Source organism: Tympanuchus pallidicinctus, unplaced genomic scaffold, assembly GCF_026119805.1.
Source record: "Tympanuchus pallidicinctus isolate F22 unplaced genomic scaffold, pur_lepc_1.0 scaffold1, whole genome shotgun sequence".
Classification (NCBI taxonomy): domain Eukaryota; kingdom Metazoa; phylum Chordata; class Aves; order Galliformes; family Phasianidae; genus Tympanuchus; species Tympanuchus pallidicinctus.
The window spans coordinates 10,333,774-10,405,862 of NW_026294618.1; the positions used below are offsets into that span (position 1 = coordinate 10,333,774).

Below are 72,089 nucleotides of genomic sequence, written 5' to 3' on the forward strand. Positions count from 1 at the left end.
CCTCCTCAAACATGTGCAACAAAAAAAGAGGAGATTAAAAAGATATCAAGGCTTGTTTAGGCCAACAAGTTGTTAAATTTCTTGAGCAGGGACAATTTTCTAAGTACGATCATTTCCTCCAACAAGGTAACTCATGTAAACACCATCAGGGTCGTATTGTTTGTTCTGCGCTGCCAGATGGGGGATACAAACCATGCAGAAACAATTTCAGATTTCCACCCTGATTAGTTCATCTTGAATATTTTCACAGTGTGAATCTGGAAGTCAGAAGTTTACATAATGGTTATAAATTAGGGATAAATCCTGCTGCCAAGAAAGTCACACTCAGACAAACAAACAGTCTCCTTCCTAATATGTTTTAGGTGTTGCTTTTCAAACGCATTCTCAGCTGTAGGTGGAAAAAAGCGCTCCGGCTCCTTATTGTTTTTTGGATTACTGTTTTCCCATCTCAGGCTATTTATTCCAAGCAGCGATTTACCCGGTTCAACGCGTCCCCGTAAGCCGGGCAATGGGGCGTTTGCCTCAGCCTGCAGCTCCCCCAGGGGGCCAGCAGAAAACCCACAGCTTGCGAAAGCCTTTAATGAGTTCTCAGTTGCATCCTTGGCCAGTGAGAAACTTCGGTGGGCAAAAAAACAAACCCCAGCACCCCGAGTTTTTCACAGCTCAGAGCTTTGCTACGGGGTGACCATGCGAGTGGCTGATTCTGCCCACTGAGCCCCGTGTCTTATGCCTTCTTCTGCCGTCCCGAACTTCTTCAGGGCACAGCTTTTGCTGGTTTTACTGTCATCACGAAACATAAGCCTTTGAAAATAATATTATCTTACAAAATCTCAGCAGAACGCCAGTTCTTATTAGAATTGATGGCTGCTGTGGTTAAAAAGAACGAAATAAATAAAAATCACAGTGTGTCCGTGGAGTTGATAAAAAATACCGGAGGAAGGTTTATGCAAAGGCAGCTTTTCAGGCACAGGCAGATGGAGTAGGCAAAAGGTGAAGTTTATACATTCTTTCCAATTGGCTTGGCTGTGATAAAGCCAGCAAACGGCTAGCTTTTATTCCGCGATCATTCTGATCTAAAATTCTTTGTGTGCCAGCTACATAGCTGAAATTTCTGGTTATTGTAAGTACGGGGGTGAATTCTGCCCTCTGATGTATGCACAAGTTCCATTTTCTTTTAGGATCATTTGGGTTAATGTACATGTATGTCAGGACAGAGTTTGATATTATTCCTGTGGAACAGCGAACAACGTTAGGTCAAACACGCCGGTTTCATTTAATACTAAGCATGTTTAAGAAGAAATGTCAGAGTTCAGTTCCGCTGGCTCGTGATGTAAGTCAGGAATTACTGAAGCCAGACACCTACCCTGCTCTTACACCAGTTTTGCACTAGGATTACTTCACTGAAATAAATCAGCTCTTTAACAGGAATCCACCGTACTGATATATGAGCAGTTCATAAACTTTATGCAAACAAGGAAATCATGTTACACAGGTGAGTAAATTTATTAATGTGGTTTAACTTCTTGCTAGATACATACATTTTTGTTCCTTCTGCTGACGGAAAGTTTTGCTGGAAATCTTTGTGTGTTTTCCCTTCCCTTCCCTTCCCTTCCCTTCCCTTCCCTTCCCTTCCCTTCCCTTCCCTTCCCTTCCCTTCCCTTCCCTTCCCTTCCCTTCCCTTCCCTTCCCTTCCCTTCCCTTCCCTTCCCTTCCCTTCCCTTCCCTTCCCTTTTCTTTTTTCTTTCCTTTTTTCTTTTTTTTCTCTTTTTTCCTTTCCTTTTCTTCTTTTTCTTTTTTTTTTTTCTTTTCTATTCCTTTTCTCTCCTTTCCTCCCCTCTTGCCTTTCCATGATTTTTTCTTTTCCTTTTTTTTATCTCCCTCCCATTCCAGACACAAACATAAAGACTATGTGAATTTAAAAAATCCTCAAACATATTCTAACCTGATGATGGGTTTTTACTTTTTAGTGAAAACTTCTTTCTTCCTTTCTTCCTTCGTTTCTTTCTTTTTTTCTTTTTCCTTTTTTCTCTTTCACTCCTTTTCACTCCTCTCTCTCTCTTTTTTCTTTTTTTTTTTCCCCCCAAGAAGGAGAAGGAATGTTCTCCAGTTAACTGTTTTGCATACGGAAGCAGGCAGTCAAGTTTTTCAGACAAAAAAGCAGATCGAGCCCTAGAGCACAGTGGTCAAAATCACCATAGTTCACCTCTGGCACATTTAGTTGCAGCTTTCCAGGTGGCAATGTCTGTGCTAACGTCACCCCTTAATACCTGTTGTATGAAAACATCTCTGGTGTAAAGGACCTTGAAGAGTGAAAGCATACATTGAAGAGTGTATGCTGTAGTTTTCGATGAGCTTCCCATGCTCACACTCAATGCACCACTGATTCTTTTCATCCTCTGCCAAGGTCAGGACAACAGCAGATCCCCATTCCGTGCTTCTGTGCCCCAGTTTTGGGGGGCTGAGGGGTTCCGCTGAGCTGTCCCACACGGTATGGCTCTGAGGGGCTGCACTGCTGCAGGGCTGGGCTACCCTGCATTGCAGCTGCAGCTTCTGAAGTGGGACACTGTCCCTTCAAGCTGATGGCAGTAGGCCGTCCCGCCCGAGCCTCACAGCTGCCTCCCTCCTCCTGTCCCCTTCACACGCTGTTAAATGGCGCCTCCTGCCTACCAGCCAAAGAACGTGGACTGTTAAAGCTTTGCCACTCGGTTTTTGCCCGTTCGTCACAACACCGAGTTTTTGCAGAGGTTGCAGGGCAGCCCCCAAGAAGGCTGGGGGGTCTTGTCCCCTCACCCTGGAGTAAGACAGCAGTGCCCGAGGTACTGCAGGGCTGAGTCCTGTGCCTCAATCCGTGCTCCTACGCAGGCTGAGGTCTCCCTGCCAACCCGGCTGGCTGCAGTCCATGAGCCACCAACGGCTGCCTCCAGCTTTGGGACTGGGGTCAGGGGACTTCATGGGATAAACGTGGTCCTGGTGACCCAGCCAAGGGAGAGAGGCTCAAGGTCGCAACAGCCTGACTTAATGGTGGGCAACACTGCCCGTGGCAGGTGTGTTGGAGCAAGATGATAATTAAAGCCTCTTCCAACCCAAACCATTCTATGATTCTGTGATTTTCACCTGGCTTTAGACATCTGCACTGTAGACATTCACATTTTTAACATCCATGTCTTCTGTCCCTCTAGGCCATGAGTGAGGAAAGATACACACTGCCAGGGTTCAGCATAACTCTCCTTCTCACACACCTGAATGGAGCAGAGGAATTGTACGCCATGAGTGCCTGTTTCCATCAGTAAAGTACTCGGACTAAAAGCAAGGTGACCTGAACCTATTTGCACACCTAATCTGTAGCAGATGCTGTCTAGGAGGACCTGGTTTCCTTTTGAAGTATCAGGGCCTTGATGGACTCTAGCAGGGTCTGTTGTGATAGGACAAGGGGATGTGGTTTCAAAATAAAAGAGAAAAGGTTTAGACTGGATATAAGGAAAATGATTTGTACAATTGGGGTAATGAAGCATTCAAACATGTTGTCCAGAGACATGGATGCAGCATCCCTGGACACATTCAAGGTCAGACCAGATGGAGCTCTGAGCAGTCTGATGGAGCTGTAGCTGTCCCTGTCCATAGCAGGGTAGTTGGAATGGATTGCCTTTAAGGGTCCCTTCCGACTATAACAAATCTATGATTCTTCCTCCGCCTTCTGCCTGCATACCAAAGGAAACATGAGATGGACCTGACAGTATCCAGACACCTAAGTCATGATCTTTGGTTAACACCTGGTAACTTTTGAGCCATAGCAATATGTGGTGCTGTGTGGCATACAGAAGTCCTCACTTTGGAGCAAGACAGCATTTTGCAAAAATATTGATTGCAGAAGTAGACAGGGAAACAAAAATCTTTCTCAAATGCAGAAATAACATCTGTGTAATTTCTTGAATAACTCTTTCTGTTGGTTTCTTCAGTGTTAAGTATCAAAAATTGCCATAACCTGCATGACACTGGTGCCATTCATGCCTGCTCTGGTTCTACTGCTCACAGGTTCAGGGCTGCATAACTTGAATGAGTTTAAGGCTTTTTGGAGGATAATGGCATAATCAAACTTCTCTGGAATATATGCTAAGGATAAGATATTTGTTGATTTCTATAAGGGAATGTGCCTTTATTACTACAATGGCTTCTTTTTTCTTTTTTTTTTTTCATTTTTCATTTTTTAATTCTGCCAGAATTAACTCTGTAAATTCTCAATTTTCACATTTTCAAATGTTTTCTTTGTAAAGCAAATATAAAATGCAAACAGTAAGTACTATATATATTATAAATATTGCAAATTTAATCAGGGCTATTATAGGTGATTTGAAACACGAAGATAAATTGCTCACACAGACTTCCTCACATCATTTCTCACATATATGGCAATACATCCAAGTGGATATAGAAATCTATTCCACTAACATTGAAAAGGATATATTTTAGTATTCACTTTTAACTGTGCTCCCCCAGAGCTTTCTGCCCGTACTATGTAAAGTGCATCACCTGGATATTTCACCCCAGAGAAGATGACAGCACTTCAGTCTTTTCAAAACATCTCTGAATTATGTCAAGAAACAGTCCTGGTTCTGCTCAGTTATGTTATCCAGTCTCATGGATGATATCTAGTTGGTCTATGAATGCTGATGAAATAGAAAAGTGCAGTGTATACCATAATTGCAGACATTTGGATCAGCACATGCAATAACTGTTCTCAGAATATCTCCAGGATTCACACTCCGCAAAACACTGCCTCTCTCTTGTAAACACAACTAACTCAAGGAAGAATGTATAAACTCTCCCTTCACTCAGCTTTGCCCTTCTTCTCTCTTTAGTAGAGGAAGAATCTCCACTTAATGCAGCTATATCTTTGGTGACTACACATCTGCAGCCTTTCAAGAGACAGTTGTTCTCTCTGAGGCTCTTTTAGGTCTAAAAAAAACGCAGACTATGAGCCAAATGCTATCTAAATTGAAGCTTTCATATGAAGGTGGAAAAAGGTATTCACCTGATTCCCAGCAATGATATTTCTACAATCTCTCTCTCATTCTAGGAGCAGAACATTCCTGCTGCAATGCTGCCTCCAAGTCACCCCAACACATGCCAAGCAATTATCACATCCCATTTCTGGATGTTCCAGAGGCTTTCAGAATTATCCAGGTGTGCAATCAGCTTGTGTATAAAGATATAAATTCCAGATAATGCTCACCACTTCAGTTACTACTTTTCTTGACTTTCTTTTCACTCAGGAAGGTTATGTGCTACGAAAGATGTAGTCTACAGGCATACAATGACTGCTTTAATGCGTTTGCCATTAAAGCAAAATTGAAAAGATTTTTGAAGTTTCCATTAAAATCTCAGGAGTCTCCTGTTTCTTTTACCTTATAAGGAATTTTATTGAATTTAAAGTTACTGCATGATAAGGCATACTGAATCATGCCCAAAACATGAAGTCCAAAAAACATTCTTGCATTTCTTTCCCCCTTTTTTTTTTTTTTTTTTTTTTTTTTTTTTTTACTAATGCATTTAATTGTATTTGAAGGAAGAAAAAAGAAGATAAACATACAGAAATGGAAGGGAAAAGAATTGCTGTGCTTGGTAGTTTCTCCATTTAAATAACCACAAATAGACTTTGAGTTTCAAAAGACTCTGTCATGAGATGAGGAGTGGAGGGGTGAGTGGAAACCATTACCAAGACTACTGCTTGCTGGAATCAATTTTCTGCAAGGCTGGTTTCACAGTGTCACATCACGTCAGATTAAATTTTGATAACATTTCAACATTAAGAAAGCAAAGTATTCTGCTAATTTTTTAAAATATAATTTGCTAAAAATATAACAGAATTCAGCACAACCATTTCTGAAAACCATAAAACCACAAGAACCAAGAATATGTTCATGGATGTATATCAGTGTGACAGTCATTGCTATGCCAGTTTCCTCAAAGCTATGTATATGCTTTTTGGCCATGTAAGAGTTAATTGGAGTAGCAAAATTCAGAAGTAGACACTGAAGACAAAACCTCGTTATAGCTTTGTAGGGAAAATACTGGTTACGTACTAAGTCAACACTATCGGCTTATGATGCCTTGTCAGAGTGGTTTTCTTTTGTCTAAAAAAAATACCCTAAAATAATTTGAACTTGAAAAACAACAGGAACAAAAAAATCTTTAGCTGAATCTGATGGACATTTCTGTCCCCCATGCACAGAAAGAAATAATTTTTTAGTGAAGGGATTGTTTTTCACATTGAGTATGTAACATTACGACGCATAAGGAAATCTTTTCTGAAAGTCAGAACATGTGTAGCTACAATTACAATGCCTATAGTACATTACAATGCCCAAGTTTAATTGGGAAACTCACTGTACAAGACACTTAGAATCATAACAGGCTTCTTTAATCAGCAGTGTCTGTTCCAATCGTCTTCATCAAAGGCGATGTGTTCAACTCCATGGCTGACAGCAGCAGGACCAGGTTTGTAGCCAGTAAACCACAAGATCTGCCATACTGCATCAGAGGAGTGGGCTCTGGTCTAATCAGACATTAATTGTTGGCTCTGAGAAATCAAAGGCAGGGATGCTACCCTGAGAGACATCACTTCTGTGGTTGCAGCTGGGGTTGGTGAAAGAATTTTAGCTCATTTAATAGCTCCATCTCTGTAAGTTCTTGTGTGGGTGATTCAAAAGCATCACAGTCAGCCCAAACTCAGCGTTCCTCACCAGCACCCTCAGACTGCCAGAAGTGGAAGATGGGAGAAGGACCACACATAGCCACAGCTCCTGCCTGTTAACAATTAAAATCTGCTTGAAAAAAATTAACAATGAAAACTCTTAGCTAAGTCATATTCATTCTCTCACACATGAATTACGAGGTGAGCCCATATTTTTGATATCAGACTTCCCACATTGTAATGTACTCTCCTTTTTGTATTTATTTGATGTAGGCTGGCTGGCTGGCAGCAAATGATACACTTTTGGTTTTCATGAATATGTTATGTGCACATAAATTTGGTGTGGTAGAAGAAAGAGCCTGTAGGTCAGGCAAATGAATAATTAAGAAATAGAAATGAGTGGTGATCAATATATCATTTTTGTCTTCTCACAGCACACGGAAGAGGAGCTGGCTGAATCACCTGCACCCTTTAGCTGCTCATGCACGTAGATGTTGCAAAAAGGAATTGAATTTATAGTTATGGACAGCCTTTAGGACTTAGGGAGAAGCTCCGTGGTTCCACTCCTTACATGCAGTAATTGCATCTGTTTTAAAAGTAAAGAGTTGCCTGCACATAGAATCATAGAATCAATAAGATTGGAAGGACCACTTTAAGATCATCTAGTCCTACCATCCACCTATGCCTGTGACCACTCTAAACCACGTTCCTCAGTGTTATACCTACTCTTTTCTTGAACATCTCCAGAGATGGTGACTCCACCATCTCCCTAAGCAGCCTGTTCCAGCATCACCACTCTTTTTGAAAAGATTTTCCCTAATATCCAACCTGAACCTCTCCTGGCACAACTTGAAGACATTACCTCTCATCCTATCTCTTTTATCTGGAAGAAGAGGCTAACCCCCAACTTGCTACAGCGTCCTTGCAGGTAGTAGTAGAGAGCAGTAAGGTCTCCCCTGAGCCTCCTGTTCTCCAGACTGAGTAATCCCAGTTCCCTCAGGCACTCCCCATGAGACCTGTGCTCTAGAACCTTCATGGCTTTGTTGCCATTTTCTGGACACTCTCCAGGGCCTTGATGTCTTTGTTGTAATGTGGAGCCCAAAACCAAACACAGTACTTGAGATGTGAATTCACCAATGCTGAGGACAGACGTGATGCCTATCAAACATGGGATAAAAAATAAATAAATCACAGGCTGGGAATCAGCAGCAAGAAGAATGTCTTGAAATTGGTGATGAGAGTAGAGTTTCTTGGAGGTTCCTACATATCAGGCCCATGTCAACACAATTCAGGGCAATGCAATGCAATGGCATGTGCACAGGTTTCCTATTGCATGGACCTGATGGTCATCCTTAGTTCATAACCCAGCCTCCCACATGGATCCTCCGTGTACTAGATAGTCTGATGCCAAGACCATTGTGCTCCTCACAGAGCCAGCCTGGTATCTTGCCTTGATTCAAAGATACTTTTAGGAAGAGAGGCTGTCTACAGCAGAAGACATTTGCTCTATGTCCTCCATCTACTTGGCTCCTTTCGAAGCCAGTCCGCCTTAAGGTGCTGTTTCCAGGGTGGTGATCTGAAAGTAATCATTGTGGAGAAAACATACCCAAAGCCAGCTCCCATTGTGCAGGTGAGTGATCTAAGGAACAGGGGAAGCCTTGACAAAGAAGGGATAAGAGGAGTCACACATACAGTGGTGTGGCACTTGTCAGGCCCAGCGCAGCCGCCTGTAGTCTGAAGGTCTGCAGCAGAGCTGATTGCCCTATGCTCCCTTTGTGCTCAGCAGATGGAAATAAGAACTTCTAGGTGGTTCATTTGACAGTGGATGTAAAATGGGTCAAATGGTAGGTAAATCTACTTTCTGTCCATTAACTTAAACTGCAAGTTAGGAAATGAGACATTAGTGTTTTGGTTTTTTTTATTGGTGGTTTTGGGGTTTGGGCTTTTTTTGTTGTTGTTTACTTAGTTTTGTTTTAGTTTTTAACAAAGCCCCAGCAATATCTTTTTTCTATAACTTATTTTTCAAGAACACAAACATAAAAACTGTGGATTGCACACGTTATGTTGTGCAGACAATTTTTCAGAAAGGGTAAGAATTGTTTTTGACATGGAAGAGCCATTTTGGGGAACCTGGATCACTAGACAGTTTCATGATATGGAAGAAAAGAAAAAAACTGGAATAAAAAGTATTGAAGAAAGCTAAAAAAATCACATCCAGCTTTAACTAGGAAACTTTCAGATACCCCTCTGTGCGCATCAGTTAGATCAGCAGTCTAACTGTAATAGAGATTCTTGACATCAACAGTAACAAATAACACAGCGCTTCCTCCTACAGTTCCTACGTGTGATTCTTCCTATGACAGCTGTGGCACAAATACAGCAGCAATCACCAGATGGCACTGTTACAACTTCTTTATGAGTAATTTTAACGGTCTCACGAGGAGCTGTTGCAAGTAGCAGAAAGATCAATTTCAATCTTAGCATATTAATCATATTTAGCGTATAAGAATTCGTTTGGGAGTTTTCTTTCTTTCTTTCTTTCTTTCTTTCTTTCTTTCTTTCTTTCTTTCTTTCTTTCTTTCTTTCTTTCTTTCTTTCTTTCTTTCTTTCTTTCTTTCTTTCTTTCTTTCTCTCTTTCTCTCTTTCTCTCTTTCTCTCTTTCTCTCTTTCTCTCTTTCTTTCTTTCTTTCTTTCTTTCTTTCTTTCTTTCTTTCTTTCTTTCTTTCTTTCTTTCTCTCTTTCTTTCTCTCTTTCTTTCTCTCTTTCTTTCTTTCTTTCTTTCTTTTTCTCTTTCTCTCTCTCTTTCTCTCTCTCTTTCTCTCTCTCTTTCTCTCTCTCTTTCTTTCTTTTTCTCTCTTTCTTTCTCTCTTTCTTTCTCTCTCTCTTTCTTTCTCTCTCTCTTCCTTCCTTCCTTCCTTCCTTCCTTCTTTTTCCTAGGAGTCTGATGTTGATGCTTGGGTTGAAGTTCTTGACAGCAATCATTTATGACAGTTCTGTTTGTGACAAGGTCCTGTCAAGACTGATTTATGCAGTAAAATTAAATAAGCAACATTAAAAATAAGCCCTGATGTGCCTTACTAATTTATCCTATGTAACAAATGGTGTATTAAGGTCTGAAATCCTCTGCATCTGAACAGACAGGCCACATTATCATGGCATTCTCTTGTCAATAGATTTATGAACACTTGTGGATTTGGAAACAGCTATTTCCAAGATGAACATATTAAAAATAAATAAAATAAAATAAAACAAAAATGGCTTCTCTATAAGTGGGTTAGGAATGGATTTTTTGCTAGGAAATATTTGGGTATTTTTTCATTCTAACCATAGATCAGTACACTGAAAAAAACACAACACTGCCATATACCATCTTAACCAGAACAAGAGACATTGAGGAAATCATTTTTAACAATGAAATTATTTCAAATTAAAGTTTCCTTTTCATTTTCTGTAGTTCAGAGTGTTTGAACCCCTTTCAACATTTTCAAAGGTAACTCTGGAAAGAAATGAACTATTGCTCTGGAGGTGAAAACGGTTTTGCTGCTTTTTTAGCCACTGCAAAGTATGCACTATGCTGTTTGTTTATGCTGAGCTGGCCGTGTAACTCTCAGGTACAATATCCAGATGCTGCCATCTGCGTTTCTAGACTTCTGCTCCAGTTCTTGTGTCACCTGCTGAAAGAAAACGATCAGACTGTCTGTGCATTGAGCAGCCACTTCTTTGAAGCAGTTACCAGCACAGCTTCTGACTCCAGCCCTCTGCCAGCACACGCTCAACCAGCCTGCAGACATCAGTAGCTGGCTTTCCCCCACTCTGAGGCTTCACATTAAATTGCTGTTGAGACTCCATGACATAAATTAAGAACAGAAAAACCAGTTTTAAGCTTACAGCTCTGAAGAAATCACCAAACGAGTTCTATTTTGGCAGCCTGCTGCTCACAACTCAGAAAATACGACAGCAAAGCAAATCACATGTCCAGTGTGTGTTTTATAACCCTGCTCAAACTAAGCCATCTTGTAGGCACATGCCTGACTATTTTTAGTGGCTGTGCTCCCACAAATATGGCAAAGTCCTTTAGCATTGGCTACTCACTAGGGGCTACTTGAAAAGTAGCAAAAGATGTCAGTTGCTGGAATTTTGACTGAAAATAATAATACCTGGATTTCAAATTAGCTGCACAGATTTGCCAAAGTGCAAATGAAGTCAGCTCTGGCAATGTGACGATTCACTGATTGCTGCCTTCAGCCATGAAAGTGCAGGATCTGACTGTGTTTTATTTTCATCACCATTGCTACAGCATTACTTTACAGGTATACTGTTGCTTGTGGGAATGTTGGTTTTCTAGGGCGTCCATCTGGGAATCAAGTGTTTCTCCTCCAGCTCCAAGCAGGCACTGTGGCATATCCAGAGGACCTATAACTGACATGGCCCATTAGTCATAGAAACATCCCCCTAAAATTAGCGGCAGCTTTTCATCTTTATGGGCCTCATGCCTCGGTCCATATGTAGAACATACAAAATGGATTTTTCTTTTCTTGGCATGTAACCCTGTCTTTCCGGTACTTTGGTTCCAGACCTTCATGAGCAATGCAGGTGGCTTTTGTTGCTCCACAGCTCATATTCTTGACAGTTACTGCATCTACACAATACTTCTGGATTCAGCCAGGCTGAAACATTCTCACAAACAGTTACTTAAGATTACCAGCATTAGCGCATAAATATAATAGTAATTAATAATACTTTGGCTTCTTGAAGATCCCCTGTGCTGCTTTGTTGGCTTTATGTCAACAGCACCTAAAAAGCCTGCAGCGAGGGCTCCCCCCATCCCCATCTTAAAATCTGTTTCTGAGGTGTGCAACAAAGGTACAGCCAAAAGCTACTGAGATTTTCACTCTCAGAGCCCAAGTTTTCCACAGTCAGCTCACGTTTGGGACTGTATCTGTTTATTCATTTGTTGGGTCCCAGCTGGAGACAGTTCAGACTTGATTTTTGGAGGTGTTGGCCACTTAACAATTCCCACACGAGCCAAGGGGAGCTGTGATTGTATAGCGCTGTGCTGAACATGGCTTCTGTTGTTTGAAAAGAGCATGCTGTACAAGAAGCCATTTTGATGGTGTTTACCCCATCTTTATTCTGAGTCTAAATTTATAACAAACAGTGGCCTGAATTATTTCTGTATCATTCACTGCCTTTGTGAATTTTTTTAAAGGATTCAAACAGATGCTTTATATCATGAATATATATAAAAAAGAAAAGCCAAGAGTTCTCAACCATCCCATACTATCTGAGTTTATTGTTTGCTGCCTCAGTGTACAGGTTGAACACCGAATAAGGCTCTCCCTGCTTCATGAAATGGTTACTCTTCAAGCCAGGGTCAGGTGGTGGTAAGATTTTGTAATACCACTGCTTTACCTGGCTTATGAACTCAGGATTTTAGTTTACAGTGTACTCGATATTCAAGCCCTCCAATAGGTGTTATCTACTCAGAAAAGACAACAGTGTACCTAATTGCCCTAGCTGAAATCTCAAAGCCATATTTTCCATTTGGCAAAGACAAAAATAGAATGGAGCTGCTTTGACAAAACTCAAATCAGTATTTAGCATAATAGTATAATAGCACAGGTATCAGTTTTATACCATACTGTGCAATGGAAAGCAATGAGAAGAATGGTTGGAGCCGTCTAGAAACAGAAGAGGTAATTCATTTTGGTTTGGAAAGAAATACCAGTGTGTCTTGGTGTTGCTAATAAAAGCTTTTAGGGTTTTGCTCCCCACAGCCTTCATGGCAGCAATCAGCAGCGCTTCTGTTAGCTCGTTATCAGCATTGCTGGCAACACAGGGAGAACTGATTGCACATTCTGATTATTATTGTCATTGTAACACTTTAAGTCTCCTTTCACAAAGGATTTACAAGCAACATTAGAGACAGTATTCAATAGAAGCTGTTACAGGATTGCAGCTTAAGTATGCAGACTGATTAGTCTTTTATTGACAGCCTATGAAAAGTTTACTAACCAGTAAACTAACAGTTTATTAACTGTTTGCAAATGGAGTTGAAGTATTCAGACTCAGGTCTGAAGAACATGACAGACCATTCTGAAGATACAGTCCAGCTTCCCCCAGAACATAGGTTATATGTTGCCAGAAGAGTCCTGCAGTGAGCCAACAGTTTCTGGATGAGGCAGTGTGTCTTTCCTAGAAAACCATCCATTCTGGACCTGAAGTTCTCAAGAATAACAGCTCAATACTTAAACCTGTTCATAAATAAGCCAACCAGACCCACAAAAACAAAAAACAAAAAAAAGAACAACAAAAAAAAATCCAACAAAAAAACAGAACTCAAGTTTTTCCGGATTTCAGTTATTGAATAGCTTGTAACATTAAAGATATTTCCATTATTGCAGTCTTGCTCTCTTTCTTTCACTCCTTTTTTCATGTGACCTATATTCTATTTTGTTCTATATAAAGCAAAAATAATTACCTAACATTTAGGTTTTGGTAGGATCTGAGCTCCATCCAAGATAGTATTCAGTCATGCTGATCTTATATGAGCAAATATAACACATCCTTCCAAAGATTATATAGGCAACATATAAAAGATGGATAAAAAACCTTGAAGGTTGGCCATAGAGAAGAAAGTAAAGGAATAATGTGCAGCTCTGAGCCACTCACATGCTATGGTGAGATATTCTGCCAGCATAACACCTGCATGGGTACATGACTTTGGAGACCCCTCAGAAAAATGTCTCTCCTTCCCCCACCAAGATGGTGGCCAATCTGCCTTCTCTTGGCTTATATGATTCACTTGAAACAGTAATAATAATAATTAATAAAATAATATAAAAAATAGTAATAATATAAAAAAAAAAACAAAGCTAAAATGGGAGGGGGAGGGGGGGGAGAGACAGTCTCCCTGTACTTGTCCTTGTACAGCAGTGGTGTAGCTGATAAGAAATGTGAGTGTTTCCCACATCAGTGGTGTTCCTGTATTCATGAGCTGTGCATTATTACCTTCATTTCCTATGAGGCCACTCTGCCTTCCCAGCTCCCTCCTATGCTTCCTTTTTTAGCAAGCTTCCTTTGCGGGGTTTTTCGGAGCACATAGAGTTGTCTATCACAGAAACCCCAAGATCCTCTTCAGATTGTCTCATAAAAGAACTTGGATGGATCCCCTTCTTTTTTTCTTGAATAAATGAGAGATATTCTGCCTATTTATTGCCAAGGTGTTTAGAAACAGTAAAGCTGGGAGCTGAAGGGTGCTGGCAGGCTGGGTCAAGGCAGTGTGCTTTCTGCAATGGTATTCTCTCTCCAGCTGTTTCTGCTTCCCAGTAATTTGTTCAGGATTTGCTTCAGGACCTCTGAGTTCACCTTCTGCGAAATATTTATTAATTCTTCTTCTTTTTTTTCCTCTCTCCCTCTGAGAGAAATGACCCTCCTCTTTCTCCTCTCTTTTTAAAAAGAGAGTAATTTGCCACTGGATTGGAAACAAATTAGTACCACGTTGTCAGGACAAGTCTATCTGATTCCCAGATACATTCTTTGTAATTGCTAATTCTTTTCATCATGAAAAAGGCAGAGATGAAATAACAAGTATTCACGGAGCATGTTTTAACAGAGGTAGGTCTGAGAAGAAGTATGTATTCCTTTTCTACAGTTGTGAACAATGTGTGTTCTCACCAGCTACAGAATACTCTGGATATCATAAAGCTGGTGGCTCTTTGGAGGCTGTTATAAAAAAACTATGTAATTCACAGACATTGTTGGGTCTGTTTATTGACTACAGATAATGTCTATCTGCTCAGTTAATTGGATCTTTAAAATCTTAGATTTTTTGCCACCTTCACGGAACCATAGAATCACAGAACCATAGAATGGGTTGGGAGAGATTTGGACCAAGGTTGGATTGGGACCTCAAGAGATTGTCGATTCCAACTCCCATGACAAAGCAGATTCCCTACAGTAGGTTGAGGAGAAAAGGGTCCATTACATTTAATTTTTACTATGTACTTTGGACATCAAGACACTTTTATGGTGCAGAGAAGTTGAAGTGTAAGGCTAACAGTGGATGCAAATCATACATTAGCCTGTGTTTGAAATAAGAAATAGACATTATTTTCACCCATTTTATTAAAAAAAAAAAAAAAATCAGATTTTTCACTTTGACACATCTTGAGGTAAAAAAAATAATACTGTTTTTAATGTAAAATTGAAATGATGAAAAGCAAAAATCTTAGGTAAACGGAGCATTGTAAGTCAAGTAATGTGTTTAATTTCATCAGAACTGAAATACCTTTTCTTTCATCTTCACTTTGGCAAAAAACAACAAAAAAAAATCATTTTGGGTTGACCTAAAACATTTTTTTTCTTAGTTCAACCAAAGAGTGGAAAGATTTGTTGTTTAGACAGCGCTGCTCCTAAATTCAACTGCTATGCCATTTCCGTCAGGCTATCCTTCCTGGCTTGATTGAGCTTATATATACGTTTGTAACGACTGATGAGAGAAATATTGAGTAATTGCATAGGACCCAGTCAAAGTTTCAAAAATCCTTTAGCTATTTGACCTTCTTTTCTTGGAAGTGAATAATATATATGTGCAACTTATTCATCATCCCAGGTTATAATGCGATCTTTTCGTTGTTAATTGTGGGCATTTGTTGTTCTTTTAATAATCAAGCATTTCCATGTTGATTTTTTCCATCTCTTGATCTATGGGACAAAATTTACTCTGATTTTCCTGGCCCTAAATGAATACAGGTTAGCTTACAGTAGGAAGAACTGCTGGAAAAAATGCAATGAGTTGTCCCCAAAATAAACAAATTTAACTTTTTGATTTGGGTTCTGCCAATGGCTGTTTGATAATGAGTATATAGGAGAAGGAAGTTTGCTGACCATGCTGCAGATGTCTAATGTTTCAGTCATGTAAAATGAATCACTTTTGCTCTGTTGGCTCACAGAGACGTAAATAGTCTTTTTCTGATTCATCTTCTAAAATGGTATTACTTTGGAGGAGCTATTTATGAAACTGAGTGCACAGAGCGCTCTGTTTGTTCTTTTTAATTCCTTTCCCATTTTTCTACTTATAACACCTTTTCTGACATAAGCATGTGCAGCATAAACTTTGTGTCATGTGTTATAGGGTAGAAAATCTAAAATGCTAAACACACTAGTGCTCTTTCGGTAACACCTACAACCATAATGAAGTGTTTCCTGGCATGCTGCACACTACACCTTAAATCAATTTTATATTGAGCTCTGTATGTGTTAGGCCTTTTCTGAGTTACACATCTCTGTTAGTGCCTGAGGAAAGGGAGCTGGGCCATGGCAAGCAGCCTCTTCCCAGGGCAGCAGGGCTGGTGGATGTGGTTGCCATCATCACTGTCACCAGTCTGTGGTGCCACCTGACACTGGGACCTGCAGGGCTGGGAGAGCAATGCTCTACCAGCAAAGCTAGAGAGATGGGAACTTCTCAGTCAGAGCTGAAGAAGGGTGACGAGCAGCTGATGGAAGAAATGTCTCTCACTAAAACAGAGGTTTCCCGAAGATGGAAGTTCCTAGTCCCTTGGAGCTTTGTGTTAAAACCCCAGTTTGGTGCTATATTTAAGGGTGTGCCTATCTCACAATGTATGAAGCACTTTAAAATCAGTGGTATTTCTCATTTTATCAGAATAGATATGTGCTTTAGAACTCACAATTGAAGGATTTGAATTTTTTTAAGGAACAGAGAATGCTCAGAGGGGACTGATACACTGGGAGACAAGAACATTGAACAAAAATGTAAGAAAAGAAAAAATAGAAAGGAAAAAGAAAAATAGAAAAGGAGAAGGAGAAGGAGAAGGAGAAGGGGAAGGGGAAGGGGAAGGGGAAGGGGAAGGGAAAGGGAAAGGGAAAGGGAAAGGGAAAGGGAAAGGGAAAGGGAAAGGGAAAGGGAAAGGGAAAGGGAAAGGGAAAGGGAAAGGGAAAGGGAAAGGGAAAGGGAAAGGGAAAGGGAAAGGGAAAGGGAAAGGGAAAGGGAAAGGGAAAGGGAAAGGGAGAAGGGAAAGGAGAAGGGAAAGGAGAAGGGAAAGGGGAAAGAGAAGGAGAAGGAGAAGGAGAAGGAGAAGGAGAAGGAGAAGGAGAAGGAGAAGGAGAAGGAGAAGGAGAAGGAGAAGGAGAAGGTGAAGGAGAAGGAGAAGGAGAAGGAAAAGGAAAAGGAAAAGGAAAAGGAAAAGGAAAAGGAAAAGGAAAAGGAAAAGGAAAAGGAAAAGGAAAAGGAAAAGGAAAAGGAAAAAGAAAGGGGGGGGGGGGAACAATCACTAAGCACCATAAAGCAGGGAAGAAAAATCACAATTGTTGATAATTAATCCAGACTTCAATAATTCTGAGACAAAGCTATGAACTTTAATACACATTAGGTATGACATGAATTTGAAATGCATTAGAAACACTGTAGGTGTCTGAAATATGTTAAAAACACCTCACTTGGGAAGATACAGTCTTTTTTCTTGATTACTCTAGAATTAAATGTGACAGCTGTATATTTTAATTGGCAATGGTGATCTTAATGTTCAAATTTTTTAAATTTGCTGACTGCTGCACATTTTCCCAACCAGCCTGACATTCTAATAGCTCTGACCACCTACAGGTCTCAGCTTCCATTCAAATTAGATTGCATGCAATCTCATCTTTATTTATCAACTATCAAACTACAATAAAGTTTTTGGCCTTAAGAGAAAGATAAACACCCCTAATCTTGTATTGCAAAGCAGCGTGATATATGCAGATTTTATAAGACAATATATAGGTATTGTGAAGGTTATTTTCTATAGATATATGATGGAGCTTGTATCTGGCCTTTCATTGCTGTTGAATGGCCTCCTTCTTCAGTATTCATTTTTGCTGATCTCAAATGCTCAGAAATGCTGTTTCACCAGTGTGATTTCAAGAATTATTTATTTCTGCCTCCTCAACCTTGTGTAACTGATTTTAAACTAGAAAACTTCAATGTCAGGTTTGATCTACAACACTGCAGCAGCCTAGAAAGGGCTAGAAGTTAATCAGGCTCATATCTTCTCTGTCCTGCTGACACCAAGAAATTCTACAAGATTTCTCAAATATCTGGGTGGAGAAAGAAAACATCTGTGCAGGTGGGGAAAAAAAAAAAAAAGCATTGTGAGATATGTGGACAATAATTATTAAATATTATTAAAGAAAAAATGAGCTAGAGATAGAAGGAGATCTATATGGGTTTAATTGAAATAGTTTTAAGGGCTGCAAATTAAGCAGAAGTATTCACAAACATTTAATCCCTTCTTTTGATTTCAACGATTTCCATTCGTTTCTCATAGCAATGGACACTGCACCAAGGTGAGCCAAGGTGTGTATTTCTGGAAGATCAGCCACTGCACCTATAGGTATCCTTGCTTCGGCTGTTGTAGGAAAGCTCTTACACAAACCTGAGGCTGGATACCTGAATGTGTCCCCTGAAAACAAAGAATTATAGAATAATTAGGGTTGGAAAGGACTAATAAGATCATCTAATCCAAACATCAACCCATCACCACCATGCCCACTAACCATGTCCCTCAGTGCCACATCTACCCTCTCCTTTAAACACCTTCAGGGACGTTTTAAACACCTCCACCACCTCCCTTGGCAGCCTGTTCCAAGGTCTCACCACCCTTTCCGAAAAGAAATTTTTTCTAATATCCAACCTGAAATGAATGAAAATCCCCAAAAATCTCAAAAATCTCAACTGACAAAAAGCAGTTCCATGGGATTTGAAATGATTAGATTAAATGATTTTATATTTGCTGCACATGCACTGAAGGTTAAACAAATCCTCAGGATTAAGATCAAAGAAACTCCCTCTCTGATAAAAAGCTTCTATGGACTTATTTGTGGAATGCTTTTCCAAACAACATCCTGGGCTACCCTATGGAGAACAAATGAGCACAGACTGGAAGGTACACCAGAAAAAGTAGTATTTTTCTAATATTTGTACCTGCTGTGACTAAGAGTGAACCACTGAACATATCCTGAATTTGCTTAACTTTAAAATGCCTTTACAACTTTTAAGGACTACTTCCAAACTAGCCTACCTCATTCTGTACATCTTCTGAATTATACTCATCTAAAGCAGGGACATGCTCAGACAGCTTAGTATGGATAACTAAATATTATTTAGATATTTGTTATCAATCTGGCTTCAGTTCCTTCTTCAAAATGATCTGGATTTTTTTTTCCTGAAAAAATGATCTTTTCATGCCTTATTCCTTACCCACTCATAGTTCATGTGTGAGCTCCAGCGAGGATACATATTCCTTCTCAAAGCTTTCAGAAAAGCTCCACCTGAAGAATCCTGTAACTGGAGTCATTTTTACTACCTTGACACTCACTTCTTCAAGTTGTATCTCTCCAAAGAAAAGCCCAAGACCATCCTAACAAATCAGTGTATCTTGACCCTTTAAAACTCACCTCTGATCTTGGAGCAGATCTTCCATGTTTCACATGAATGCAGCCTTCCCTTCCAATCTATTTTGGATTTTTTACAATCCTCATGTTAGTCAGGAAGTCTCTGAAGCTCAGCTCCTAAAAGAATAGTTTTATACCTTATACCTTTGACAGAAACTGCTGGCATTTGACTGCAGGAAGCTGACGTGATTTAGGAGGGGATAAAACATGTACATGTTTGTTACTTGAATTTTACAGCTCTGCAGGGAATGAAAATCTTTTTTCACAAAAGATTTAAAACCTTGGCTTTGTTCCCCACTTGAAAATTTCAGAAATTATCTGCAGGCAAAATGCAAGATGAAATTAATTTGGGGTCAGTTGAAAAGGTTTCAGTTTGATCAAAACAAAATCCTTTTAATTTTGACTTTCAATTTTTTTTTTTTTTTTTTACATTACATTACAGTATGCTGAACAGCAAAAATATGAGATGCTAGCCCTCGTGCTTTAAAGAAATTCTTGAATGTATAACCCAAATGTAACTGATACATTGATGCCTCACTGAGTTCATGGAAACACTAAAACAACAACTGTGAGGGATGTGAAATGAGCTATTCATCCTGACCTGCGTCCATGGGTAATATTTAATAATACTAGTATTTAAAATAGTTTATTAAAGATTATGAAGAAAAGAAGTGTGGGACAAAAGGGAATTGTATTGTGACAACCAAATATTGTAAGATTCATCTTTATTTTGTGCTAGAAACAAATTATATTGGCTAAAAATATTATCTATTTACATAATTCTTAATGTTCTCATTAGCTCACACATAGTCTGCTAAGGAGGAGTCTCAGAAGCTGAACTATTTGAAATCACCAAAACCACACTGGTTTAATGAACAGTCATACTTAAGTATTTACACTGAGTGGTAAAACATTTTTGATGTGTCATTTGAATGAAAACTGTCCCATTAGAAGAGTTTTCACTCTTCTTCACCACCACCGCGTTACCATTTCCCAAAATATGTTGAACAGAAATGTAATCAGCAACTGTCAACATCAGCAGATCACTTGCCACCAGCCCAAGTACTTTCGCTGAGGCAATCAGTCTCTGTGCAGATAAGGTTATAGTGCATTCTGACTTCTGTAGACTGTAGACTGTGCCCTTCCCCATCTTAGAAAAATCAAGAGCTCTGAAAATTTCCACTCTGAGCATGAAGCCAGGTATAACCTACCTCAGTATACTCCTTAAAACAGACAAAGGTCTTTTGAAAAAAAAATTGAAAATCATATGGCAATATGAGAGTGTATAATTAACAACCAAGCTAATGTGATTTTCAAAACCTCTGTTGCTTATGGCAGTGAACAGAAGATAATTGATTTCACTTACTCCTATTTCGCATATCTTTTACAGTAATCACAGTAAAAAATTCTAATCCCTCCCTCCCTCCCTTTCTCCCTTCTTTCCTTTCTTCCTTCCTTCCTACCTTCCTTTTGACATAAATCCAGTAAAATAATGAAAATGACAGTGTGTTATGCTAATTACTGGGAAAGATCTTTAGTCATCAGCTTTGTATGCAAAAGGAGGTACATCAGTGTAAGTAACTGAGAACAAATTCTGCAAGATTTATCACCCTGAAACTCTCTCAGGCTTGTGTAAGAAGGTAGTGGTGTACAGAGTTGGGCCAGTACACAGTCTGGAATTTGCATGACAATATCTTAATTCCAGTTTACGCATGTTTTGGGCCGTGTACAATAGATCTCACTGTCTTCTTCTCTGATTATAAATGTTTTAAAATTCTCCAATCAAGAAAAAAAAAAAAAAAAAAAAAAAAAAAGTGATGACAATCCTGCTGAGATGACATCCTGCCACCTCAGTTCACTTCACTCCACCACTTGCACAAATGTGACCAAGGAACTACCCAGAAACCCAACTTTGTGTAGCTTTGCATCTCAGATTCACTGAGAAGTTCAGCATTACTTTTTAAGATACATGTAAGATAAAATCAATGTGGTGGGAAACACTAACTACATAAAATTTCCCAAGTAGACAGATAATAAACAATGCAGTGAAACAGGAACCACCAGAGAAGTTTGCTCAAGTAGGGAATTGCAAGTTGTTAACACAGAGAATCTGAAAATGGGCAGTTCTGGCCTCTGGAGAGACTTTTTTCAGCCTGTGTGGCCCTTGGAATATTTTCATCCAAAAGGAGTTCCCTTGGATGAGATCCTTGGAAAATATTTCCCTTTGATCTCTGGTGTATTACTCCTCTTTTGCAGCCAGCCAAAGTTTAAAACTAACTTGACTCCCCTTTGACTAATACTACTTGTACAGTAAGATACAGAATTAACATAGCAGGGATCAGAAAGACTTCAAGAATAACTGCAAATAATCAAAATGCTGCTTGTATTGGGCAGAGTTAAAATGAAAATTTTAGGCATACCTGGAAGAATCTTGCCTCACCAGCACCAGATGCTTAGAAGGATGTGGGCTGGAGACAGAATCATCATCTAATGGAACATTCACAATCATGGAGAAGATCATGCAACTAGATCAACTCATACCACTTGGGAATCTTCAGCCTGAAGGCTGAAATCATAACAATAACCCTAAAAATAAGTTCTCACAAGCTGGCCTACTCGTCAGCACTGCTTCTTGCTTTAGTGAAGTTGGAGATCTGCTACTAATACAGGCTTCTCTGCTCTAAATCATTTATTTTGGCAGCTCGTAAAATATGGAAACTCTAACACTCAATATTCCCCACTCTCTCATGATTACTGTTCAGGGACAGACTCTTTATATCAAACAGAAACTTAAAGATTGTGGCATGTTATCAAAACCGTAATGAAATCTTGTGCAAGCGCAGTAATCAGAGAGGGCTATTTGTCAAGGCGTGCTGTAGAGAAAAACAAAATCCCACAGTAGAAACAGGAGTGCTTGCACTGCTGAGAGATACTGTGAAAATGAAATGAGGCTCTTTTTTTTCCTCCTCTTTAATCAAAACTCAGTATGAAAACAAAAACGTTACCAAATAACTTTTGCTGATAAAAAAAATAAAATAAAATAAAATGTTGGCTGGAAAGGAGCAGTGCATAATTTATACAGAAACAACATTAAAAGGGGGATTGTTCACATGGATATTTCTGAGTGTGTGATCAGAAATTTTGGCCCTGGAGGGAGCTCATGTTACTGCCACTACTGGGTTGAGGCTGGATTTGACTCTCTCTCTGAGACAGTCAAAATCTGGGAAGTTGCATGGGGAATGAAGGTGCAGGCAGATCTGATATTACTTAGGGGGCCCCCGGTGAGTGCATGCCTGTGTTTTGACCTCACCTGCTGCTGGAGGTTACCGATGCTATCCACAAAATATCTGTAGAGGTTTAAACTTGACTCATTGCTTAATGATGGGAGCTCAAGAGGGGGAGTTACACACGGTGGGATCTCCTCTTGGCCGTGCCATTGATTTGTGAGTCAGAGGCCTGCTCAATAAGTCAGGAATAACATTATTAAGTTACTTAAATGGACTGGTGGGATGTTAATTACCCAGTACATTTGTGGTCAGCTTGCCCTTCTGAAAATTAAGCCACTCTGCTGTCTAAATGATGCTTAACTCTGGGTGCAAAGATCATATGCTTAAGCCTAAATGCCCCTATTCTCAGCTCTACAGGCACCATCATGTTTTAAAATACCATCCCACTTCCAAAAGAGGAGGGCAGTTTCAGGTCAGGATTAAGCTTATACCAGAGATCTTTACAGTGCTATCCAGTGTTATTGGTTGCACTGTTGCATAAGCATTAAATTACTAAATGTGTATGTAAGTACTGATGTGTGAAGGGCACAAAGGGTCTGTGACTGAGAGTATAATAGGATGCCATATTTCTGATCATGAGTACAATCTATTGCTACAGCAGAGCAATGCAAAGTTAGTACCTGTCAACAAGACAGCTGGAGGTCTCTTTGATAAATGTTGAGTGCAGCTGTGCTTGGCACATGCTTGTGCTGTAAACAGAAGCTGTAGCTTAAAACATCATGTGATTTTTCCACTTCTGCTAATTGCTGCTTCCAGGGGTGGTGCCCAGGCCACGTCCTGAAATCTATTCAAACTCAGAAAGTAAATTAGTTCCTTGAGCTGCATAAGCTTAGGGACCTGCATTTATTAATTTGTCTGTGCCACACAGAATTTTAAGTGCTTAATTAAACTTAGATACTTGGAAGTTTTTGCTGGAGCATAACAACAGGCAGATCTAGGCTCTTCTTTATGTTCTCCACAATAACATAATTTGTGCAGCAGCACGCGCTCAACAGGGAGTGAATAACATGGTCACCTATGATGGTTAGATAGTCTCATGATTGTGACTTCTGACAATACTACAGCATTATTATCTTTAAGCAGAATAGTTTATGATTGCAGTACTCCTTCTTGGATTTCAGGGTGTTATAATAAAGGTAGTATCGGGAGTTAGATCTTCTCAGTTCCAGGAGGTATTTGTCATGAGAAGAAAGCTGTCTCTATTAGAACTTCTAGTCCTTGTCCCATGGTAATCCTATATGTTTTTCCAAATGCAAATGCATGTATGAGGCTAGTCTGCAATATTTATGTGAATGGAGAAAGAAGTTAGAATAAAATTTAGAGAATATATGATAGAAAGTAGCAGCAACATTTCTGGTTCAGAGCACTGTGGCTAGCAAATCCACCATAATGGTCTTCAGTTTCACTCATATCTCTCAAAATGTAAAGATTAATAGCTTATGAGAAGAAGCAGAATACAAAGATAGAAAGATCAAATCTCCAGTATTTATGAGGCTACCTATGGTACAGCAGAATGTGGTGCTACAGCATTTTTGAGTCAAAGCACTCTCTCATGGGGAGGGTCATCGGCACTCTGACTATTCATAGAATCACAGAATCATAGAATCACAAGGTTGGAAAGGATCTACAAGATCATCTAGTCCAACAGCCTTCCTGTTACCATTGCTACCATAAGCCTCTAAACCATATCTCACAGCTCCTCATCCAGACGACTCTTGAACACTGCCAAGGATGGCGACTCCACCACCTCCCTGGGCAGCCATTCCAGTGCCTGATCACTCCCTGAGAGAAAGAGTTTTTCCTTGTGTCTAATCTAAACCTCCTCTAGTGCAACTTGCGGCCATTTCCCCAGATCCTGTTCGTTGCCTGGGAGAAGAGGCCAAACCCCTCTTCACCACAACCTCCCGTCAGGAAGTTGTAGAGTGCAATGAGGTCTCCCCTGAGCCTCCTCTTCTCCAGACTGAACAATCCCAGCTCCTTCAGCTGCTTCTCATAAGATTTGTGGTCCAGACCTTCTCCAGTTTTGTTGCCCTTCTCTGGACACGCTCCAGGCCCTCAATGTCTTTCCTGTAGTGAGGAGCCCAAAACTGAACACAGTACTCGAGGTGCGGCCTCACCAGTGCTGAGTAGAGGGGGATGATCACCTCCCTGCTCCTGCTGGCCACATGATTTCTAATGCAGGCCAGTGTGGCCACCTGGACACACTGTTGGCTCATGTTTAGCCAAGCTTCAACCAACACCCCCAGGTCCCTTTCCTCTTCACAGTCACCTAGCCACTCCATCCCAAGCCTATAGCGTAATGCATTGCCATAGCACTGTATTTTTTCCCAACCCAAAGTACACTACTTTCTCCTCATAATATGCTCCCAAACCATCTTTGTCAGATCTCTGTAATGTTTCCATTTCATTTGCTTGAAACTCTTTTTCTTTGATATGCCACAGCCACCTGACTTCTAAAGTTGACCAGGTAGAGTCATCTTCCTTGCTTGTTGTCTGAAATCCATGCCCATTCTCCTTTCTTTGAAGAATCTTTTATTTGTTTCGGTTTTCTGCACAATAAAATCTGTAAGCAGCGAGGCTTCTTTTTCTCACCAGCTCCTTGTTTTACCTCTCCACCAGTTTTACAAAACTTCTTTGCCATTTTTCATGTCTTCTTTTGGTTTTCATAACACATACCTTACCAAGAGGCAACACAGTCTTATGTTGAAATTCTGAAGACAACTTATCCACAATGACCAAATCAGAGACTAGGTTGGAAAGCAAAAAAATCTTTGTTAATTTTTAAAAAGCACATGTTTTGCAAATGTAATATTTATAAAAGCTCTAAGATCTAGCTGTAACACGCTCCCCATGTGCTCCTGGACTGTCTAGGAGGTTTTTGAAGCAGGTTACAAACACTCTGAGACCTATACCAATTCAAAGTCAGTTAACAGCTCCAGTTGCAGCGTGCAACCATGACTAATGCTGCTGAGTTGGAACTGACTTCTCTTCAGCTGGCTTAAATCACAGACAGAGACAACCCAGAAGACTTGTTTGATCAAATGGAAGTATCAACAACATAAAAGTTGATATCTGAGCCAGTTATCTAGGCTGTCTTTATAGTCAGTGGAGAGATATAGCTGTTTCTAGAATGGAGTTCAGCTCATCCTGAAGTTGGTGTAAAACAGCCTTACTTTGCTTAGTTGAGCTTTATGCATGCCTATGAATCCCCATTAACCATAAAAGGATCTTACAGCAACTTCACTCAGATGCAGATTTCTGAATTACTCGCCTTCAAATTAATGCATAAATTTATAGCCTGGACTGCATTCCAGTATGAATCTTTCTTTAGGGCTCTTTTCTTTCTCTAATGAATGCACAGGAAGCCTGTTCAAAACCCTATCAATTTTCCAAAGTTTGAGTAACAATTTCCTGAATGTGGATATGCATATGTCTGTTATCAAATGGTTATACTGCTGGATAAAATACTCGTTCAAATAAGTTATTTGCTAGTGGTGCACTAGAATAACTTACATGCATTTCCTTCGCCATGGTAATTAATGAATTTTAAATATATATCAAAGCAAAATAGCATGGTCCCTTCTACTGTTTCCAGCACCCTTGGTGGTAACTGTACAATTTCTACCAGTGGTGCACTATTCCTATTGTGTGGAGTACTTTGTTAACAATATGTGATGCATATGAAAATGACTGAATACTTAGATTAAATTTCCATACTGTTCAGTAACTCATCACAGAAACTATTTTAAAAGCTGTACAAATTTATCTCAGCAAACAATCAAATTATTTCCTCCAGGAGTGCCCAGTGAAATATTACACTTAAATCTGGAAGTATTATTTCCTTTAAAATTTTCCTTCACAGTGTTTTATTGATCTCTTTCTTGTCATTGCACCACCATGAAACATCTGTGTTTTTCCTTCAGCTCACCATCAGCTCCATTTGGAAAGTCTGTAAATTTTGTGCTCCTCTACAATCTATAGATAATTGATTCCAGGAGTTTGTGTCCACAGCAAACTGTGTAGCTGCAGTTCCACTTCATTTAACAATATACAGCTCTTTGTTAGGTAGAGATCAAAGAATATAATTTTATTAAGTTTTATTTGCCAGATTGGAGAAGAATGGTCTTCCTTTATTTTAAATAAAAAGGGCAGGGCAAGGGTTTTTCTTATAGGATATAGATGCATAGAGAGTTAAAGCAATTCATAAGTATCTTGAAGTAGTTTTCCAATCAACAGCCTTAATGTATACAGCATTCAAAATATTTTCACCATTATTAGCGAAAAGTGTTTCTACCAAAGAACACCGAAGAAGAAAAGCCCTGGGAAATGCAGATGTAAGCAATTACAATTCTACAGTTTGTAGATCTGGAAATAAAAGGACTTGGATGGAAAAAAAGAGGATAGGTTTATCTCTGTGTTGTGTTCCTATTCTTCATTATTTTATGTATTTGAGCAACTTTGCATAAGTCTCTGACTAACAGATCTACCCGTTAGCCTGTGTAAATGTCTGCAAGACAAGGCCTCGCCTGTGGTGGTGTTTAAGAGTCACTCCACTATGTCTAAAGACCTGAAACACTGAGATACCGAAGCACACACATAAAGCATGTAACGGGACATCACTTTATCAAAAGTTTGGTATTCATGTGTCTGTGTGAAGGAGATACCTCAGTGCTACTGTTTTCAGAATACTACCAACCATCCAAAAGCCTCCTTTACTGTCTGAAATTTCCCCTTTTGTTTATTTATTTGTTTTCTGAAATTGAGAAAAAAGGAAACACCTCCATGTCATTTCCATGTTAAGCTCTTCACTGAAAGAGTTTGTAAAACAGCAGCAGAGCATTTTCACTTAGAATTAAACATAAATCGGTGAGAGAGAGAGAGCTGAGTACAGACAGCAAGGCAAGGAAGAATGAAGATGCTTCAGATCAGACTTGAGGAGAGGTGAAGAATAGATGAAATGGAAAAATCAAAACAGGATGTCCTGAGAAGTAGCTGCCAAAAGCAGAAAGATTTTATTTTGGAATGGAGACTTTCACATCTCTTCTTTGGTACTTTATTACTTCTGTTTCAGGTTTTGTGAGGTCTGTGTATTTGTTTCTGCTGGGAAGCCTGGTGAGGATAGAAATCAGAGTTCAGTTTTCCTTCACTGTTAATTAAGTGTTTTTGGAATGTACAGTCATATTATAAAAAAGAAGACTGGGATGGTGGTACCACAGATCAGCTTAAATAGTTTTGGATACTTCGCTTTTTTGATTGACAGAAGTTGTTTATCGTTCTGTGCGACAAAACAGCAAAGTCGCTGGTTCTCATTTATTTTATAAGGTCAATTGCACAGCTTTGATTTCCTTCAGACAAACTTAATTTTCAGAGTACATAGAGTTAAAAGATGGGTCTAATTACTGTACAATGGGGCATTGTAATGAGATCAGACTACAACAGCTTGCCTAAGAGTTTTACAGCAAACAACAACAAATGTCAATAAGTACTTCCTCACAAAGTGAAAATACTTGAAAATATATTGTATATTTTATGTTGAAAATTCGAATCAGTTTGAAGAATGCACTAATTTTGCAATTAAAATCTCAACATTTTACACAACTTTGTATTGAAATGACATCTTCCTAAACTATTTTCTAGGCAGTTCCAATTTCAACATTAGAACGATTTCTCAGTTTTATCTACTAAAAGTGTTTGAAATGAAATACAAGGGAAGAATTAATTTTACTGATTTATTCAAAATATGAGGAATATCCTCTTTTGTACTGACTTTTTTTTTTCCAAATAGTGGAATTTCCTGACATTCTTGTCATAAATTTCCAGAGAATTCAGAAAACTTAAAATACACATAAAACACAACAAAATATTTACAAAATATGCCATGGCAATACACAAACACTAGTAACTCTGTCATTGATAACATCATACCATGGTTGTATTTAAAGTACAGTAAAAGTAATTGGTTATTTTTTTCTCCTAAGGTCACCCAAAAAACACAGATTACATTATCTTTTGTTTTGTTTTGTTGGTTTTTTTTTTGTTTGCTTGTTTGTTTGTTTTATTTTTTTTCTGGTTAAATTTTTGCTAAGCAGGAAATCAATATATCTGATTTTTCAGGAACAAATAACATCTCTGCTTAATGCTAGCATATTCCACATGCCTCACCTCCGTTTTTCTCAATAAAAATGTTACCAAGTGAGATAACTGCCAATGCTGGAGATAATCACACTGCTAAAGTTAGGTTAGTTAAAATATTGCTTCTTAATGTAAGTAATTTTATTTGACATGTTCCTTCTATAATAATATTTAAATGTTTCTCCGGCTTTTTTTTTTTTTTTTTTTTTAACAGAAGGAACTGAAAAATAGTGGTCTGGATTCACTCTTCTTCTATTTAGAAGTTTAGCCTGGCGTGTTTGCAGTATGTTTGCTACACGATATGGAAGCACTTATCCCAAAGAAACGAGGAATGTAGAGTCTTCAGCCTGGGAAAGATCTGGTAGAGGTGTGTACAATTGTCCCTCAGAGAAGCTGAATTGGAAACAGCTGATCACATTCTCTCACTTTTATCAAGAGTGGAACTCATCAACTGAGATAAACTCATGGCAGATTCCAAAGAAACACGAGAGTTGCCTAATGGTAAGGAATTAAATTTCAGAACTCATTGCCTTGGGATGCAGGGATGGGTTCAGAGAGATTAAGTACATCTGCAACATAAAGATTATTCGAAGGCTGATTTCAGACTTGGGATTCTGGACAGTTGTGAATATTTGGTCTGAGTCAGGATGACCATACATAGGCTCTTTGTTTTGTTCTTCTGAATGAGTCTCTGAGCAATCACTGAGGGCTGGCTTGAACTCCAGCCAGTTATGCCAGTGATTTCTCTGAAGGGTGGCATGAAGGAATTGCCCATGTCATTCAAGAAATCTGTGGTGCAGCAGGGTAATTCAGCTCTTCAGCTAGCAACTGAAAACATCCATCATGTCTTGTCAGCATTTTTTTGACTTAGCTTTACCCCAGAGCTCAAGCAATTATTTGCAGCTGAAAAAAAGGGCAGCTACAGTCACTCGTAAGATTTGGTCTCCTGCATGGCTGTATAGGAGACTTCAGTCGTCTTGTGGGCACAAATACAGTTTCTGAATTGCGAGTGTGTGTATGTATGTTATCATACTCTTTCACTGTGAAAGTAGTAACTACTGTATGTGGTAAAATGATATATTGTTGTCCGCAAAATGTCTTTGGCAACAGGATGTTCGCTAGCCTTGGAATTTTGCCTTGTATAAATATTTTTAATCTACTCCATGTAGGCATATTTTGGCTGCAAAATAAAGGGTTTTGGAGATTAATATATCCAGGCTCAGTTCTGCTTATACATCCTACATACATCAAGTTTTTATTGAACTCTGCATCTAGAATCTTTGTGTAGCAGCTGTTTTGGGGTCTTTTTTTTCTTTTGCCTGCTTTACTCAAAGGAGGATTATGACTATATCCTATTTTTATACTCTACAAATGTAGTAATTTAATCTACAGATATATTTTCATTCTTCAGATGTAACCTATATAAAGCATGTTCAAATTTATGGTCATTGCTTTTCCTGTAAAGTATATTATTGGCCTCTTTTCAAATGTCCACATTTTCCCAAGGAATGCCCAAATAGCTATTTATCAGTGAATAAAGAATACAATGATTATTTGACAGTATCAAGTACCTTTCAGCTGAGTGTCTCAAAGCTCTTTCAACCATTTATTAATCCTCAGCATGCCCCTGGGAAGTATCTTTCACCAGTCTGTTTTATTGGCACTGCAACTGGGCCTCGGAGAAGTTGCATGCTTTGTTTCAAGTCTGAGAGTCCATCATCCACAAGTGAAAGCATAGCCTTAGAGCTTCTGCTTCACCACTGCAGGATGGAAATATGCTGTGCCTTCTCACCTGTTAAAACTTCTGCCAGAGCAAGGCAAAGTTGAAAGGAAGACAGATGGTGATTCTGCCCATGTGTCCTTTACCAGCACTTTTCCAAATACTGCTACCATCAGAGGAAAATATACTTATGCATAAGTACACACACATTTACATCCTGCAGTTATTTAACAAACTTTTGTGTGCTACACTTCTGCTGCACTGGGTGTGTGATATTGATTTACCCCAACTGTCAGTGACATGGTGGAGAAGGTGACAAGTAATGAGCGGGTTCCTCCAGGCCCCAATCCTTGCTGAATGAGCTTTGGCAGCCCTAAGGAGGGGTTTGGTATAGGAAAACAAAACTGCAAGATCTGGGGGAATCGCATAGTGGAGAGGGGGTGTTTCTATAATTCAAACATCAACAGTTCTACTGTGAATACAGAAATAGCTTTCAGATGGACTGTGGACATTCACATCTTTGTCCAATTTCTGCCTCAATCTGGATGTGATAAAATGCCTCCAAATGCCAGTTCAGAATACAATTTAGCAGCTGCCCAAAGTGCCTTTAGTTAAAGTCAAGCTCCATTTTAGCAAGAAATGTGTTTTGCGCTTCTTACGGAGCTGGAAGCTGTTGCTCACGCTGGTTGTGTATGCTTTTCTTCACATGGCACTGTATACATTTCATGTGCCATGCAAGTTATATTAATTGAAAGAGACTGTGAGATGTTTTTTGGTTGTTTTTTTTTTTTTTTTCAGCACTGTGCTAGGGCAATTAGGCCAGTATTCCTGTAAGCTTATATCTCATTACAGAGGGACAGACACACATATTACTTCTGTAACTGGAAATGAAAGACTGACACCAGTGCTGGCCCGTGCATCTTCCTGACCAGCTCAATGGCCCTTGTAATGTGTGAATGCAAGAATGCGGGGCTGGAAGGTGGAGGTAATTCTCTCTCCCTCCTACTCTCCTACCTCAGAAATCAATAGAGAAGTGAATATCCCCCTTTCGTGAGTTCAACAAGCATTTGGCAGAGATCAGGCCATAGGAACAAGGAGGGATTGGGAAGTAGTGGTGGTGGACAGACACAGATTTCTAGAAACACAGTGCAATACAGCAGAGAAAGAATGGCAATCATCACTTAACAGCAGATGGTGATGGTTAGAACTGTAATGGGGGCCGAGAGATGTTTGCTTTCAGAGAGGTGAGATGGTACCTGTTCTCACCTTGACATTGCCATCACACTTTTGTGTGTCATACAAAATCTCTCAGTGGCTGCTGCCCTTTGATCAAGTGCATTCTGGGAGAAGCATCAAGTAATACCCTGATCACACTGAAGAGACAGATGTGCTTACACTGTTTCTAGAACCTTGAGTGAGAGGTGGTGGGCAGGATGGTTGTACTGAGCTGCTCATAACTGCTGCAGAGGAAACTTTTGTTCTTTCTTTTTTCTTTTTCTACTATTCTGCCTTAATGGGGAAAGCAACTCATTGCTTCCCCTTCCAAAACATATATTACAGACAGGAAAACTGGATCACAGATTGCATTTTTTTTTTTTTTCATACGGAGAAAAGAAGCTCCATTCTCTCAGCTTGTCTTCATACATCACATATATTAAATCTTCTGCCCCTCTGTTTACCTTGTTCTCTCTCCAGCATACCTGTGTCCTCCTTCAAACATATAAGTCATCACACTTCTTTATATGAAACCTCATTATTTCCAAGTAAATTACCTACCACATCTCATGTAAGATTTTCCCTCAACTTCTTGCATAGTGAGACTTGCAAAAGCACTAGTTTGTTGAATAATAAGTATGCAATTTGCTCTAGCCAGAGTTGACTTTTTCTGTACTTCTGTGATTCAGAATCATGGGGCTTCTCTGGGTTTTAGATCCTCAGACTGTCTTGCACGTTCAAAGTAGCTTCTGTTTGTGGGCGAGGGAAGTATTATCTCCCCTAAAGAAATTATATTGAAAGTTTTGCATTCCCCAGAGTCTCCCCCTTCCCTTCCTGCAGGGTTTCCCACAAGAGGCGAGTGATTTGGCCCCTGAAATTGATGCTATTTTATGAATAGTTAGCTTCATGTGTTTACAATGTGCTAATGATGGCAAAGCATAGGAAGTCTTTAACCTAATGCCACTGCAGACTGAGCCACTGTATACATTGAGACTTTTTTTCTGCTTGCCACTGCCTTTTTAAAAAGCAATTTTCCCTATAACTCATTTTTACCTTAACTTCACCATCAATAAGAGTAAACCCCAGGCCTTTCCAACAGACATGGATTGTTTCCAAATACAGAGACCTGTCTCCAGCAAGTTATTTCCAAATCTTGCCAAATAGCTTCTCTTCCCAAATGAGAGTTTATAACAATATAATATAACCTCACGTGACCACTGTTGGTTTTTTAATGATGGCCACCATTACACAACGGATACATAAAAAGTGTTGGTAGCAGCTCTTCTCCTTGATCTTCATGTCATTATTGCTACCCACATCTCTTTTATCCCCAGAGACCAGGAAATGAATGCCCTCACACTCCTATGTTGGGCTAATCAGAACTGAAAGTCCTCGGTTTTGCCTCACAAGCCTGTCTGGATACATTCCTCCTAAGCTTGACCTCACTCACTGCACCCTTCAGGATGTTCTAACATTTGATCTTCCACTATTTTATTTATTATGTGACAGTGCTGGCTTTGCTCCTTTGGCTGCATGGGATATACATTTTGCATCCCAGGAGTCACCAGGGATCGTGTGAATGTCCCAGTAATGGAGGATGTAAAAAGTCCAAGATTTAAGTACAAAAGTGGGAATTAAACTCTTAAGAATCTGTTTTATACTTAGAATCCTCCAGCTAACGTACCAGTTCTCCTGGCTGAAGTGTAGTAATAAAATGTTCTGGTATTTTGTTGAACAGGAAAGATTCAGAATAACACTGTCTTTTTGGATATACATTTGTAATTGAGTAGTACATATTTCTGTAGTTTAGGTAGTCATGTTTGACATGATCTGTAATAATTAGCAAAGCCTCGTTGACCCATAGCACTCTTAGCTGCAAAATAGAGTCTGCAAATTTCTTCTTGAGGAAAATTCACCCTTAATGTAACTCCATTAACTTCATGCCCTTGAGATTTATACTGATATCTACAACTAACATCAAAGAGTTCAGCTAATTAAAGCAGGGAATAAAAATTACCCTTTTCTATCCCTTAAAATTCCACCCGGGCTAGAAGGGAAATCCCCTGTGTTTTTTATTGTCCCTTCCCAGAAGGATAAACAACCTTCTCTGTGAGTTCTTGTCTTTTCCCACTGTGACAGTTAAATGGACACTGCTGGGTTGAAAGTAACGCTCCTAATACTGTCTCTTATTTGCACTAGTATAAATCACTAGTAGCTCCACTGCTGCAAATGGAATTACAGTGGTAATAAGAATCAGTATAGATGGGAATAAAAATGGGTCCTCATATTTACAGCAAATGAAACAGCACTATCTACATGGTATCTATAACCTGTCACTCCAAACTGTTTCCTGTTCCCCAAACTTGTTCTTAAAATCCAAATTACCAGACTTTATGGTGTTAACTCATTGTTTCCTTAAACTTACAGCATTTACATGCTTCAGTTATATTTTATTTTCACCACATAAGATAAAAAAAGTATTTTCCACAGATCCTATAATATAATAAATGTCATTCTTGGGAACAGCAATAACAGGTAAATTTTCAATTGTGACATTATGTATTCTTCTACTTTAAACAGTGGAATATCACTGTTTGTTCTGGTCCCAAATAACCTCTAGGTGTCAAAACCTGAGAAACATATGTGAAATTTTCAAAAGCCTACGTGTATCATCTCAGTAACATTTTTTCCATAAACTATATAAGATTAAGTTGAAAGGGAAATATCTTTACTTAAAAGAATTGTAAACCTCAGCGCTGACTTTTGGAAAACTAGAAATATCAAAATGTTCCTCAGAACAGAAGATTCATGTAAAAAGTTTTTAGTCACAATTGAGATATAGTTTTGAAAGTTTCTGAATTAAATAGTTCTTGGAAGCTCACTCTCCAAAGCTCTTTGGTCAAGGTTTGAACACTGCCCAACACCACTAGGACTATGGAGGGTCAAGTAGGGCTGGGACAGACCTATCAATGTGAAACACTGAAGAATAAGCAACTTCTGGTCCAACAACCAATAAGTGGGTTGGGAAGAACATTGTAGACTTCCAGCAGGACCCTGTACGTATTTCATCAAAACTTCATCGAAACTGACAAGTTCCTACAAAATAGTTCTGTTTTCCCAAACTGGCAGTTTCCAAACAAAAGAAGCATTTGATCGCTGGCTCCCAACCAGCCTTATTCTAAAATGCTCGGTACAACTTGGTCCATACACAGTAACAGGTTATTTCCAGGAGTTTACACCTGACTGGCACACACTCCACTCTCTTTCACTGTCCAAACTATTCCTACAGGCACTTTTGTTTACACACACATCCTTTGGATAAGAGCATAAATTAGTCTCCCTAAGAAAATATATCAGTGGTCACTGATCAATGTAATATACTTTAGAGACTAAACCAGATTAAAGTGGGCCTATTAATACCAGAAAATACCAATCAATATTTGAACTGTTTATCTCTATACATGCTAAAAGTGCATTAGCAAAATAGCAGCTTATATACAAAGCAGCCCATTGTACCCACGTTGGTCCATTTTTCTTCAGTCTACAGCTGTGCACGTAGCCCCACTGGTTGTAAAATGCCAAAACACTGCTCCTGACAGATCACACCTGCTTCAAATAACACATCTCACCCCACACTAATCTGCAGCTATAGGCTGGTTTTAATGATTTAAAAATGCTGGTATTAACTCTTAATGCTCAACTGGTTTTTATGGAAGCAGCAGAGTCCATTTTGTCTAGTTTAAATACAATCTCAATAAAACAGCTGGGAAATTGCAGTGCCAGGGAAAAGACATTCAAATCCACCATTTCCCCTATTGTAATAATAATCAGCTTGACAAAGTCAGATAGTAAAGCAGATTGTAGCACTTTGGGACTTTTTATACATATATTTAATTATATTGTTAAGTTCCCCATTTGAAAGCAATTAAAAAAATACTTTCAGTTCAGGATTATAAAATGACCCACTTCTGATTTCAGCCTGACATTTTTATTGGTAATCTGAGTTATAACATGCTCAGGTTCATTCCTCATTGATTGGCTGCTGAGCTTTCTGCCAGAGCTTTATAGCTTTATGGGAAAGTACAGTATTTAAAACTCCTTTAAATTCATGGCTACTCCTGCTTCTGAAAAAGCTTCTCTTGACTTTTCAAAAATGCATAACAAGAGCCCATGTTTACTTAAAAACATCTGCTTCATCCTTTTTGGTGTAACATAAAAAAGTGGGTTGATGTTTTCCATGCTTTTCTGTTAGCCACGGCTGAAGCTGCAATGGAATACAACTTCTTACCGAATCTGGCTTCTCCTCTACCCAGCACAGCTCGTGGAGTTGTGTGTTGAAATGTGATACAAAATGGACATCCCGAGTGAAACCATCATTAACCGCATATACCATGTACCAGAATCCTGCAGGACTTTGACCTAGCTCTTAGCTATGACTTGTCAAAGAGAATGCAAGTAGTGGCTGGGAGATCTCATTGCCTGAGCTTGATGCTGGCACCCTCACTGAGAATAAAAGGGGCCTAAAGACCACTAGGAAAGTCATAGACATCAGAAGGTTTTATTTTGCAGATCATGTAGGGAAGCTGGGGCTCATAGCTGGTGGGGAGGTGGCAGCCTGTGCCCAAGGAGCTCACTGTGCCATGCCTTGCTCATCAAGCCTCCCTCGGAATCTGTGACATCAGAGCCGTCAGGGCTTTGAAACTGGGGTAAGCAAAGGTTTGGCTTGAGGTGGTACAGCCTATATCAGAGGATGCACAAATAATGTCGTAGTCCTCAAAAGAATCAATAGGGTTCTATCTGTATTCAGGCCATCTCAGTGTCACACCTTTGACTCAATTTCTGGTAAATGTGTGGGTGGTAACTGATGGTATATGCAATTTTGTGGACAGAGAAAGGGAGTATTGCAGATAGTGAGCTGCTGTCAACAAATGAGGAGTTTCACACCAGACTTAGAAAATGTGCTTTTGATGTCTGCTACCTTGCAATCACTCGCACTGACACAGGCTGAACCTTGGAGGTGAACTTATTTGTACATGCAAGTTTGCATTTCCAGAGCCCTTTCTAAAACAGCAATGTTTCACAGCTAAGTCTCCCCCAAACTTAGCACTGTTCTTCCTGAAGGAATACAGGGTGTATGAAAGCATAACAGTAAGAAGCTGTTTATACCCTTTAATATTATAACTCAGCTTTTGTCATAAATCTTTCTCCTTGATTGCACATACCTCCAGCATGAACTCATGCTCCTTTTGATTTTCCTCTTTATTACCCTTAGCCAACTGAGTGATGTGTGAGTTCCTGTCATGGTGCTGACTCTATTACAAAGTGCAAAGGTAATTTACATCACGGGGCTGGCAGGGCAACCAATAGCACTGTGCCTGAGAGGTGTGTGGTTCCAACAAGCCTTTCTCTTTTATGGATGATAGAGAGCAATTTTTATTTTCTTTTTTTTTAAACAACAAAATATTAATTTCTGTGCATGGTCAGAGGCAAGTCTTCAAGCTGGGAAAGTAGATTTACTTGCAGCATCATGAGAAATCAGCATCTTCTTTCCACTGAAGAGCTCCAGGAGCAGAGCCTGAACCCCCACCTCCCTGCCTGAATTCCTCTAGCTCATCATGGGGGAAGCAGAGAGGTGGGGGAGAAGAAAATTCATGTTTCTTTGCTGAGGAGGTTCACTGTAAGCCAAGACTCCCTGGAGTCAGAGCTGCAATTTTCACACAGTTCTATAGCCTGACCTGTTTGGAAATATTCATTCAGCTTGGATATAAACAAACCTTCGCTCTATCTGAGTTCAGGCAGGGGCAAAAGTCCTGCCAGGAGCACAGCCTGAGTAAACGAGGTTGGTCTGCAGAGAGCTGGGAGGAAGAAATTCCTTTCCAGGTGGCCCTCAGTGGATATTCACAGTGCCATTGGAAGCAACTAATTTTGGAAGCTAATCACCTTACACTCTCTTTATTGTAATTAAGGAGAGAGAGAAACCTCATAAAGTGATTCAGAGAAGCCTAGTTAGGCTCTTGGTGTGAGGTGCACCCTGAGGACAGCTCACCATGGTATATAACCTGAACTTCCACTCGACATAAGAGAATACAAATAGCCAGGATGAGTGCACCCCTCCGCTGCCTGGTGTAATTCTAGACCACAGAGACAGACACAAAGCTTCTTGTGGCTGGGGATGGAGGCCCTATAGTTCTCCTCTCTGATAAAACTCTCCTGAAGCTAAACTCTGTGCTTAGAGAAATACGTGATTGCTCTCTTCACACAGAGTGACTGGAAACAAGACATCTCCCTCCCCTTCACACACATCACATGTATTTAGTGATAGTCTCCTTTTTCTTTAAAGTAGACTCAGCCATTGGACAAGCTACAATGATCCGTGGGAGTGCTTGAGTTCCATTTGCATCACACAGTGAAAAGGCTTTTCCTGCATCTTCCTCAGGTAGCTCCATGTGCATTGTTTTCAACCTCCAGTGGGAATTCTGAAATAACCACATTACTGATGCTATGAATTTGTTTGTAAAAGATGATGAAGCCTGTAACTACCAGTGTTCCCCAGGAATTGGTGCTGGGTCTGGTTTTTGTTCAACATCTTCATCAATGACCTGAATAAGGGGATAGAGTCCACTCTCAGCAAGCTTGCTGATGATACAAAGCTGTGAGAAGTGGCTGACACACCTAAGGCTGTTTTTCCATTCAACAAGACCTGGAGAGTTGAGCAGGGAGGAACGTGATGAGGTTCAACAAGAGCAAGTGTAGAGTCTCGCATCTGTGAAGGAATAATTGCATGCATCAGTGCAGGTTATGGGATAACCTCCTGGAGAGGAGCTCTGCAGGGAAGGACCTGATGGTAATAGGTTGGCCATGAGCCAGCAGTGTGCCCTTGTGACCAAGAAGGCCAATGGTATCCTGGGGTGCATTAAAAAGAATGTGGCCAGCAGGTCGAGGAAGTTGATTCACTCCCTCTATTCTGCCCTGGTGAGGCCACATTTAGACTACTGTGTCCAGTTCTGGGCTCCCCAGTTCAGAAAGGACAGGGATCTCCCAGAAGGAGTCCAGCGGAGGGCCATGAAAATGATAAAGGGAATGGAACATCTCCTATATGAGGAAAGGCTGACTGACCTGGGTCTGTTCAGCCTGGGGAAAAAAAGGACTGAGAGGGGATATCTAAAGGAAGGTGGGAGACAAATGGATGAGGCCAGGTATCTCTTGGTGGTGTGTAGCAATAGGACAAAGATTAAAGGCCTAAAATTTGAACATAGGAAGTTCCATACTAATGTGTGGGAACTTCTTTACAGTAATGGTGACAGAGCACTGAAACAGGTTGCCCAGAGAGGTTGTGGAGTCTCCTTCTATGGAGATATTCAAGACCTGTTTTGACACCTATCTGTGTGATGTATTATAGGATAGCTGCTTTAGCAGCAGGTTTGGACCCAGTAATCTCTTGAGGTCCCTTCCAACCCCTGTGATACTGTGATTCTGTGATTCTGACAATAACAAATTTGGATCCATCTAATCAAAGTTATTCAAATCTATCAGAAGTTTTGATACCTCTTTGATATGGAAGTTAGCGATCCAGGTAAATTTGGGAAATGAGTTTCAGCCGCTAAAAAATCCTAATTCTGATGCTCATTTAATTTCAGAATAACTGTGTCCTGTGACTTTTGGTGGTGGCTATAGGTCTTTTCTCACACACACATATGCACTACACAGCTCTGCCAGCCATACTTTCTAATAGCTTGCACTATACACTCAAGGCGATTCAACATAAAGTTTCCTATACTGGCTTTCAGTGCACAGTTCAATTCAAATCCTTTCATAAAGGAGCTTAGTGTAAGCCATGGATATTAGGATTATGGATCTGTTCATGAAAGTATAACTTTTCAACCACCTCCCCAAGCAGAAATGGAAAAGAATTATGTTCCACATAACCTTAAGAGAGTCTCAGCATTAATACAAAAGGAACCAGTGCAGCCGCTCTGTAAATAATCTCACACTAAACATTTCTATGGGACTTCTATTTGCAGCAGTAGCTTAATTCCAAAGATATATAAATCTACCTTGTTTGTAAAACTACTGTAGGGCCGTACAGCACAGGCCAAATCGTCATTCCACTGACATCTATGAGACCTATAGCAACAGAAGAAAGCAACCCTTCCATATGTTTATTATACAATATTTTATATGGCTGTCATGCTCCACTGGCTTTTTACTGAGCTGCAGTCTGACCTTCAGCTTAGTATGAATATATGGCGCAAAGTGACTGTGCGTAGACCGCTTCATTTACCAGCGATCGCAGGGTGTTGCATTATCTCCCCCTGGGACATGTTCTACATCTGCTTTAGGGGCGTGTTTACACTGGAGTGAGTGTAGTTTGAGCAGACATTCCTGAGCAAGCTTTTTAAGAAATATCTGAGTACTGTTTGGAGCACAGCTGCGATAGCACAGATATTAGCACAGGCTGGCCAACCCCATATTTACTGAGTTTTTTGGGGCTAGACTAAGCCCCAAGCTGCTGACCAGAATACTCTATCCAAAATCCAGGGAAGTCAGGGTTTGTAGGTTCATCCATGCTCTGGTTCCCTGATTCTACACAAAGAACAACTTGGTGAGATTGCAGAAGCCAGAACAACTGCTCAGCACATCCAGCAACTGAGCAGACACCACACACTAAACGCATTTATTAAACAGACTGTGTTCTAGACAGCTAGGAGAGAAATGTATGAATGCACACTTATCCATAGGATGCCTCACTACGACAGTAATGTTTGCTTTCAGCAACAAGACCATCCTGAACCCTTAAATATAATTTTTGGGAGCACTGCAATGGTAAAGTGTCAGAAGATTGTAGAATCACAGAATCATGGGGATTGGAAGGGTCCTCTGGAGATCACTGAGTCCAACCCCCTGTTAAAGCAGATTCCCTACAGCAGGTTGCACAGGAAAATGTCCAGCTGGGTTGTGAATGTCCCCATAGAAAGATTCTCCATAACCTCTCTGGGCAGCCTGTTCCAATGTTCTGCCAACCTCAAATTGAAGTTCCTCCTTCTGTTTTTATGGAACTTCCTCTGTTATGGTTTTTGCCCATTGCCCCTTGCCATGTTGCCATACTTTGAAAATGGGTGACCTCAGTGTGCATATCTAATTGACCAACATGTGGCTTCTTTCCCTGTTGTGCATTTCCTCCTATACTCCTGGCACCAGCTAAGGTGACAGGAGGAAAGAGCACAAGCACACTTCTCTGAATTATGCTTCTGCTTCCCTATTTCTTGTCATTGCTCTTCTGGTACTAAAATTAAGTTTTGTACCTTCTTCTCCATAAATAAGCCATCTCTGTGTTTGCTCAGTATCTGTTAAGCCACTGAACTGTGACTGTGAATGAACTTGTGACTTATAGATTTCATTATTCTCTCTGCCCTTCTTGTGCATAGGTAAGTAGCTCTAGGCAGGATGCACATTTTCTGTATGTGATAGCTTCTCTGTTTTCTCCTCCAACTCTCCTAAAGTCCCAACCAGGCCTATAGAGTCCCTGAATCACAGAATCACTATGGTTGGAAAGACCACTAAGATCATCCGGTCCAACCATCAGCCCACCACCACCATACCACTGATTGAGGCCATTCAGTGTGACATCCACCATTTTCCTGAAAACCTCCAGAGGCAATGACTGCACCACCTCCATGGGCACTCTGTTACTATATCTCACCACTCTTTCTGAGAAAAAATTTTTTCCTCATATCCAACCTGAATCTCTTCTGCCTCAACTTGAGGCCATTCCCTCTAGTTCTATCACTAGTTACATGGCTGACCCCCACTCCTCCACAACATCCTTTCAGTTAGTTGTAGTGAAAGATAAGGTCTCCCCTGAGCCTTCTCTTTTCCAGACTAAACAATTTGAGTTCCCTCTGCCTCTCCCCAAAAGACTTGAGCTCCAGACCCTTCATAGCTTCACTGTCCTCCTTTGGACACACCTTCCAGTTTGTGTTAATTCTTGTAGACACTGTTCAGAGCAATGCCGGTTATTCAGAGGAAAGCACACAGCAGTCACCTTATGACCTAATTTGAGGACACTGACCCTCTAAAGACAATTATCTAAACAGAAAATATTTTGCTAAATGTAGATTTATCCACCCATTTCCATTAAGTATAACCAACGCAATCGCTACTATCATGATGCTGTAAACACAGTATTGCATTCGGATGTGAGACACAAGTTTGTTGGATGGTGCTGTTTTCTTCTGAATACCTCAGTTTCTTTACCAGAATAAAAAGGAGTAACATGCATTTCCCCTGTAAGTCTTTTGAGATCCATTAGTGAGTAAAGATATCAATAGAAGTACAGTTTTACAAGTGACTGTACTTTATATCATTACATCCTTTCAGTGAGAAGAACTGCTGTACTTATGGAAATAAAAATAGGTTGGGGTCAAAAGTTTGTAGAGATTTTACAAATCTGGTTATTCAGATGTGTCAGTGTTTATGTCTCTATTTTCCTAAAAGTGTAAGAATTCTTATCTGAACTTTCTCTGTGATACCCTTTTAGTAACGGAATTAGTGAACCTTGCACAGAGGACAATTCCGTCTATGCCTTTAATATTTGCAATAACCTTTTCTAATGTAGCAAAACAGCTCCAAACAGTAAGCAGAATATTGCTGTATCTGGATATTTATTACTCCTACTGTGCAAAAGAAAAGCAAATCTACTTTTTTGTTCACATAGATGTTCCTATAAACCAGATAGTTAAGTGATGTATTTGTTTTGGTCGCAGGCCAAGCAGAAATATTTAAATCCTACTTTTGGAAGCAAGAATTATCTAATCACTCACTAGCTTTTATAATAAAACATTTATCATGGAACATTAATCCATTAGTACTTATTTTCCATCCCATCCTTTCACTAGCACCTTGCTTTGAACAAGGTTGAGTTTGGCTGTGATTTTTCCTTTTATCATATATCATAGTTACATGATGGGACACACCAGCATTGAATTTTGAAGAAAAAAAACACACCCTGCACTTTGCTTGAACTTGGCACCCAGATGTTCTGCTTGTGCTTCCACTGCTAACAAAATAGTGCATGTGTGAGTTCTGAAATTAGTCTTTCATCGTTATGTACCAGGGTTTCGTGGTTGCAAGGAGGCATGTGGAAACAGCTAAGAGTAATTACCTGCTAAAGAAAAACTTGTGTTTAACTAGCTTTGTTTTTTCATGGCTTTCATTTGCATAGCACATCACCAAACTGCCACACTTAAGCTCTCTGGCATTAAAGTCAAATACGAAAAGCTTCAGGGGGATTTCTGCTTTGTTTTGTTTTGTTTTGCCAAATTAGAGATTAAAGGTAACCTCTGACTAAAAGGTGCCACATCACCTATGGTGTCGTGTAGCTGATCAAAGGTTTGACTTCACCAGGCTCTTGCAGGACCCAGATTTGCAAAGCCACCATTGCTCATGCCAATGTCAATTGAGGACTAGACTGTGACACGTCCCATTATGGTGCAAAACCTATGAGAGGAAGGGAAGCACCTCGGGAACTACACAGTCTCACTGCATTTTCTTCAGCTTCCTCTGAGAAGAGAGAAAACAAACAAACAAACAAAAAAACCCCAAACTGAAAGTAAAGAAAGCTGAGAAAATATGGAAAAGATGGGAGAGATGGTCCCGGAGAAACCAAAAACCCCCGCAGGACATTTGAAGCTGGAAAAAGTCAGCTGATCTATTGCTTATGTATACTGCCCAGCCCAGTAGCAGTTGGATGTCCTGGTAGGCATCTCTAGTGACACTGTGACAGCTGGATCAGTCCCTCATGTCCCCTTGCATGAATCATAGAATCACAAAATTATTAAGGTTATAGAAACCACTAAGATCATCTGCTCTAATCATCAGCCCATGCCTATGGCTGCTCCAGACGTTTTGCCCCAGGACCTCTGGTGAAACCAGAAGTATTCTCTTCACAGATCCCAGACACTGCAAAAATCCAATGCTATGTGCCTCTAAATGAGGTCCACCAAATGCAGCCCAGTGTGAAGGAAGCTGATTTCATGTATTTCCCATTTCTATGCAGACTTTTCTGAGCCAAATAAACATCATTTCTGTAGCATACATTAAGATGGAATGAAACATCAGTATTAAATCCTGCAAGTTCTTGGTGTTATATTTACTACTGGAGCAGAACCTTTGCAACCTTCTCTTCTCCAGACTGAACAATCTCAACTCCCTCAGCTTCTACCCATAAAACTTGTGTTCCAGACCATTCACTGCTTTGTCGCCCTTCCCTGGACACACTTCAGGGCCTCAATACCTTTCTTGCAGTGAAACTACAGTGACTGGTGAGGATAGGATAACACAAATAAAACACACATTAAAACAAAACCGACCAATAAAGTAAGCGACTTCTGGGTAATAGGGAATAAAAGAGGAGATGATTTTGAAGCCGTGTTCAGATTCTTATTTTCCCTGCTGGCTGTGAATAGATTCATGAGAGCTTTATGGTCTCTGTGTGTCCCCCAGGGGAAAGCCCCATGGTTGCCTCACAGGGCAGAGAACAGCCAGATGCACAGTCAGAAGTGGTCCTTTATATCTTTTAAATGTGATGCTTAGTAAGATTTCTGGGAGGGAAATGCTTTCTGTCTTCTCCTGCCTGTAGGCCTTTAATCCTCATAAAATCATTTTGTATTCTACACCTGCGTTTGTTACAGAGCTGCTTCAAGCTAACATAAGCAGAAATACTGTGTGTAAAGAAAGATGCAGAGCAAATGCAAACAGATTTGGTCAGTAGGCAAAACTCTCTTCAAAAATAGTGTAATGACTCTTTTCAATGTCCAAATATCTAGAAGGCCGCTATACACTGTACAATACTGTACATTGTCCAAAAGGAACATGAAAAGTAGGCTCCTTAATTAAGCTATGCTTTCTTTAATTATTTGAGTAATTCCCTTCTACTAATTTATGCAAAGCCTTTATTTGTGTAGGATAGGGTACATATATGCACAAGACTGTATTACATTTCTAAAAATACAATTTTCTTTTCCAATACTTTTATTCTCTGTAGACTAAACTAATGTATATATATAAAGATGTCCTTCCTTACTTTTCATGTATGTTTTGCTTCTTTATTAGAATAGATCTTAAGAGTTGTTTAACAGAGGTAATTCAAAGTTATATTAGAAAAAAAAATTATCTGGATTGAATATCCAGATATTGCAGTTAATGGAAGAATACTATTTTATTTCTTCCCATTGGGAAATCATTAGTTGCATTCTCAGAAATGAGTTATCAGCAGAGGAATCTGAGGATTTCTAGTCACTGAAATGGTATTACCTCATCCTTTAAGTATATTGAGCTGTCGGTGCAGGTGTGTTTAAAGGATCTGATCGAATTCCCTCAGCACCTACTAGCCAAAGATTCATTCAGCACTTGTGTTAAGCAGTCAAAACCATCAAAACCATCAAGGACACTCTAATTTTGAAGCCAAAGGCTGTTCCAATGGGATGCTCCTGAAATAAGTAATGAAGAATCACACCCACATCACCTTCCCTCTCCTGGAGTCAGATTTGTACAAATAATAACACGTAATGTAAGAAATAACATGGAACATAAAGCAATACAGCAGTGTACAATACAATACAGTATAATAAAAAGTTACTGTAGCATTGTTGAAGATTAGTGAAGCTGGACTCTGGATTTTCTGTGGATTCCTGATATTAGGGCAACTTCCTCTGGCAGGGTTGTCATATTTTCCTCTGCTGAGCCCTCCATTCCCTCACTACGCCGAAAGACATTTCTGCAGGGTAAGGCAGTGTCTCACTGAGTGCAGTAGTTTGCTAAGTTGTCCTGCAGTAGGTAGTCTTACAACACACTGGAGAAAGATATGCCTAGCATTGATCTCCACCAAATAGAAAGGTGAGATTTATGACCATACAATACAGGCCTCCTGCTATCACAGAATCACAGAATCACAGAATCACCTGGGTTGGAAGGGACCTCAAGGATCATATAGTTCCAACCCCCCTGCCTAGCAGGGCCACCAAACATACACATTCAGATCAGGTTGCCCAGGACCCCGTCCAACCTGACCTTGAACACGTCCAAGGACGGGGCATCCACAACCTCCCTGGGCAGCCCGTTCCAGGGCCTAACCACTCTCCTTGTGAAGAACTTCCCCCTAACATCCAACCTAAATCTTCCCTCCTTCAACTTGGATCCATTTCCCCTAGTCCTGCTGTTGTCAGCCCTTTTGAAGAGTTTACTCCCCTCCTGGGTGTAGGTTCCCTTCAGGTATTGATAGGCTGCAATGAGGTCACCCCGCAGCCTTCTCTGCTATTTATCTTATGACAGAGAAACCTAATCTTCCAGGACATACAAGCATAGCTACAGACCCCATAGCTACAGTCCTCTGAATAACAGTTAAAATACATGTATTTGACTATTCTTTTGCATTGATTAATTAAATCCTTGCAGAAAAACTCTCCATAAGAAAATTTACAGATGTACATGTTCATAGAAAGGAAAAAGAAAAAAAAAAGTATCATGTCTTTCTTATCATAGGAATGGATACCGAGTGAAGGCAACCACTGACAAATATTATAGCTCTGTCTTCCAAGAGAATTTTAAGTATATTTTACTTATATCATTCTCCTCCTACAGTAAAGTCAACTTTTTATGTATTTATCCTTTGCTAGACTACATTATATGAAGAGAATCATAGAATCGTAGAATGGGCTGGGTTGAAAAGGACAATGATCATCTAGTTTCAATCCCCCTGCTATGTGCAGGGTCTCCAACCACCAGACCAGGCTGCCCAGAGCCACATCCAGCCTGGCCTTGATAGATAGAATGATAGAGACTATTAAATACTTATGACAATACTTACAAAAAAACATTATAGGGCTTCTCACATGGGAAGTGTACTGGCAGTGGTAAAATAAGAAAAGAAAAAAATCACTTTTAAAAAAGCTGCATGGAAAAAACAAACAAAATTGCCTAAGTAATACTATCACACAATTAGATTGCTCGGCATAATTTAATACATGAAATGTCCTCAGTTCTCATACTATTCTCTCTCTTGATTGAAGAAGGAACTAAACTACCAGACTTTTTCCATTGCTAAATTTTCCATTGTGAAATGTGATGTGTTCATGACTGCTAAACTTTTGTTAATCAATGAATCACTTGACAACTTTGATTAATTATCTAGTCAACAGCTCATAAGACAGTGCAGTCAGACCATCTGCATTTCCTTTTGTCCTATGTGATTTTTCAGTGAAGTAAAACATAGCTGTTCCCGTTCCCAGACTGTTTGCTTTAAATGTTCTATAGAAAAATTATGTATTATTTTTATTTGTACTTCAGTAGCAACCAACAGTCTCCTCTACATTCCAGACTCAATTTATGGAAGGTTTTATACAATCCCACATAGCTGTCAGGGAAGAAGGGATGCACAGCAATTGAAAGGCTGCTTCTTCATGCCCTCGCGCAGGCCTGGAGACACAGCCAGCAGCAGAGCTCAGACATGTGGAGTCCTAACCCAGCGCCTCACAAGGCTCACTGTCTCTGCTGCAAGAAAATACAGAACACTCTTGTCTAAGCAAACAGCATTGTTGTCAAAGACAATTTGCCAGCATGAGCTTTCCTGTAAAAGGAACCATTTTATTAGCACTCTGGGTGGGATGTCATCCTACTGGGATGGGATCTCTCCCATGGAGCCATCTAACCTACCCTTAAACTTTAGGTGCTGTATGTTACTGACCTTCCCAAGAAAGTGCCTCAGTCCCTTCAGCAGTGTTAATGTAGATGATGGAATCTGGTAGTAAGCAATGCAGAGACACATGTGGTAGGTGACAGCATTTTTCCATCTGGGGAAAAATAAAATTTCCATGTGTCTTTGTCAACACAAAAGAACGATGACTGTGAATATGGCTGGGCTGTAAAGTCGGTTGTGTTGGCACTATTTGGATATGTGTCACAGGAAATGAATCCTGCATAAGGAGACAAATAAAAAGTTAATCTGACTTCTTGCCTTGACGTTCCTGTTGAGTTACTTCACATTTCATGTCTCTTCAAAGACGCATCACAGAAAACATTGTGTTTGCTATAATTGACATTTATTGTTCACTGTACTAATTAGGATTAGGATCTTCAATTACTTGGTATTTCTTGCTCAACTTCAGATTTAATGTTCCCTCTGGCTTTGCTGATACATTTCTAAAATCTCCTGTCTGAGGGGGAATTCATAACCTCTCCACTACTCCCAACCCCAGCAGAGACTTGAAGATCTCTATCTTTGAACCAGCTCCAAGGTGCCCATCCCTGGAGCTTGCATGGTTCCATAAGCTCTGTGCCCACTTTAAGATAGCACCTTGCAACTTTTTTTTTTTTTTTTTTTTTTTTTTTTCTGGTTTAAACATGCAAGCTACAGCCTCTGCTCTTGTTTCCTTTCAGCACTTCCACTTTATTTATATGCCTCCCACTCTTTTTATTACAATTGCTCATGATATGGCCTCTCTGCCATTTTTGTCATTTCCACTCACAAACTTCTGTTACCAAAAAAAAAAAAAAAAAAAAAAAAAAAAAAAAAAAAGACAAGAAAAATACTGGATATTTAATACTGGATATTAATATTGGAAAAATATTGGGATTAAGACTGAAATTTCAATATCTTGATCAGATCAGATGCTGAACTTTTCAATTCTGATGCTGGTAGGCATCAGTTTTGTGATCACTTGCCAGAACAAATGAGAAATGAGGTAGAAAGCAGGATGTCTTCCCCTGGGTCACAAACAGTAATGTGATTGTAATGTGATTTGGTCATCATCAGTTAGAGCACCATTTCAGACTTCTGTTTCAAACTCAAGATAGCTCCATTTTTATCTGAAGCAGCCAACAAACAAGCAAACCAGAAAATGCTACCCACACAGTGTTTTACCTTAATACTTTTCTTTTCTTTTTTTTTTTTTTTTTGGCTTGTTTCAGACATAAAAAACAGAGGCCGTTGAGCAACGTACTGAAAAAGTTGAACCATACAAACCTTTGAAGAATCACATACAAAATGCTATTTTAAATCAAAAAGTATGTGTGTTACACTTTGGACCAGGTTGCCAGCTGATGTAAAACAGTTCAGCTCCTTTAATCGTATGGGGCTATGCCAATTTACATCAGCTGAGGATCTGTCTAATAATAATATGTGAAGCAAGGCTTCACTACATACTGTACTGAATGTTGGAAAACATCCTGTACTTAAATGCATGCAGCTCTTTAACTCAGACTGGCCACATTGTTTGACATAAGGGTTAGTTTTCAGATAGTGAAATTTCAGTTGCCAGGTGCCAGAGGCAATTTATCAGACACTCATAAAATAAAGATCAAAAAGCCCATCAGTCTCCCACTGCATCTGGGATCTAGGAAGGAACACTTACAACCCTCTATCCTTTAAACAGCTCTCACTTAAAGAGCTCACTGTTTATAATAACAAGAAAAGGAGAAAGGGGTCAGGTCAAAACCAGCAGAACAGCAGGTGGTGTTATAAAGTTTTTTTCTGCAGTTAAAACTTTTGTGAAATAGTATTTCCAATGTACTTATACAAGCCTGTTTCATACTTTTAATTTGTATTTTTAGACAATTTGGCTGTTAGAATGCAAGTAACAAATGACTTGAACTCTTTTTCTTTACTGTTTACTCCAATATATTACAAAAATAATTCTGAGTTCTTTCCTTTCGTGCTTCCCTTTTGACTGAAAGCCCTTGTTACACCCTACTGAACACAGGTTTTAGATCCATTACCAAAATTCCTCCAAAGTTCAAAGGGGCTTCTGAGCAGTGTTGTGGTTCATAACCAGCTTAGTTGGAATGGTACAAGATGAAAAGTTTGGATTCAGATCTGAACCCTACTATTATTTAATATTAGATGAGAAATCACACTAAGTCTTCGCTGAAGTTTGAGTAATGAGCCTTTCCTTCTGAAGAGTTGCTCTGGTTCTGCCCTCTGGTCTTCTTGGTGGGGGGAGAGAAGCATTGCCCCACATCCAAGGAATGTGTCACGTTCTGGTTTGAGCACATTTCTTAGAACACCTTTCCTCCGTGTCAAAATAGCCATTCTCCATAGAATAACATATCTCCATAGATATCTTGCTATCCTAGAGGAGTCAGTGAGTATACCATGAAAGCCTCATCTCCAGTCTGCCACTGACAGTGACAAGCTGATAAATTTGATCTACTAATTAAAATACAGCATTAGTACTGAAAACACAAGATCAGAGGAAATCTCCCTCCGATGTACTAAACATCTCTTGGGAAGTAGTGAGCACACACTGCTTTCAGAAACATCAGTGTTACATGGGATTGAACACATTGGAGTAGAGGAATTAAATTCCCTTTGAAATTTAGATATCTGCTCAGGCTCTGTGTACAGTTAATGGAAAGAATAAGAATTCAAATAAATACCCTAACTACAGTCCAACTAGGAAATTCTGCATCATCTTCCACCAGTCAGTCTGAAATCCAGAGCTCCCACTCAAAACATCTACATTTTATCCTTACTATACCCAATGCGAATGATTTCTCTGATACAAGCACTGTCTTCTGTACTCAATGCTATTTTGTCTTGCATCGTTTCAGAAGTGTTCTCTGTTGCTCTTACCTCCACTGAGTGTAACAGCTTCTTTACCACTGTGTTGATTAATAGCCAGTTGTTGGGAACAGAAATGCCTCCAGGTTCACAAACACAGTGCTCATCATTTTTCAAAAACGTAAACGTTTGTCAACAGTTACTTCACCGAGGTATTAGAAATCCATGGGAAGTAAGTTGTGTGTCTTGGATGCAGAAGTAAAAATTTTATTTGCTATGTGACCACAATATTATTCCTATACATCAGTGTCCGCTGAGGCTAGTGCCCCCTTATTTTCTGACTGCTATCAAGCTTCCCATACACCTTGTCCAAGAAATCATTTTTTAACTCCAAAGCATGAGTCAGGTCTCCCATCTGCTTTGGACATCCATTCAAAAAAGCTTATTTGGCCCTAATCCCAGTCACTGAATTCTGTGTGGTATCCAGTATAGTGCATGCATTATTTTGAAATGCTGTAATATTGACTGTGTTATCTTTGCTTTATAACTCTGATTCCATAGAGCTTTCCTTTGCATTTCCAGCATACATTTCCCAGGCAGTTTTATAAAAATGTAATGAGGTGCTATTATTAAAGCCTATTAACTTATACAGGATTGTTGCCTGATGAGAACTCAGTTTTATTTTCCTTTAGCAGCAGGCCAGATTGCAATCAAGTAGTTCCTCTAGTGAGTACCCCAACAAATTCATCACCCTATTTCTTAGTCTTAGATAATGCCACAGTAGAAACCAGGCCAAGACTTTCATTTTTCAAAGTTTCAATTGAGAAATATTTACTCTTTCCATAATAGTTGGCCATACGAAGGTATTTTTTCCTTCATTCCATTGTTTCTTATTCTTCCTTTAAAAAAAAAATATATATATATATATATTTATTTTACATCTATACTCCTAGAAATAATGCTGAAATACTTATGGATTGTGCTGAGCTCATGGGTTTTGATTAAGATTTCTATATAGCTGAATAATTTCTTTAATTTAACTCCTCTAATTCCTCTAGCAGGACTAGCATTAGGCTTGTGCAGCTTGTAGAGGCACAAGACCACACAAAGGAGGAGGCTTCGCATTCCAGGTCACCATCTCCAGAGGCCAGAGCAGAGCAAGGGCTGCCAAATTGGTTAGATGGGCCCCAGCTCCACCTTGCAGCTGTCAAAGCCCTCCCACACACTGACAAAGGGAAATTTTCCCACCCTTCTCTGAACTCCAGAGATGTACTGAGCATGGAAACCTGCCTGAAGGTGATCGGCATTTTTACTAAAAAGAGCTGGAGGAGGAGAAAGGCCTTGCAATGAAGGCCCTAGGTTGTCTGGTTTCAGTTCCCACCCCTGCTGCAGATTGCTAGCATGACCTTGCATTTTACTCCATTTTCATTCTGTTTTGACTTCATGTTTCATGAAGCGTGAGAAGGGAATGAAGACTTCTAGCTGTGATTAATGGTGAAATATGGCAATCAAACCACATTCAGGTCATCAGCATACTTTGCAAAAATAGTGCAAAATCAGAAAAAGGATAGCAGCTTTTCAGTGTAGACCAGGGAATGCAAACAGTAGATTCAGTATAAGATAATACTATATACTTTGCAAATATGAATAATTCAGCAGCTTAGATATGTGAGCTCTTACAAAAAATGATATTTCAAATATACTAGGCTCCTGAGAAAATATTTTCAGCCTGAATTGCAAAGAACAACATCTTCTGGCACTGCAAATATCTCATGAGATTCCTTAATTGATATACTTGTGAGTGTCCAAAATGTACAGATTTTTGGAAAGCTACTTTCATTGAACTGGAATTCATCCTAAATTTCCTTGGCATACATCTAATGATATCTGAAGAGATTTAACAAGTATTTCACAAGTACCAGACCTAAGAGAAAAGTGCTACTTCAAGTTGTGGATAAGACATGATTCTATGAATAGAATGGCTGAAAAACCCTTTCATGGCAGCCCTTTCAACCAACAACCCAGTGAACATAATGTGCCTACATTAAGTCTGGTTTACACCACTATATTCCTAATGTGGTGGTCATTCTAAAGGAGTTTTTAAATTTTCCATGCAATTTATGGGGAAAACTAAGTGACTATAAAGACCTCTATTTAGAGACTCATGCTCCCTCATTTTAGGCATAACCAAATGGCAAGTGGGACTCCTTCTGGAAGAGGCATAGGTTACCAAGGCAGATGAGAACCACCTTCTATTACCTAACAAAAGCTGACCTAGTTTTATGTAAGGCCTTTTTATGATATCAAAGAGTACTACTTCACATATGCGTCTTCAATATCCATTTTTTAGCTTGGTTTTGACCTCACCTTCCCTTAAAGCAGCTATGAAGCTACTTCTAAACACAGCAGCAAAGCCTGAAGAGTATCAAAATCATATCTCCAGCTGTGATTTCATGCATGCTAAAGCCAAAAGAGAACAGCATGATCACCTATCTGCTGCGTAACACACTACCTGCATTTTCACTCAGAATATATTATTTGATAATATATCCTGGGTTTTAAGCAATTCATTTTTAATTAGCCACTTAAAAAACTTCACAATGCCTTAGCTAAGTTGCTCCAAAGTTTCATTAATTATAGCACAGACCAACTTTCACATCTCATTAACTTGGAGGAGTATGATTTAAAGCAGAACTTGTGAGGTTGCCACTTCTGTGAGCAAGGGCTTGCAGTAAAACATAGTAAAACATATGCCTACATATAAAAATTGACATATATATCCCTGATGTGAACCCTGTCATTAAGTCAAGTTAGTTATTCTATTTTTACTATTCAGAATTCTACCAATTCCTCCCAATACAGGCCAGGTTCAAATCTTGGCTGCTTCTTTCTGCTGGCTCTGTGATCTCTCATCTCTTTTCCATTTTAGTCAAGTAAAGCTTTTCCATTTAGTCAAGTAAAAGCGAACTTCTCCTCTCTTCCCATCCTTTTCTGCCTCAAATCCCCTCATTAGCATGCCTGACATGTCTTATCATGTCAGATGCAGGCTCCCTACTCACATCTACCACAGCTCTGGAATACCGTTCCCATCTACCTCTGAAGCCTTCCATCTGCCCATTCCCACGCTCTCCATCCAAGCACCTCCCAGCCCTTCAACCAATCTGCTCCAGTTGGCTCTTTTCCTCCTCCCTGTGGTTCTCAGGAGCTGCCAGCTGGCCAGCTCTCTCTTCTTCCTCAGAAAATTAGACAATTTTTCTGTCCCCACTACCTAATGCGGAGTCAGGTTCATGTAACCCCATCTCAGCAGGAGAGCTCTAAACTCATCTTTTTGCTCTTGCATCGCTGTTGACACCATTTCTGGAGCCAGATTCCAGCAAAAAGTTGTGCACAGTTGTGATTAAAGACATAATGAACTGGCTTGTGGACATCATCTGGTGTATGGGATCTAAATTACTTGATGGTTTTATGAACATATCACCAAACATCGATTTGCCTTTAGCTCTAACACTTGGGTCTCTTGTTTTGAAAGCAGATGTTTCTCAGTTCCATGTAGAACTATTGAAAAACTTCAGAGATGCAAGAAAAGCTGCAAATAATTTTCTGAAAATGTTGTCAGAAGAAATATTTAATTAAAAAAAAATTCCTTTGTCCCTCCATAGTACGTGAAAGCTCAAAGCAGCCATGTGGTTTGGTTGTAATGGCTTAAATAGCCACGGATTTTTTTGTTTGTTTCAGACTTCTAATATCTAGTTTACAAGCTGCCAAGCATTGAGCTCCTAATGATATGGTTATTTCATGTTTCTAGACAAAGGGAATTATTTTTCTCTTATGTTATGAGAACTAATCATCATGGGAACAAAGGGAAAAGTTGGCTACCGAACTAGAGGAACAAACAAATCCACTGCTTTCCTGGAAATGCTTCCTTTTTGCTGGCTAACATGAGCTAGTGATAATGCTGCACATGCCTGTATGGAAGGGATGACCTCTTTCTGTCCATTCTCTAAGCAGGCAGACAAAATCTATCTCCATTTCAGACACCACATGGCACATTAGTATGTATTAGTGTATATTTACACTAGAACTGGGTGCTAAGACAGCTTTGTAATGTTCAAATTGCAGATGGTTCATGTCTGGGCCATTCGGCATAAAGCCTGTACCCATTTATATGGACATAATCACACGTAAAAAGCTCTGCTCTTTGAATCTTTCTCATCCTTTTTGATTACCTACACAGAAAAAATGTCCTCTTAGAAGAATTATTTTCAAGCCTCCTTCTGACAGTGAACTTCATCTCATTTGACAGATGTAAATGAAAAGTAATTTAATATGCAGTTACACTGATGCCTTTCTCCCAGATGGTGTTCTGAACCTGTTCTAACCTACATTTGTTTCCTCTGTTCTGACAGAAGAAGCTTATTCTTACCCATACCAACATCATCTTATTTTTGACACCAATGATAAGTTGGAGGGCTCAAAGAACTCGGTTTGGTCTTTTTCACTCTGGATCCACAGGGAAAATTTATCTAATTCTAGAAAGGGCTCCTTATTTCACTCCCTCCCTAAAGAAGCAGAAATGAAGGACAGGAGAAACATCTGGTAACAAAGGAAATGACAAAAGTCAGGATCAGGAAACTACTGTATAATTATTACCATGTTCTGCAAGACTTGAGTGGCATTAGGTATCCTATGGAAGGAAATACATCAGGGCAAAAACACTTTCCACAGCTCCTAGTTTGAAGTACCAATGTGCTTGAAAATTATTTCAGGATTGAATTTCATCCCTCCCAGAATCAATCACACAGATAAGCTGTAATGCAGATCCTGGTGTTATCTGAAACTTTGTTGTATCCTTAAGGCTTCCAACCGTCTCTTAGGGCAGAATCTGTGGTCTTCAAGATTAAAATGATATCACGACTTTTGTAAAGAAATGCATAATGAGGAAGGTGTTACACAGGAAGGCAGTTCAATATGGGCTTAGGAATTTCTCCCTTTGGGGGGACTGCACTTGTCTTTGTATGCAGCAGTTTTCTAAGATGAAACAAGGGGTAGTTAGCTTCTTGGTCATGCCAAATTCAGCATAGAAAAATGGATTAAAGAACTGTGTGGAAAGACTTAAGAATCATAGAATCAGAATCCTTAGAGCTGGAAGGGACCTTTAAAGTTCATCCAGTCCAACTCCCCTGCAATGAACAGGGACGCCACAGCTAGATCAAGGTTTCTGCTTTGATTGCTTATTTAAAGCAGTGGTGATTCAATTGTTTTTTCTGGAAAACACAGAAATAAATTTTTATTCTGCTTGTTGATTGACCACCTCTGGCCCAGGGCAGTGAATGAAATACAGCTGAACCATACCCAGTTTCACCATCACTGCTTGATCATCCTCTGAGCAATCAGCACAGGAGGCCTGTCATCTGCTACTGCTTGGCAGGGGGAGATATAGGCATCAGGATGGGGCCATTGTGTCAGGAAAGCAGAATCACACTTCTGAAAGCAGTTCATACTTAATGTTAGTTTTGTAATTCACCCATGTTGCTATGTCCTTTACAGTCAGGAATGCTTCATTAAATACCATGCATTGTTTAATGAAAAGTTTGCCAACTTTTTTTTTCCCCTTTTTCTTTTAAGTCTGGAGTCAGCAAAGTAACCACTTTCTAGACAACACAGATAGTGCAACTTCAGCAAGTGTACTAATGCTGATAGTGTCAAAGAAGAAACACATCTCTGATGAGGACTGAGCAGAGGCTGCAGAGCAGATAAGGAAATTATTTTTTAAAATGAAGCCAAAGGAAAATGGAATAAAGATAAAAGAGTAATCAAACACTTTATAGTTTTTTTTCTTTTCCAAGTGACAAATCCACCGGATTAATACAATATCAACAGGACTGCCCCACTAAGGAACAAAGTTATCTTCAGACGTCTTTATCAAATGAAACATGCTAAGAATCTGTTTTAATTAAAAGCATTACTTTTATCTTTTACCAAATGCAGTCTTCAATTTGGCACAGCTTTAATAACAAATGGCAGGTATTTAAACAAGTGGGATTTTAGCTATGGAAGAAGGACAATATCTATCCATTTGTTTTGTTTAGAGTCGATTCACACCTTGACTGATGTCTATGGGTCTTGCACGATGTAGCGAGGGAAGCACATGTTTTGTTTTGTGTTGTTTGTTCTCTCCTACACAATTATGACCTGGGATCATGTTGTACAGCAGAAACCTGCTTGCACAAAGCCACTCTCTCCCCTATCTAGTAGGTAGAACAAGGCTGAATGCAATCCAGCAGAGATTAACAGCTGCAGAAGTGCCCGTTCTCATATGACACAAATCACATGTGCAGTGCTAATGAATTCTTTTTAATTGTTCCATCTTTTTCTTCTCCACCTTCCTCCTCCTCACTGTTAAGTATGTCCTGCCAGGCACAACTGGGCAGTCCTGTGTCTTGATTCACCATCTTTGTGCTGTGTAAGCAAAACTGTCCTGAGCTCATCTACTGCAGAAAGATGCAGGGTTTATTTCCCATGTTACTAGTGACAGGACAAGAGTAAAAGGCCTTAAGTTGTGCCAGAGGAAGTGCATGTGGGATATCAGGAAAATTTTCTTCTCAGAAAGAGCCATACTGAGGTATAGAAACAGGATGTCCAGAAAACTGGTGATGTCACCGTCCCTGGAAGTGTTCAAGAAAAGGGTGGATGAGTCACTGAGGGACATGATGTAGAATAGTCACAGGCATGGGTTCATAGTTGAACTGGGTGATCTTAATGGTTTTTCCAACTTTAATGATTCAATGATTCTATGATTGAGCTGTACCATTCAAAACATACACTTCAATTTTAAGTAGCTATCTCGTTACTTCACAGAATCACAGAATCACAGAATTGTAGGGGTTGGATGGAACCTCCAGAGATCATCGAGTCCAACGCCCCTGCCAAAGCAGGTTCCCTACAGCAGGTCGCACAGGTAGGCATCCAGGCAGGTCTTGAACATCTCCAGAGAAGGAGACTCCACCACCTCCCTGGGCAGCCTGTTCCAGTGCTCCGTCACCTCACTGTAAAGAAGTTCTTGTGCACATTTGTGCAGAACTTCCTATGCTGCAGATTCCAGCCGTTTCCCCTACTACTTCAGTAGTTAGACTTCAAGTACTCTTTTGGAGAAAAGCGTGGGAATCAGTTTGCTAGATGTGACCAGAAGTCTGGCTTTTGTGCAATTGTGCAATACTACAGCTTCTGGTGTTGTTGTTCCCTTTTAAACACATACTGCTCCTCTGACATTCCTGGTCCTTCAAATGTTAACACATGAGAGTAAACTTTTCTGGTTACATGGATGAAAGGGTTGCACAAAATTAAAAACATGCTCTAAGTGTTTGCAAAATCAGGAATGTAATCTATTGTGCCCAAAATAAAAATTCAGTGCACTCAGAGAAAACTTGGCAGACACTTTCTTCATCTTGCCTTTAGATTAATGCTACAGAAAAGTCTGAAGCTGAAAATAGAATCACAGAATCATAGAATCGTTTGAACTGAGAGGGACACTTACAGGTCTTCTAGTCCAACTACCCTGCAATGAACAAGGGCACCTACAGCACCATCGAGTGCTCAGAGCCCATCCTGCCTGACCTTGGGTGTCTCCAGGACTGGGGCATCCATAACATCTCTGGGCAACCTGTGCCAGTGCTTCACTACAGTTATCATAAAGACCTTCAGATCTGCATTCTGCTTTATAAAATTCATGTTTAAGACAAAGAAGAAGCAACTTACGGAAAGTGAAATTTTGACTCTGGCACTGCAAAATGAATGTCTATACTTCATGAACAAAACCTTTGGCATCTGTGGGCTTACTGTATAATTGTCACACACTAGATCTTTGTAACTTTCTTATTGCTTGGTTTATTTAAATGTAATTTTTTTGCAAAGTATTAAAAACAGTCATTGGTCTTATAAATGTAAGTTACCTTTCATTCTAAGGGAGTTTTTAAATACCTGGATTTGTTAAGCAATCCATAATATAACAGTTCTCTTCTACAGTTGAAGATCACAGCTTCTCTACCACTAGCTGCTACCTTTGACATGAATATAATCCTGCTATCAGCTGCCTGTTGACTTCAAATATTTGATTTCTCTCCCCCTCTCCTGCTTAAAAAGATTAAAGGCTTAAATGTTCTGCTATACCGTATCATACTATATATTAAGAGGAAAGATTAATTTCGGCTGCCTGCAGCATTCCAAGCCTTACTTAAATAATATTAGCTAAAGATCGACTTGCATAAATGATTAAATTTGCAGATGTAAAGCTTTGACTAACAAAGTCCTTTAAGGCCCCAAACCTGCCATGATCCAGGGAGATGTACTGTTTCTTGGTGGAGTCCTGGCAGGGCTTAGTGGTGCGTTCACAGGACCTATTCGTACTCACTGCATTTCACAGAGGAAGAGGTCTATACAACTTACACAACTCTCCCAACCATGTTGCTGAAAAATCTCATGCACAGCACTCAGTTAAAGCCATTTTTTTGCTTTTCATTTGCTTGGTTACCCACAAACAGACAGTTGCAAGTAAGCGCTTTCTTTTCTGCTGCATTTTGTTCTCTCGCTGTCAGATGGAGCCTTTGTGAAGGTTTTCAGTGCATGGTGTGGCATCAAGATATGAAAATGCATGGGTGAGATGAGCAGAACTGCCAACATAAGTTTGCTGTTAAACACTCAAAAGTACTGAAAGATGAAAGGTCAAATGAGCCTTAAAATGAGAGGAGCCATTCTCTATGTGAGGATAATTAGACAACATAGATGTTACAGGAAGAGTGTTGCAGCCTCATCAGCTGGAAGACTGCAGTACCTTTTTACAGGGTGTTTTCAGACAGTTTCTACAAGGAACAGCACTAAACGAAGTGCTTATGCTTCACTTCTGGGGGTAGATTTAATAAATCTCCTTTCTCATGGAATTTGAATGCATGGGCTGCTACAGCAAGCAAAAACTATTACCAGATCTGGGCTCAGAGTCTGGCTGTGTTTCCATCTCAGCTTGTTGCCTGAAGTAATCAGAAAATATCTTTTCCATCCTTTTGAACAACTTCAAGAGCTATTCTGTTTATTTGGTCACTCTGCTGTTTAGCTAGTGGGTTGTTGTTTTGTGTTGTTTGGTTTGTTGCATTTCTCTTCCTTTTGAAACATTGCACATTGGTCACTGCTGGAGAGGTAGCAGCCTTAGGACAGAGCAGCACTATGTGAGTTTACAGAGGATTCTCTCAGCCATCATGGTTCTCTGCATGACAATAAATGAATTGAAATATGTAGAGCTAGACTGAGTGCTACAGTCACTATATTACATTCAGTCTTTTGTTATGTGTATTAACATCTGTATTTGTATTGTAAATTATAACTAGCAGGCCATTGAACTATAACATTTTAATGCTATTTTAAAACAGGTAGGGAAATATAAATTATATGAACTTCATAGTATGTGCCTTTTTTGATCCAGAGAAGTCATTATGCTTGTACCTCTTCTTTCCACACTGATTCACTTGTCCCTCATTTCACTTATTAGCTAGATGCTGTATCTTTTTTGCTGAATGTCCAGTCCATGTTCATCTTATGTGTGTACAAATTTCCACCATTAGTTATGGAAGAGATCATGTCAGCAATCACAGCAAGCCCACTAATTACTCTGAAATTGTTTCAGTCTTTCACTACAACTCAATCTAAATCTCTGCTTTGGAGCATAAACACATCCTGATGGAACTTCTCTTAAAACTTATATCTTCCCTACAATGAAACTCTGGGGGCAAGCAGCAGCCAACTGAGTTTTAATGTGGCACTCAAATGTATGTGTTTCACTATGCCTTGTAAACACATAGCACTCCAGCTGATGATCAGCATCAGACCATACATATGGCAAGCATCAAGGAAGTATTAAACCTGCTGCCTTGAAGAGAACAACACCAGCAAACTGTGACTGTATTAGGTGTTGCATACAAATACTTATTTCCATTTTGATACAGGAATTATACAGTGTATTGACTCTCTTCTCAAATGTGGATTTCTTGGTCATTAAATAGCAAACCTTCCGGCCCAAGCCCTGCCACATATGGTGGAGTTACCCTCTAGATAACACCTGCCTCATTCAGTCCATTTGTATACTTTACTGCAGCCACAAAGCTACTATCAACCATTTCTTCAGGCTGCCTGTGAGGTTCCCATGATGACAGGAGATGTGTTGTTCAGATAAGCAGTTCTCAAGAATCTTCTTCATAATTAGCAGACACAACCACACATTCTAGTTTCTCAAAGTGGCAAACCCTACGAGTTAGTGCAAAGCACAGATACGATCATGCTTATGTTATATGTTAGTGTTATACTACATACTGAAAAATTCCACCTAGCCAGATGGTCTTTGACATGTCTGTGTGTAGTACTTCCAGCTTTCCTACAAGTACTGGAACTGACTGTAATGTATTTATTTTTTAATTAGATAGGTGTTTTTTTAAGCACTGGACAAATAGTTCAATGACTTTACTTCCTATGTCAATTTATGATTTTAAAATACCATGTTTGTGTACTTGAAATTGCGCCTTATCTGTCCTTCATCATACATTAATTACTTACTTGCTTTTCTGTGTTTTCTTCAAATTCTTCATCACTGGTCCTCTAAATCATGTATTAATTGCCTTAGTAAAAAATTCTTAATTATTATTCTTAATTATAAAAACACAAATAATCTACAATCACATGATTGTCACCATGCTTGAATAACACTGCTAAGTGAAAAAAATGCTTCTGGAATCTCAAAAGTTCTCTAATATTTCCAATATGTTGGGATATTCTGAAAAGAATTAGGAGTTCAAGGACATAAAACATCCTGTCTGCTGAATCAGGTAGGGATGTTGTACACGAGAGAAGCTAACCAGAACATACTCAATATTGCTGTTTCTGCAGATGTCATTGCCAGAGGAGAAAAGCACAAAATGGAAAATAAAGCTGATCAGTAACACCTCTTGTGGAAACTTCTGATGTTCTTCCTTCTCCAAAGGCCAAATGTGTATGCTCTATGGAGCCTCAAAAAGGCATTTCCACACTGCTTGGTGCCATTGATGCTCAATTGGAAAGAGCCAAACAAAGCTTCCTTCCTTTCTACTTCGGGAGAAGCTTCATCCTGAGGGAAGGAGCACCAAAGGCGTGAGTTTCTTCTTTTGCTGAGCTCTTTCTTTACATATGGCAAAGATATAATTTTATCAAACAACAGTCTATTATGATATAGCAAACTCAGAGGATTATTGTAGGCTGAGCTGTTAGGATATGCTGTGCTGATCTATGTCAGTGTCATTCTAACTTGGTGCCAATTTTGGAGGTGTTTTGAATTCTGATAGTGAGATACAGTATGAGAGACAAAAGCAAAATGAGAACAAAGAGATTTTTAAAGGGATTAAAAGGCAATCAATAGCAAAACAGATATTCTCAGTGATAAAAATGTACTTGGAAAAAAGCCATTTTTACTGTATGTGTACGAAGGAGGACCTGAAAGTGGTTCCACTTCATCTATATGCCTCCCACTGTTTTCATCACTGTTGCTTGTGATAAGCCCTCTCCTCCATTTCTGTCATTTTCTCTCACAAACCTTTGTGATCTTTCCTCCTTTTATGGCTTTATGCTTTTAAATTGCTCTAAGTCTGCTGGTAAAAGAGAATGCCTAAATATATAACAGATACACCCATTCACCTTGGGATGAATGTTTTATCGGTTCAGATGTCATCATACTCCTCACAATCACATGTGCCTTCCTCCAACACATATGGCAAGCAGCTGTATCATACTGGCACAATTCTTACTTACAGTTTATACCTGGGAGATTCAAAGGTTCAAAAGTGAAACACCGGTAAAGCAACACTGCTGACCTCTTCTTACGACAGTGCTACTCTTAATCAATGAAGAGGCAAGGAAGATCAATGAGGAAATAAATTAAGCAAGGAGTAGTATTTCCTTTGTCTTCAAAAGATGCTATTTCTAAGGAGAAAATGTGCTACTTGCCAGATCTGAGTCCAAGAGTGATCAAGAAGTGGCCCAAGTTTCTGATCCTGTCTTCTCCAATTTTCATTAAAGAAAGAGGAGTAAAAATTTGCTTCTGGCTTATCTAGAGAGAAGAGTGCTCTAAAAATAATCCCCAGTGTTTAAGTAGCACATTTTCTTCAGGTATCTTGAAGTCCTTTAGAGGAGTGGATTATACATACAAAACATTTATTTTCCGAGAAAGTAGCACAAGATACTATTGAGTTAATTCACCTGCCCAGAGATAACTCTTACTTTCTCCTAAGGGACAGAATCAGATTCATAGCCATCCAAGAACCTAAATCCTGTTTCTTCACTCACTCATTCTCCAGCATTTCCCAGCTGTGGCACGATCATGGTACGTGGTGAGGGAGAGGCTGTATAGATAGCTAGGGCACTCCTCTGCCATGCACACTGCAGCTGTGTCTGGATCTGTAGACTGATGCTCTCCCACAAGCCAGGGAGCCGGAGGATAAATACAGAACTGCTGAATGCAGTCTGAACAAACACTTTACATCATGAAGTCAGATGTTTAGGTAAACTTTCTCATTTAAAAGCCGCGGTCAGAGATTGCCAAGACTGCAGAGATTGCAGAGACAGAAACAAAATTCTTCCTATCATAGGTTCTTGGTACAAATTACTGAGTAAAGCCAGGAATCCTATCACACAGCAACAGACAGCAGTGTAGAGCCTGGCTGCAGAGAACTTACCTCCCACTCACACGGTCATCAGGGCAGAAACCTTTCAGCACACAGAATACAGCAATCAGCCAATGCTATGTTTAGACTGAGAAGCCTTCTTTCACTCCTGTTTTGAGAGACAAGGAATTCTACTTCACACAAGACCCAGAATTACTTCCTTGACATCATTCCCTCTACCAACATACTCCTTTCTTTCTCCTTCTCCCTAACATCCTGGTTTCTGCCAGCCACAACATAGAACTTTTCCTAGAGTTAAAATGGCAATGTGATAAGTGGGTGTTTTCTTGACCCATCCATCCATTCTTGCTGGAGCATTATTGACACATTCCCATTGACTGACATTTTAGGGTTTTTTTGGTCTCCTTTTTTAGCTTTAATCATCTGACATGTCCAAATTACTACACCTTTTTCTATTTGCAGCAAAGCTCTCATTTTGTAAATGCAAACTTGGTTTACTTTTTTTCTGAATGAAAAGTTGCATCATGCCTTTCCCCTGTACAGCAAGGACAACAACAAAAGAGTTACCAAAAAGTAATGAGCATCAGTCATAACCAGTTAGAACCACTGCTTTTCAGAATAAGTACTGAAATGGATTCAGCTCCTGTGCTACCATTTCCAATGGGACTGTTCATGGCAGTCAGCAGCAAGCATTATTACACAAAAATAACATGTGCTGCCCCAGCTCACAGTGCCACAGGATATGTTGTACCTGAGCTGCTTGATCCTCTGATCACATTCATGCTGTTCATCATTTAACATTATTTGTCTTGATGTAGATCCAGCAATTGCCTGGTGTCAAAAGCTCTTCAGAGATCACTAAATTGACCTTCAGTTATGAGTTTGGTTTGGAAAGTTTCTTCCCTGCAAATGAGAATGTTGTGAAGCTACACAGATGATTTCACACATGTAGCCTCCCACACAGCACCATCTTCCCAATAGGGCGGAGATGAAGAGATCATAGAATCATTTGAGTTGGAAGGGATACTGAAAGGCCATCTAATCCAACTCTTGAACTCAGATTGGCCACTGCAGTAAAAGACAATAAAAAACCCTTTATAAATATATTAGTGGCAAAAGAAGAGCCAAGGATAATTTTCATCCTATACTTGATGCAGCAGGGAATGTGGCCACTAAGGACAAGGAGAAAGCTGAGGTCCTCAATTCCTTCTTTACATCTGCCTTTAGTAGGCAGACCAGTTATCCTCTGGGCATTCTATGCTCTGTCTGGAAGTCTGGGATGCTACTCAGAATATACCCCCAGCGATTCAGGTGGAGACAGTCAGAGAGCTCCTCCTCCATCTGGACATTCACAAGTCCATGGGACTGGATGGGCTGCATCCTTGAGTGCTGAGGGAGCTGGCGGGGGTGATTGCTGAGCCGCTCTCGACCATCTATCAGCGCTCCTGGTTAACTGGTGAGGTCCCAGAGGATTGGAGGCTTGCTGATGTGACTCCCATCTTCAAGAAGGGCCGTAAGGAGGATCCGGGGAACTATAGGCCTGTTAGGTTGACAGCAAATCATCTTGGCATGTGCATGGTGTCAAGAAGGTCAGGCTCAGCCAGCACGGGTTCATGAAAGGCAGGTCATGCCTGACCAAACCTCATCTCCTTCTATGACTGGGTTACCAGACTGGCAGATGAGGGAAGGTTTGTTGACGTCGTCTACCTAGACTTCAGCAAAGCCTTTGACACGGTCTTTCACAGGCTTCTTCTGGGAAAACTGGCTGCCTGTGGTCTGGACAGGTATACCCTTCTTTGGGTAAGGAACTGGCTACAGAGCCGTGCCCAGCAGGTCGTGGTGAATGGAGTGAAGTCCAACTGGCAACCCGTTTCAAGAGGTGTCCCCCAGGGGTCGGTACTGGGGCCCATCCTGTTTAATATCTTTACTGATGACCTAGATGTGGGGATTGAGTGCACCCTCAGCAAGTTTGCAGATGACACCAAGCTGGCAGGTGGTGTTGATCTGCCTGAGGGTAGGGCGGCTCTTCAGAGGGATCTACATAAGCTGGATCACTGGGCTGAGGTGAAGGGGATGAGATTCAACAAGGCCAAGTGCGGGGTCCTGCAATTTGGGCACAACAACCCCATGCATCACTATAGGCTTGGGGACAAGTGGCTGGATGACTGTGAAGAGGAAAGGGACCTGGGGGTGTTGGTTGATGCTCGGCTGAACATGAGCCGACAGTGTGTCCAGGTGGCCAAGAGTGCCAACAGCATCCTGGCCTGTATTAGAAACAGTGTGGCCAGCAGGAGCAGGGAGGTGATCATCCCCCTCTACTCAGCACTGGTGAGGCCGCACCTCGAGTACTGTGTTCAGTTTTGGGCTCCTCACTACAGGAAAGACATTGAGAGCCTGGAACGTGTCCAGAGAAGGGCAATGAAACTGGTGAGGGGTCTGGAGCACAAATCTTATGAGGAGCGGCTGAGGGAGCTGGGATTGTTCAGTCTGGAGGAGGCTCAGGGGAGACCTCACTGCACTCTACAACCGCCTGAAGGGAGGTTGCAGTGGAGAGGGGTTTGGCCTCTTCTCCCAGGCAACAAACAGGACCTCGGGAAATGGCCACAAGTTGTATCAGGGGAGGTTTAGGTTGGACATAAGGAAGAACTTTTTCTGTCAGAGTGGTCAGGCACTGGAATGGCTGCCCAGGGAGGTGGTGGAGTGGCCGTCCTGGCAGTGTTCAAGAGTAGTCTGGATGAGGAGCTGTGAGATATGGTTTAGATTGTGGTAGCAATGGTAATGAGAAGACGGTTGGACTAGATGATGTTATAGGTCGTTTCCAACCTTGTGATTCTACAATTCTATGATTCCCCTGCAATGAACAGCGCCATCTACACCTCAGTCAGGTACTCAGAGCCCCATCCAACCTGGCGTCAGGTAGTGGTGGTCAGAGCCCTTCTTAATATCAATCACCAGGACTTCACACCAGCACATGGCAGGAAGCTTCTCGGTGAATGCCAGAAGAGGAAAAGGAATCAAAATCCAAAGCAGTTTTGAAGCAGTAAGATATCCAGCAGAGCCGCTTAAACTGGGCAGTGGCCAGGACATGGAGAATAACAAGATAAATGTGCAGAATATGCTTGCTTTATTGCTAACTCATCTCTGTGTTTCCCTTTCTCCCCCTGCACGTTTATTTCTGTTTGATGGTGATTTCCAGCAGCACTGTAACTTTTCAATGTAGAGGCCAATGGGCCACAATGTACAAATAAGAGACCAGTGAAGCCTGTTTTTTGAATAGTTCCAGATTTCTGAGTGTATCCTTCCATTGTTCATCTTAATAGCTACATCCTGGGATCATTGAGCGGCTCCGCTATGCCGAAGGGCAGTGTAGCCACCCAGTGGTCATTCCGCGCTATGATGTGCGGAGAGTTCTCCGAGATCTCGAAGGGTTCACTGCTGCTGCTTTCAGAAGTGAATTTCCAGATACGGGAAGATGCAGAATCACTTTATATCTCATTTACTCTATTTTTATGTCCAGATGAGAAGACAGGCTTCAAAATTCCAACGTAAGAAATGCTCCTAGTCAATGTAGCTGCAAGCAGGAAAATCACTATGCAACAGAAATGTAATATTCTTATGATGTTATTTCAAACTGGCATTATAATAACACCGCAAGACCCAGATGAGATCAGATCCCTAATATGAGGCATAGTACAGTGATTTATACTAAGTGAAAGCTTTGTACTCAAAGATTTTACAATCAGAGAATCAGAGAATCAAGTTGGAAGAGACACTTAAAGGCCATTTAGTCCAACTCCCCTGCAGTGATCAGGGACACTTACAGCTCCATCAGGCAGGCAAGAAACAAAAAATCAGGCCTGCCACTAAACCAGTCAGGTAACCAACCTACAAAGAGCTTCTGGGACTTTCAGAGTGACCCCTGGAATTATGTGAATCCATCTCTTTGGTTTTGACCTTGTGCCATCATCGCGTAAATTTATCACTGATTTAAATTCATACTTCCTTTTCCAACTGGCTTTTAAGGAATTCACAGGAGCTTGGAAACCTGCACAAAAGTAATCATATTAGCCTTTCAGCTATTGTGAAACAGTTTTTTCTTTCTTCCTCTTTTTTTCTGGTTACAAAAGAAGAAAGACTGGATTTCAGGATTTTTTTCTTAGGTGGAGCAGACAAGCTATATATTGTGGGTTCCTAAAGTATTTGGACTCTGAAATGTCCCCAAAGAATATGACATCAGCTACATATTTCAAAGATATGACATAAGTTATTTTTATAAAATGTTTTTAGAGGATTACAAAAGAGATATCATAAAATACCTCAGAATTAGTATTACATTGGGACATTTGGTCTCAAAGGACCAAGTGACTGACAAAAACAGAGCAGTTTGATAATAAAAGTCCATTTTTTATTATACACAGGCCATTAGTGTCCAGAGATAGGTTAGATTTGTAACTGAAGTTTGAGGGCAAATTGGACAAATGCTTAGGCATATTAAAAGTAATATCCTGAGGCTGTTTTCATGAGATTCAGGAATGTCTGAAACAAAAAATAGGCCCCTTCCAGGATTGGATCCATCTGCTTATTTGATGCTAAACATAGATGTAGGAAACAAAGTATAAAGAAGAAGGATTCAAAATGTTATTCAGGTCATGTTTACTTTCAGCTTTAATTAAAATATTTTTCTTAAAAGCAGTTAATTGGAGATTAACTCTGGAAATTAACTCTGCAGTGTATGCAACAAGTCCTGAAACCCTAGTGAAGTTTCAGAAGTGAGTAGTAAGTAGTGTTGGAATATATGAGGTGGAGCATTCAGAAAAAATAAATACCATTCTTACATGACACTGCTGTTCTGAATGGTAATATAAATCCCACTGACTCAGTCTGGAAAGTCATCAGACCATCATCAAGACCTCCTCTGCAAAGAACTGATATGTACAATTGTCTACATTTTAAACCTCATTATCATGGACACAAATCCAACTCTTTATTATTAAGTTCAAATAGGTCTATGTTGGGAAGTCCTCCTAATAAATTCCCAGCAGGTAAGATAGCCCTATTTGTCTCAAAGTGCTAAAAGAGTTCTCCCATGTTGACTCCCTTTCCCCTTTCATGATTGAAATCTCTTTCCCCAGTACTAATGAATGAATTAACACAGATGTTCTTGAAAAAAGCCAATCTTAAAAGATTGGATTCATTAAAGCCAATCTTTTAACTTCATTTTTGATTGAGTTCTTTAAAGATTTAACTAGGAAAGCAGAGGCATTGTTCTTAAGAATAAGTTGAGATTCTCAAGTGGACTTTGTTCCCTACTGTTTATCTTCTTTATTCAGTGAGTTTCTGATCTGCTGTGAATCCATCTAAGAAGTGATGCTTTTAGTTGAACTTCATTTTGCTGCTTTAGAAGTTGTTTGCATGAGAGCATCATGTGAAAGTTGAGAAATGCAAAGAACAAGGCTCAAAATAGAACACAACAGTTGCATAAACTTAAAAAGGAAAAAAGAAAAGAAAAAAAAAGAAAGAAAGAAAGCAGAAGCCTTCAAAGTGACGAAACTAAACATGATTTCCTATGGTTTAGGATTTCAGGGTGGGATTCTCCACTATTTCATTAAGAATTAACTCAGGCTGACGTCTGCCATTCATCATGTTTCTCTCCATAAGGTATGTATTTGATAATCACATTGCAGTCGTCTTCTCTGATTGATTTTTAGACTCTCAAACAGGCCCTGACAAGTTCTGTAGGAACTTGGAATCTTTAGCAGGTATACCACTGTCATGTTTGGCTGAAATTAGTCCCTGGAGATGTAGTTAGTGGGCATGGTGGGATGGGTTGATGGTTGGACTAGGTGACCTTGGTGGTCTTTTCTAACCTTATGACTCCAAGAAATCCAATAGCTGTCAGAGAAACAAATAGAACATCCCATAACCTTTACTTCCATTAGAAACAAATAAAAAAGCAATGCAAAATAATAACAATGACAACAACTTCTTATACAACTTCCTGACTTTTTGGTTATTTTGTAATGGTGTTTGGTGAGAACTGCTTGTAGAAACCATAACCTGATAACCTTAAAGCTTTGGTTTTGTGCTCTGTGGAAGCTGGAACCGTTTTCACTTGTGGCACAAGCAGGTCTGGCTGCAAGAACTACATTTGTTTCCAATTGAGTAACGTGAAACATTGTGCAATACTTGTACTGAGTTCCTGAATGATGAGCATTAGCCATCAGTACTTCCTCAGCGGGGACAACAATTAGAAGCAGGGTCTGAACCAAGATTCTTGGAAGCAAATATACCTATTCTTTGCACTAATTTCCAGTCCAAAACCAGACACAGCTCTGAATATCACAAATGAGATCCCCTTCAACACTGAGCAGAACTAAAACTTCAAATCAGATCCCCCATATTCAAGGATTTTAAAATCCAGCTCTGTATTTTGCGGTTTGGACTCCGGTCCCTTCTTAGGGATATTTTCAAAGGCAAAACCAAGTAATGGGCAAGAAGTTTGTAATGTTTTTCTCTTCAGAAAATAGTTCTATATATCTTTCAGCTGGTCAAATTATCCTATTTGAAACGCATTTGTAATTTGCTGCGACTGAGGGACCTGGTTGTGAGGCTGCATCTGATCATTTGCAGACGCTGTTAAATAACAGCTTGTGCATGACTTTAGCAGATGTTTTAACTAACATGTAATTTCTGTAGGTATATAACATAACATTTGGAATAAGAAAGCGTAATGGCCTCAGGAACGGCCTCTTCATTTTTGCAAAGTCATTTGCTTCTAGCTGTTACAGCACAGCAGCAAAGGGCCATACAGTGAAAATTATTATAGGGATAAATTAAGCTGAATAATATTGCTATTTAAATAATACTCCAGAAACTCTGCTGGTGTGTGTATAAAACCAAAAATGCCACAGGTAGATACAAAGGGTGAGGTATTTCCAGATCAGGAAGAAGAATTTGATCAGTGCTGATGATCGTGTCATGTTTTTAAGTATTTACAACTTCCAGAGAAGGTTTATTTTGACATAGCCATCAATAAATTTCATATTAAAAAAAAACATCAGGAAACTCCATAGTTTCTTTTTGGGAGAGAACATATTTTAAAGGATATGCACTGTAAAAATTAAGAGGCAAAACGTTTCTCAGTGCACTTGGACTTTGCTCCAGATGTTAAAGAAACAGTAACTGGTTTGTGGCTTATGTTTTTCAGACTTTGGAGGGAGAAATATTGAATAGCTTAAGTTCAGAAGTAGGTAGTTATTTTTCCTACACTGCTTCTATCTCTGATGGAGGGAGGAAGGGGTTCCGAGAAGCAGGCAGCTGTCTTGCAACAGCATGAGGGCACTTGATGGTAGCCCTTGCCATTCTGATCCCAGTAGAATCCATACAGCAGGGAAAATAAGCTCTGCAGCTTGCCCCCCAGTTATCCCCATCAGCGAATAAACAGGAATGATATGTGATAGCCCCCCTACCCATAAACATATTTGTTTCCTTTGGAAGGAAATCCTGATGCACAAGCAAATGAAACATAACCCTGTCTCCTCCTCTCACAAAGCTGGAATGAGGCCACAGTGCCTCATGAACCAGGACAGCAAGGTTTTGCTGCAGGAACGGTCATTCCCCTCATTTAAGAGGGTTGCACTTGATGATCTCCAGAGGTCCTTTCCAACCCCTATGATTCTATGGTTCTGTGATTCTACGAATCTATGGTTCTATGATTCTATGCGCTGGCTCAGCTCAAAAGCCCCTGTGGGAAGTTGATGCTTTGAATCAACCCCTAGAAGAAACCACCATTCTTTCCTTGAGGAAACCGAAGAAGAGCAGTTTGTTCTACCCAGAGTCAGCTTTTATCACATTTGTTAATCATTTATCCTATATTAATTACAGTTTGGCAGTTTGTTCAGCTAACATCAGTTCTGCTGTGAACAACAGAGGATGTCTTGTGTGCAGATCTGTGGGTGTTCTGCACGTGTATTAATGAGTGAGTATGTCATCCTTCAGAGGAAAAAAATGAGTCTGTATCACTAAGCTGCCAAAATATCTCTTCAGATATGTTTAGGGGGGCTATAAGAAAGAAGGGGACAGACTCTTAAGCAGGTTCTGTTGTGATAGGAAAAGGGGAAATGGTTTCAATCTAAAAAAGGGGAGATTTTGACTGGACATGAGGAGGAAGTTTTATACCACTAGGATGGTGAGGCACCGGCACAGGTTGCCCAGAGGTGGTAGATGCCCCAGTGCTGGAGACATTCAAGGTCAGGCTGGATGGATGCAGGGGAGTTGGCCTAGATGATCTTTAAGGTTCCCTTCCAACTCAAATGATTCTATGATTCTATTTTTCTTCAATATTGCAAGCCAGAAACACACAAACAAATAAAATAAAACAAAAGCAGGGGATACTTTGCAAAAATTCCACTCCAGTTTTTATTTTCAATCTACCCTAAATCATGGAACTACTACTCTGAGCATTTAGGTTGTCTTAATTGTCTTGTTCAAACCTAAAGGCAAACCAAAACAGTAACCATCTGCTCATTGATGACTGTATATACAGCAGAAAGAATCCCAACACTATCAGAAAATAAAAAGTAACCAACAATTCCAGCAAATGAAGACAGAGCATATAAAACTGATGAAACATACACAGCTATCACTTCCAGCCCTTCAGCACCCACATATGTGATTCTAATTCATATGAATTGCTCCAAGCCTCATTTACCAAGGAAAATTGTTGTTATTAAGGATACATCAGTGAGGTGATCAGGAACGTTCCTGTTCTACTTTTCAAATTAGAACATATTGATTACTTCATAAAACATTTTTCAAGGGGAAACATTGGTGTCAAGAAGTCGATTGAAAAAAATATACAAAAGTTTTCTGATGTAACTGAGAATTTGTCTCCAGAAATGTTCACACTATGACCCATAATTCCTTTTTATAAAGAAATTTAAGCAACTTAGATCACAAAATATTTATTAAAAACAACCAAAACATTTCCAAATCGCCAGAACAAAATGTTACCGCTGATCTGAACTGAAACCATATCTTCTGAATTTACAGCTCATGATGTTTTTAGGTTCTGACTCCTTTGTCCTGAATCAGGACATAAACATTTTTCCATACTGTTATATTTGGCCAGAATGTGAAATCTATTTCCTGCCTGTTTCTTTTTTACTACCATACTGATGGCAGCTCTCCTAGCACAGTCACAGCTGTAAGATCTTGGCTCTGCTGCAACTGAGAGTGCTTTTGCTAAGATACTTTATGTGAGTTCCACAGACCCAAAAGATAACTGTTCAGCAAAACCAATGTTTTTGCTTGTTAGGATAACTGTAGATATATAGTTTTATGCAAAAGGAAA

At 39.8% G+C, this 72,089-nt stretch overlaps 1 long non-coding RNA gene across 1 annotated transcript; it reads left to right on the top strand.

Annotated features, from left to right (window-relative positions):
• Positions 1-5,082: 5,082 nt before the first annotated feature.
• LOC128083676 (uncharacterized) lies at positions 5,083-29,565 on the top strand. The gene is made up of 3 exons (XR_008208149.1): positions 5,083-5,181; positions 7,126-8,321; positions 28,775-29,565. It is a non-coding gene; the product is annotated as an uncharacterized LOC128083676 (long non-coding RNA).
• Positions 29,566-72,089: the final 42,524 nt, after the last annotated feature.